This window comes from Myotis yumanensis, unplaced genomic scaffold, assembly GCF_028538775.1.
Source record: "Myotis yumanensis isolate MYYU_CA2020_CCGP unplaced genomic scaffold, mMyoYum1.0.hap1 SCAF_10, whole genome shotgun sequence".
In the NCBI taxonomy this organism is placed as follows: domain Eukaryota; kingdom Metazoa; phylum Chordata; class Mammalia; order Chiroptera; family Vespertilionidae; genus Myotis; species Myotis yumanensis.
In genome coordinates, this window is record NW_027223761.1 from 61,907,316 (window position 1) to 61,979,404 (window position 72,089).

The 72,089-nt window shown below is 40.9% G+C and overlaps 1 protein-coding gene across 1 annotated transcript; it reads left to right on the forward strand.

Moving 5' to 3' along the window:
• The first annotated feature begins 17,938 nt into the window (after positions 1 to 17,938).
• MMP20 (matrix metallopeptidase 20) lies at positions 17,939 to 55,537 on the forward strand. Its single transcript, XM_070426914.1, has 10 exons — positions 17,939 to 18,064; positions 25,096 to 25,343; positions 28,898 to 29,046; positions 31,115 to 31,240; positions 32,276 to 32,437; positions 34,107 to 34,248; positions 41,374 to 41,510; positions 42,121 to 42,277; positions 54,006 to 54,109; positions 55,123 to 55,537. Exons 1-10 carry the CDS (start codon positions 17,939 to 17,941, stop codon positions 55,221 to 55,223), a joined length of 1,452 nt encoding a protein of 483 aa, XP_070283015.1. The 3' UTR covers positions 55,224 to 55,537.
• Positions 55,538 to 72,089: the final 16,552 nt, after the last annotated feature.

Sequence of the window (72,089 nt, forward strand, 5' to 3'; positions counted from 1 at the left end):
TTTACCCACCCAGTCTTGTGCCTAATGCTTAAGACACAAGTTTGCCTAAACATGGCCATGCTCTCTTTCACCTTTGGGCTTTTGCACTCGCCATCTTATTTTCCAAGAACTCTCTCCCTCTACCATCCTGTGCTCTTCACCTGTCCTTCTCCTTCTCAGGCTTTAGGACACCAGATAGTTCCTCCAGGAAGCCTTCCTGACTCCTCACATCCAAATCCCGCTCCTATGCTGCTCCCTTAGCACACTCCATGGTACTCCTATCATCATGTTTATCAAAAGTCCTTCTCAAGACAAAAGAACAGGAAGTCCACAACCAAATGATCAGAGTTGGTACAATCTCCATGTCTTGAATGGACCAAAGAAAATCATATACACTATGTTAACCCTTGGAATACTTTGGCTTTGAAGAGTAGAAAAAACTAACAGCCCTACTCTACCAAGGCTGAGAACAGAACAAAATGCAAAACCTAGATATCTGATGGAAAACAGGTGAACATTTAAAAACAGTAATGACACAACAGTTTTCATTGAAAATGGTGATATTTGGCAAATCCCAGGAACTGATTGACCAACTTTCACCTGCTCATGTATGCTGCAATCTGGAGTGGTCTGGCCTTTTTTAGAACCCCATAATCAGCTCCGAGTCTAAACCTAGATGATGGGCGTCAACCTAAGCAGAGGATCAAAAAGAGGAAACAAGGCTACATTACACTTTCTGAAAGGAAGCGCTGTGGTGAAAAAACGAAGGATGCAAGACATTTACATAGAAAAAAAAGGACATGAGATGAAGAAAAATCAGTCACTATGTTTGCCCTGAAATAAGTGTCTTAATTAACCACTATTGGTCAAAGGTGAGAATCACCCACATTCTACAGGCACATTCTCAAGAAACAAGAATTGATTGCTCAGCTGTTCTGTACAGGGGAGAAGTGATGAATTTAAAGTTCCGTTTGGAAAGAGGAGAAAGAGATCAGAGACAGAAAACTCCCAGAAGTGGCAAGAAAAAGAAGAGCTGGGGAGAATGGATATATCAGATGGTTAAATCACATAACCAGAAGAGACATAAATAAAACATTTACTCAAAAAATGTTTGGACCTCTATGTGCCCTTCTTTTCTGGATATTTTGAAAGAAAACTATAGGGTAAGCAAATGTTTGCAGAAGTTTCAACTCCTGGCTTCTTAGAGACAGAGACTAAAAGACCTTTTGAGACCTTCTCAATCCTGTGATTCTATGACAGTTCACAGAATCAAGAGCATGATTAAACCTGAAGAACTATAATAAAAACAAACTTTGGGTGTAATTATAATACCCAAAAGTGCCTGCTTCGACTCTTTTGTTGCTGCTTCTTGTGTTTTTCACCTAAACAGCTTCAAACTGCAAATTAGCACTTTAAAAAGATCCTGAGGGGAAAAATAAATTTAAAAAGATCCTGAGTTCTCAAAGGAAAAAAAAGTAAATACTTCTGAGTTTATATCAAGATTCTGGTTCCAAGTCAATATATTTGCTGCTGCTATAATTTACTTGACACAGTGAATATGTGCTAAACTGCTCTCCACAGTTGTATTAGACCTTATGCAGATGGGGCATCAAATATGAATGACATATGAACTCTGAGTGAAGGAACTCACAATCTAGTTTGAGGGACAGAAATACAGTAAATAATCCAAATAAAAGGAGATAAGTACAAAAATGGAGTTATATGGAAATACTACCTAATAAGAAATTATTATTTAAGACATGGAACAATCTTAAGCCTTGTGCTTTGTGGTACTATTATATCCTGTGATTCTTCTTATCAAAACACGTCAACTGTATCAGCTTAGCCTTGTGAAGATAAGAACAAAACTATGATAATAGATGATAATGCCAAGTGAGAGAAAGAATAAGGCTCTAAACCAGAAGTTGGAGTATAATTCTTCAAGAGCTACCAGCCTGGTGGGCAGAGTATTTTGCAATAAGCTAAAGTGTGGCTTCCCCGTTCAAGTGGTCGAATAGGGTTAGAAGAGACAAGTACCCGAGGATGAGTCAACCCTAAGGAGGTATAGTTCACCGCAACTATCCCATTCGGGTGAGGTCAGGTTATGATGAGCATCACAGAGAGGAAAAGAAACCGTGGAAGGGCAATTTGCTACTTTCTCAGGCTTGGGTGTGGGCGTAGAGAACGACTTTGGTGTGGTGATGGTCTTGGGGAGCAACAAATGCGAAGGCTTCAGATCATTTTAGCCCCACCAGCTAAGTCATGGTGTTATGACCAGCACTGCCAGCTTGACCACCAGCTGTACCCAAGGCGATCTCGGTGGCAGCAGACCTGTGGTTGACTTCCAAGCGGAATAGAATCAGGTGTTCTTAGCCAGGACACCGAGAGTTGGTTAAAGTTGTGTTGGGACATCCAGGAAGCTGATTCCAACTGAAGAACCAGGCTGTTTGGAACTTCTGCCCCAGGTTGCATGGTTTGTAGCAGAACCCATGTCATACCTTTGTCACAAAATTCATGCGCTAGGGGGAAGAGGAGATGTTCCTCAGCCCGGCCTGTGCCCTCTTGCAGTCCGGGAGCCCTTGGGGGATGTCCTGGGGAGCAGGCCTAAGCTGGCAGTTGGACATCCCTCTCGCAGTAGCCTTCCCTTAGTTCTTAAGGTTCCTGAAACTTTACTGTGAACATCAGGTTTGGTGGAACAGCAATTGTGACTGTGGGAAAGTGAAGCAAGATGCTGCAGCACATTGACTATAGAACGAGATGCACCCTGCAAGACAGTGCCCATAAGGCTCTTGACAAGCATGTGAACTTGATCCTCTGTGACCAGGATGAGTTCAGGAAGATCAAGCCAAAGAATGCGAAGCAGCCAGAGTGTGAAGGAAAGCTGGGTTTGAGTCTGGTGTTGCTCCTTGGGGGAGAACGTGGTGTCCATGACTGTGAAGGGACCACCCCCCAGAGACACTGGTCTGGTGTTTGTACCACTTGCAGGAGCTGCAGGAGGCCCTGGGCTTGCAGGGCCACTGGCAGCTGGTATTCCGATTCCCCAGGCTCCTGCTGGGTTAGCAGGTCCTGTCCAAGGGTTAGGGGACCATCCCAGCAGGTAATGACTCCACAGGGAAGAGACCCATAGCAGTTGCGGCCACTGTCAGTGTTGCAGGAGCCCCCACACCTGTAGGCTGAGTTACTCCACCTCCAGGCATTATGGCTCCTCTACCCATTGGTCTTCCTCTGCTCGAGGGATACCAAAATACATGTCCCCCTCCATAAATGAGACCCCCCCTCCACCAGGAATTAGAAGTCCACCCAGGAATGCTCCCCCCAAGACTCCAGGATACTACCGATCCGTAGTCACTTTTTCCTGCAGTGCATCTTGTGAAACTATGTAGAGTGTTTGTGAGCTTTTGTCCCCTCTTTGCTACATTAACATTCTATCTAATAATAGACAAACATGGTCATTAACCATACCTCCAACACACTTCCCATTGGCTAATCAGGGCGATATGCAAATTAACTGCCAACCAAGATGGGGCCGGCAGCCAGCCAGTTAAAGCGAACAGGAGGCTTGCTTGCTCCAGTGATGGAGGAAGCCAACGTTCCCCGCCTGCCACTGCCAGCCTCTGAGCTGCAGTCTAAGAAACAATGTTGCAATTATAGAAGCTAAACAAACCCCATGCTTTCAGCCAGCCGGGCCTCAGAGCTGGAGTTGCAACAGTGTTTCAATTATAGAAGCTAAACAAAGCCCAGACACCTGCTTTCAGCAGCCGAGGTCTCAGAGCTGGAGCCGAGCCTCAGAACTAAAGCCGGCTCTCAATTCCAGTGACAGCCATAGAAGGTAAATAAATCCCAGAATAAAAAAAAAAAAAGGAGAGGTTGGGAGCTTCAGTCACCTACCAGCCTGAAAACGGCCCTCAGCCCCTCACCCAGACTGGCCAGGCACCCTGAAGAGGGTGTGACCAGCTGCAAACAGCTATCATCCCCTTATCCAGGCTGGCCAGGCACCCAAGCGGGACCCCCACCTTGATCCAGGACACCCTTCAGGGCAAACCAGCCGGCCCCCACCTGTGCACCAGGCCTCTATCCTATATAGTAAAAGGGTAATATGCCTCCCAGCACCGGGATCAGCGGAGCCTCCCAGCACCGGGATCAGCGGAGCAGGGAGGCCTCACTGCCCCTGTGTCAAGCGGAGCCAGAGGCCTCCCAGCACTAGGATGAGTGGGGCCGCGAGGCCTCCTGGCCCCTGGAGCAGCGTGACAGGGGGCAGCGCCAAAACCCCCTGATCGCCCTGCGGCTCTGTGTGTGACAGGGGGCGGGGCCACAACCTCCCTATCCTCCCTGCTTTGTTCATGACAGGGAAAGGCACCCCAACCCCCTGATTTGCCCTGCTCTGTGCCTGATAGGGGGGAGCTTCCCAAACCCCTGATCGACCCTGCTCTGTGGGTGACAGGGGGCAGCACCCCAACCCCCTGATCATCCCTGCTCTGTGCCTGATAGGGGGGAGCTCCCCAACTTCCCTATCAGCCCTGCTCTGTGTGTGACAGGGGGGAGCTCCCCAACCCCCTTATCAGCCCTGCTCTGTGCGTGACAGGGGTTGGCGCCACAACCTCCCCATTGACCCTGCCTTGAGTGTGACAGGGAGGTGGCGTCCCAACCCCCCAATTGGCCCTACCTGAGCGTGACTGGGGGTGGCATCGCAACTTCCCAATCCACCCTGCTCTGTGCATGACAGGGGGTGGCGCCCCAACTCCCTAATCAGCCCTGCTCTGAGCCCAACCAGGGGCTGCACCTAGGGATTGGGCCTGCCCTCTGCCACCCAGGAGCGGGCCTAAGCCAGCAGGTCATTATCTCCCGAGGAGTCCCAGACTGTGAGAGGGCACAAGTGGGGCTGAGGGACACACACACACACACACACACACCCCCACCAGTGCACAAATTTTTGTGCACAGGGTCTCTAGTTCACTAATAAATAGATCAATTAAGCTGTAAAAAGAAAAATAGAGAAACTGCATCCCTTCATTCACAATTAATGATTAATATCTAAAGAACTTTCTGGAAAAAAATTAATATTAATAATCTGAAAACACAGCTGAGTTTGCTTTCCCAGTTAAAAGTGTGCATTATAATTAGTGTGTGATGGCACTACATAGAAATCACTCCTGGAACCCTTTCTTCCCCATTTCACCTTTTACTTCTTTAATAAAAATTAGGGGTTGGGGGAGGACTCTGAATGTTAAATGACACATGCTAGACTTTAAAAATTCATTGCTCCAAGGAAACGGGAACACCTATTTTAAGAAATAAAAGAATCAAAACTATGAAATGAGAAACTATAAAGGCTGTTATTACATACAAATATATGACAACAGGAAAAAAAATCCTGAGGAAAACAAAGCCAACTGCAATGACAACATGAAAGATAATATTAACAGAAATTTCCCTTCAATTCAATCCCCAAGAAGAAAGAAAAAGAGAATTCATTGATTGAGGATGTATAAGTAAATGTGTTTTGAGTGATTGCTTTTCCCATTAGTAATATAATAATCATACTTAATGTCAGAAATCTTGTTTTAAAACAGCAACAATGAAAATGAGACATGATAAACTCCAGGAACTTCTCATTTGATCAGAGAAAAAAAAAAAGACAGATGACTTTAAAAAAAAAGTGAAAAAGAAGGCAGGTCCTGAGGCCCCAGAAGAAGCCAGCACCTGCCAGGGGAGAACCCGGCAGGGCACTGTGAGCTCAGACCTAGAAGCAGGAGGCAAAGAGGACATGCCAACAGCTTCTTTGCTCCCCGAGGGCTCCAGTTTCGCAGGAATGCACGTTTTCAACAGAGCCAAGAGTCTATTCTTGATACTAGAGTCACTAGGAAAAGGTAAACAGAAACAGGAAAAGTCAAGAAGTTAACATTGAAAGCATTGGCAGGGTCAAAACCTGTCAGTGTTTACCCCTGGCTCCACAAGATACAGCCTGGGCACTTAAGGGACAGAGAAGACACGCCTGTCTTATTCTGCCTTAGGTCTTGCCACTCTACTCACCCTTTAGGTTGTGGAAACACTGGGTTGGCATGTTCTTGCCCAAACCAGGCCATCTCATACTGCTCCACTTCCTAAAGTGCTACTTTTCTTTCTTTTGCCCAGTTCACGGCTGCCCATCCTGTCACGCTCAGGAAGCCTGTCCTGACCTCTACAATAACCCCCTAACAATGACATCCTATATCCGCCCTCAACCCCTGTTGATAATTGCTCTCTTTCGTGATTATACCAAAGGACAGCGCTGAGTCATGTTTACTAGGGCATCACTGGTGCCAGGCATGTGGCCATGTGGTAAGTGAGTGAGTAACCGGGATATTTGTAAACTTTAATCAGCTGTTCTTTCAACTTTTACTGGCAAAAAACGTCCTAAGCAATGTTTAGAGACTGCGGGGCTAGCCAGGGGGAGAAAAAAAGGAAATCCACAGTGCGCCCTATGTTCTCGAAGAGAATGCTTTTTAATTGTGGAGCGGTTGGGTGGGAGTAGGGAAGATACATTTAGGATATGTTTAAAAGATTGAGAAGGAGAAAAGTATGAAAGAAGGAAAACAGCGAGTTCTCTTATAACCACTCATTAAGCTGTATACGTTTGCTTAGTAGTTCTAAGCATGTTTGAAGGGATTCAAATCAAAAAGGAGTGCTGTTAAGAGGCTTTGCAGATCAATTGTAGCTTAAGATGATAATAATTACCATGTACAATGTTATAATTCTATGTTCTATACATGTACATAATATGTAATGCCATATAATATGTAATACATATAATGGTATATGATAATAATAAACATTATCCAGCACTTTCTCCCTTCCAGGGAGACATGGCCTGGAAGAAGTTTCACTGAAAATACAGACTGTATTTGGAAGGATAGCATCCAGTGGAGCAGTATGGCCACCAAGCACACAAGACAGTAGATGCCTATGGCACCAGCTAGAGCCTAAGGGGACAGAGTCAAGCAGGGTTTCCGGGAGACCACTGGATATATCTTAAAAGAAAAATCTTTGTTCAAGATAAAATTTAGGTTTCATCAGCATATATGTGGATCTTGAACAACAGTCATTGATGAGGTTACCCAAAGAGAAGACATGGAAAATGAGAATACATAGAAGAGAATACGTACTCAAATAAGATGATTAAAGATGTACCCTGAAGGGCACCAGCATTTAAAGGACTGGATAAGGAGAAACAAGGAAACTGAGGAGCACAGGGACATGGGTAATGGGGAGCAATATGGCACTAACCAGACATGATAATGGTAGAGCTCTGTATAGGATGTAGTCATCATTTTCTTGTTTTTATCGTCTGACTTGATCATTTCTTTTGAGATACTTATAAACTCAGAAAACAAATGAAGTCATTATTTAATTTTCCCAACTTGGAATGACTTCTTCCAGATACATTTTAAATTAGATACCGCTCTGGCCTTTGTCATTTTCATTGGGAATTTTAAAGGGCATCCATATAATTCTCCTTCCCCAGTCAGGGCTAGACCAAGGCTAAACGAATATTGAGCCTGAAAATTTGGCACCCTTTCAAATTTATAATCTTTCAATATTTCAATTCAATGCTTGAAGGAGATCAGAAAAAACATGTTTTCTATGAATAAAGATCACCTCTTTCATGGATCCTAGTAAAGTGAGATTCATTACAGCACTTAATGAATCACAAAATTTTAACTTACAGTATTTGGACTCATCTTTTATTTGTTTCTCCCTTATATAATTAAGCAAAGCTAGAGATAATTTGCATGACTATGGCTCTACAGATTGTTTATAATACTTTTTTTTCCTGGCTTGAGTGTTGTCAAAATATTTCTATTTTTCTAGAGTGTTTTATTCTTCCCCTTGGTTGATACAACAATTTCATTTACAACTAACTTACACACTCTTTCACTAGCTCCTCAGAGCACCACTAAGAAGGAGGTCCTTTTGTGTGAGTGTGAGTCCAATTTTCCAGCATAGTGAAGGGGTCCTGAATTATTTAGATGATCACTTTTTAAATGCTTATGTTTTTAAGTATTTAATTTCGAAGCAGTTTTAAGCTTACAGAAAAATTGCAAGACTAGTAAAAAGAACTCTTACCTAGAGACCTCATTCAGGTTTTGCCACTCTGCCAATAATGTCCTTTAGAGATCCCATGTGGCACCTGGCTGTCATGTCCCTCTAGTTTTCTTCGGCCTGGATCAGCTCATCAATCTCTCCTTCACTTTCATGACCTTAATATTTTTTTAAATTATAGGTGGTTATTTTATAGAATGTCTCTCAATTTTGGTTTATCTGGTATAGCCTCATAAATAGGCTCAAGTTATGTCTTCTTTTGCCAGAATATTATAGAAACTTTGTTCTTTTCTTTGCAACCTATTAAGCAGCATATGATGCTTATGTGTTCCACTAGAGGCCTGGTGCACAAAATTCGTGCACTGGGGGGGAGGGGAGGGCACCGGGGGAGGTCCCTCAGCCCAGCCTGTGCCCTCTCGCAGTCCGGGAGCCCTCAAGGGATGTCCTGGGAAGCGGGCCTAAGCCGGCAGTTGGAAATCCCTCTTGAAGTCCAGGACCCCTCGCTCCTCCTTACTGTTCAGCTCGCTGCTTCTTAGCGCTGCTGCAGAGGCAGGAAAGGCTCCTGCCACCACTGCTGTGCTCGCCAGCCATGAGCCTGGCTTCCTACATTGAGCATCTGACCCCTGGCTGTCAGTGTGCATCATAGCGACTGGTCATTCTGGTTGTTTAGGCTTTTATTATATAGCCTAGAAACCCAATGCACAAAATTCGTGCAAGACTAGGTCTTTGCAGCCGTGGTGGCTGCCTGGATCCTTCCCTCGCAGCTGCGACTATAGCCCCAGCTTTGTCCGGAAGGTTGTCCAGAAGGGCGTCTGGTCTAATTAGCATATTATGCTTTTATTATTATAAACTAGAAGCCCAGCATTCGAAATCATGCAGCCCCGCCCACCCACGCGCACCCACCATGCTCACAGCCCAACCCACCTGCACCGGTCTTTGGTCATTACGGCGTTAGGGCCACTGGGTTTTTATAATATAGATTATACATGGTGGTAATGTTTTTCTTTGGCAATAATACATATTTTGCAGAATAATACATATTTTGTAACTATATAAAAACCCCTTCTTCACCACACTTTAGTATCCCTTGATGTTTCTTGCTTGGATCAGTTATCACAAAAACAGTTTCCAAATGGTTAGTTTCTAAATTCATCATTCTTTTTCCATTTATTTATTAGTTGGCTCTCTACTTGGAAAGGAGAGCTTTCTCTTATCCCCATTGTTCGTTTATTTGTTCATTTATATCAGTATAGACTCATGGTTCCCCTTTTACTTGGTGGACTACCACTCATTACTATCATTACGCATTTTGATGCTCAAAGTGTCCCAGACGAGGCTGGAGGAGGCTCCGAGAGCTGGCTTGTGTCCATTTGACATGCCTCCATCATTATTGGAGCACTTCCTTACTACCTGGCACCACAAGGTATTCTAGGTTCATCTTTTAATTTCCCTCCCTCAGCTCTACAAACTGCCATATCCATGGACCCTAGTTCCTTTTAGTGGTGGTGGTTTTGGAAACCAAACTGTGGGTGCAAGATATGCCTGCGGGGTCCCTGGTTGCCAGCCCCTTTCACCCCATCAACGGACACAGATAGGAATTATATACATATACAAGCACACACACACGCACATTTGGCTCCATATTTATTTCTATGAATGTGAGTTTACACCAATACCCTCATTCCCATTCTCTCAGGTGTCACTGGAGCTTTCCTCCTGTTCAAATCTGCCCCTCTCTTTCCTGACGGTGAGAAACCTGGCCCCTGTCATCTATGTAGCCAACCTCTTGATCCTGCCAGGCCACTGCCTCTTACTGCCCCACATACCCATGTCCTGACCCCTGCAAGGGGCTGCCTTCCCCAGGTTATCATCCCCATTTGGCCCTGCGGAAGGGCTTTTTGAGAAGGAAGGTAGGAACAGAGGAGGAGGGAGAAGAGGAAGGAAGAAAGAGAACATTCTAGAGGAAAACATGGAAACTTCAAAAGAAACTGCTGGGCAAACTTCTCGAAATTGCTGATTCATACACCAGAATATGTCTGTAATTTAGTGAATTGCCTCACTAAAACGATTAGGCAAGTGGAATGTGATCTAATGAGACCTTTGACACCCCACCCTTACACAGGCAGCTGTAAACACATATACAGTCCAACCTCAAAAGCCCACATTGGTGATCATTGCATTATAGGCTTGAGATTTTACAAGAATAAACAAAATGCTAACTATATTAACACTATACTTGTCTTTCAAAGTTCATGATCCAAGATAAACATAGTTGTTAGCCTTCTGGCCCGCACTTCCTACACCCTACCCCTCGGTGACCCCTCGCCTCCATCCTCACTCCCCTCCAATCTATGCCGCACACTCCTTTCAGAGCTGCCTTTGTGTAAATGCAAACCCAATCATGTCATTCCTGGGGAAGAAACCCTCCAGTGGTTTCCCATCACAAACCGTTAATGTTTGGATGCCTTAGCTTGGCACACAAGGCTCCCATGACGTTGCCTAGTCCACTCCTCTCTGGGCCCTTTAAATAAACTCAGCAAGCCCTCAGTAGCCCTTGTTGCTACTGTGGCTGTTCCAGACTTGTTCCGTGCCTTCTGCCTTCCTTGTGCTGCCAGCGTATTCCAGCTCTGTGCCCTGGAACCTCACCAGTCCTGCCCCTTGGATCTACAGCTTGGGTTAGAACTTGCTTCTCTCCTGGCTTTCACCGTTGGCCATACTCACCCAGCAAATGATTCCTGGCCTCCGCCTTCCTGTTTCAGTCATCGGAACTGTGGTGAGAGGTGTCCTTCATCAGGCAGTTCTCTGCCCACTTTTTCTGCCCCATCTCCTGGTGCTGCCACCAAATCACCTGTGCATAAAAATACCTTCCGTTTCCTAAGAATAGATGCACTTTGACTTGTTCCTACCCCATAATCTCCTCGGTTTAGAATTTCCCCCTCCTCATTTCCTTTCAACATCTGACCCATCTCAACTCTTACTCCTTCTCACCTCACCATCTTGCTGGTGAACTCTAATTCCTTCAGCAATCAACACTCACCTGCATCCCAGCCTATGGAAATCCCACCCTCCTTCCACTCTCATTCTCAACAGCCCAGGCAGAAATGGGCTTTCCCTCTTCTGCCCTCATTTGGACCTTTAAATACCTTTATTATTCCACTAATTATCCTGTAGGATATTCTTAGTTTACATTCAAGATTCTCCCTGGAGACTCTAAGGCCCGGGAAGGCAAGAACAGGTTTTTATGTACCTTTTGTAGCTAGAACACTAAGCCTAGTACCAGCATATAGAATAAATGCAAGAGATTTAGACTGAGTAAATAGATGAAGCCCGGCAAACAAATGAATAAGTAAAATAGGCCACTGAGTCCATTATACATTATATAGATCTTTTGTTTTCTCAAATACAAACTAAACTTAAAGGATATATTGGCAAAGACTTTCAAAATTTCACTTACTGTTTTTAAAACGCATGTTAGCATCAAAGGAAATTTTACAAGAATGGTTAGGTATAAGGTCTTACCACCTTAACACTATCGTTTTCGGTTCTCTAGGTTTCCTTCCAACTTTCTTGCCTACACGTACATACTTTTCTTCAAAAGACATAGAACCAAATTTGTATGGGGGGGGGTAAATTGTTCTTTTAATATTTTATGCATTGCTATTTCACTTCTCGTGACTAAATTATGTAACACGGAGTTGCCATAACTTAGGTAACCACTTCCCTATTTTTAGACATTTAGGTTGTTTCCAAGTTTTTTGCTGTTATAACTAAGCATAAAATAACATTTTGGGTTTTTTTCTTCTAAGTTATTTTTAAAAATCATTCTTCTCAAATTCTTAGGAATGTGGCCCAAAAAGTAATTCCTGGTATGTATTGTAGAATTGCTTTTTAGAAGGTCTCTACCAATTTGCAGTGTAAAGGCACATTTTTGTCACAAAGAGTCAGTCCTTTTTTATCAAAGGTCTTACTCTAAATTCTCTATCTTATTGCAGTAGTTAATTTTGAGCCCCTGGAGTATAAAATCAGTGTCTCATATCTTTGTACTCCCAGGGTCAAGAACACAGACTTCGAACTCTAACAGATTTGAATTTAACTCTTGGAGCCACCACTTAATATCTATGTGTATGTGAACAAATCTTTACCTTCCCTAAGCCCAAGCTTCTTCACTTGAGAAAGGAGATCTCTTAAAAGTTGAATGAAAAAATGTACATAGAGTCCTTGGCAGAGTGGCTGGTATAAAATAAGGGTTTAATAAAAGTTTGACACCTAAGGGTAATGCTACACACCTTTGATTCATTATATGGGTTGATTTAATATGTATCCCTCTGAAGACAATCTTGTTTCCCTTATTCCTAGCTTTAATCATTCGATCTCTCACTCATTCAAGCATTCACATATTCAACAACACTTTATTGAATTCTTTGTTTGTGCCAGACACTGTCCTGTGTCCTAGGGATACTGCTGTGAACAGAATAAATAGAGTCCTTACCCTTATGGAGCTTAGTGGAGAAAGACAGCAGACACATAAATAATCTATAGTATGTCAATGTGTACATTTCATGATATAATGTTGTATTTTTCCCCACAACTGTTATTTTAATCAATGGTCCGTTCAATAAGCAATGACATCTTAGAAGAAAATGTCATATATTCATTTTCATTAATTCATCACAATATATCTGGGAACAAATAATGGAGAAAAACAATTGTGAAGGCTCTCATTTATGAACTGAACTGAGCATTAAGCCACTATTAGCCATGTTAATCTTCTCAACAGCCTTCTGAGATAGATTATCTCATAAAATATCATGAGATAATACCCTGTGTTACAAAACAGGAGCTAGTTTAAGAGGCTTCACAGATTGTGGTGGTCCTTTACTGGGTTTGGCTTTTTGGTACCTCATTGTTGTTTTGATTTGCATCTCTCGGATTAGTGACTTTGAGCGTGTTTTCATATGTCTCTCAGGCTTCCGTATGTCCTCTTTCGAAAAGTGTCTATTTAGATCCTTTGCCCATTTTTTTATTGGATCATTTATCTTCCTTTTGTTAAGTTGTATGAGTTCCCTGTAAATTTTGGAGATTAAACCTTTATCTGAAATATCATTGGCAAATATGTTCTCCCATGCAGTGGGCTTTCTTGTTGTTTTGTTGATGGTTTCTTTTGCTGTGCAGAAGCTTTTCATTTTGATGTAGTCCCATTTGTTTGTTTTCTGCTGAGTCTCCATTGCCCTAGGAGCTGTGTCTGTAAAGATATTGCTACGACATATGTCTGCTATTTTGCTGCCTATAGAGTCTTGTAGGATTTTTATGGTTTCCCATCTTACATTTAAGTCCTTTGCCATTTTGAGTTTATTTTTGTGCAGTGTAAGTTGGTGGTCTAGTTTCATTTTTCTGCATGTATCTGACCAATTTTCCCAACACCATTTATTGAAGAGAATATCTTGACTCCATTGTATGCTCTTGCCTCCTTTGTCAAATATTAATTGAACATAATGTCTTGGGTCCATTTCTGGGTTCTCTGTTCGGTTCCATTGGTCTATATGTCTGTTCCTGTGCCAGTACCAGGCAGTTTTGAGAACCATGGCTTGGTAATATAGCTTTATATCTGGTTTGGTTTGTTAAATTGTTCTTTGGCTGCCGGGCACTAACTTCCTCTCAAAGGGAATGTCTCCCACAGAGGAAATTGGTGGTGTCTATGCAATGTATCCTGCCTCCCAGTATGGAGGCCAGATTCAGAGGTCCTTCCTGCCTCTGGACATCCAGGTGAAGGCACATGACCCAGACCCGACCAACAGACTCTCCCACTGAAGACTCTGAAAGCTGAGGGAGTGAAACGAGGATAGTTAGAAACAAGAGCCTGGTCTCAATGCCTGGACTTTCCAGCTGTAATACTATCCAGCGGTAAGATGCAAGGGCCCCAGCAACAGATGACTCCTTGGCTTTGGTTTCCACTGACCTCAGTCCTTCTGCTTTTCCAGCCTGCTGCTCCAGTCTTCCTGGCAATTCTCTGAGCTACCTAATCTTTTTACATATATTAGCCAGAACTGAATTTCATAGCTTGAAACTTAAGAACTGGTAACATATCTAGAAAATGGCCAAGTCAGTGTTTGACTCTAGGTCTGTCTAAATACAAAGCCTGGGCTCTTTGCTCAAAAGTAAGGCCAATAGGCAGTCAGTTATTTATTCAACAATTATTCCTCAATCCATCTCACAGATAGCAGGTACCGTCTCAGAAACCTAAATGTGAAAGATTTCCTAGAACTACTATGGCATTGAATTCAGCTAGGATCTAGCAAGAAGTTCTCTGCAGTAAATATGATTATAAGAAGTCTGCAAATCCCCAAAATGTCATCCCCGCTAAAAGGCTACCAACTTCCTGTTTCATGTATGTTATTTTTATCATCCAATTTTTCTACAGATACTATGCTTTTTAACATTCTCTGTGACCTGGTCTCTCATTTCATGTCCTTGTAGTCATTGACTTGCTTTGATATTATCTTTTTAGGTTGGAATGATTTGGATTTAAATTTGATACAAGAATAATAGAAAGAAAGCAGACTTTGCTCCCCTGTGAAGAGAAAAATATCAAGAAAAGGAAACACCTAATGAGAAATTACCAGCTGGGGTTTGTCATTCTTTTTGGAAAGAATAGGGATGTTGCCTAGCACTGGCCTGGAGCTAAAATTTATTTACACCAACTTTTAAGTGACTTATAAACATAAATTGCTATTCCTCTTCAGGTTTTGCATTTAACAGTTGAAGTATCATACTTGGGAATATTGAGATTGATTATATTCATACATTAGAAGAGGGGATAGTGGGACCTACTAGAAATATCTATATCACACCTTGTAGGCAGTTATTTACCTCAATCTGCTTTCAAAAGTGGAAGTTGGCAAAACTCTTTAGAATTCTAGAGGTGAGGATGTCTTCTCTCTATTGGCCCCAGAGTTTCTTATTGTCATTTCTTCCACTCAAACGCTCCCCTCTCTGACTGCTTTTGTACTGGGGTCATTACCATGAATTGGAACAATGGTTTGGGGAGAAAACAAGGAAACAAGATGACCAAATGGAGAAAGTTTCAAGGATTCAATCCTTGTTCTTCAATTTGGCAGCTGCTATGAAGGTACAGTTAGCAATGCAGAGCTCAGGAAAGCATATAAATGCAAATTTTGAAAGATTATTGTAATATTTTTTTCCTTTCCTCAGACCAAAAGGTGACCATGAGTGTTTGTACATTCATTCATTTATAAAACAAGCTTGATTGTGACTTTTGTATCATTTAGTTTTCAAGAAGCTTACAAGTCAGTGAGCAGAATGAATTTACTAGATCTCTGGTTTTCTTTCTTTTTTCTTCTGAGAATCATGTGTTACGTGTCTCAGAGTATGTGGCAGCGGTGATGTTCACATGTGCAACAAACTCTTGTTGAGTACCTGGGGTTATTCACTGGACCGCATACATTAGCTGTAACTCTACCATTTTCTTTTTCACATGGAAAGTATATCAGGATGAGAGAGAGAGAGAGAGAGAGAGAGAGAGAGAGATCGATCACTATGGGAATAACCTTGAATCTAATAAAAATGTGAAGGCCATTCATATACTTTTGTTAGTGATGAAAAGTGGCACCAGCTGTTAACCTTGGTTCAGCAACCTCAGTTCTCTAGTTCTTGCTAAGAAATAATTCAGGGAAAGTTTATTTAGAAAGTCACAGAGGTAGAAGAAGTGAGCTGTAGAAGAAATGGACTCAGGAAACAAGTTACAGGAAAAGAAGGGCCCTTCGGCTCTTAAGGAAGAGAGAGAAAGAGCCCTGGGAAAAGAAAGGGGTGGGAAGGTCAGAGTGTGTTCCATAGAGAGAGCCTCACTCTGGGTCCTCCATCCTAATGGCTTTTATCTGGAGGACTGAGAGGAGAATCCCAATGGAACATTCATCAGCTTTCCTGGTGTGCCCCCCATGGTATCCACTGAATGGTCAGCACCAGGAAGCCGTTAGTCAATACAGCTGGTCCTAATGTGAGCCATGGTATCACTCCATCTGATTTTGCTGCTTCTCTGGGCCCGGAGCTGAAACACAACTGAAGCCTAGACATCTTCTTCCAGGGGTTAATGCTCAAGGGTGTGGCAGTGCAAGGGCTTATTGTTTTGGCCCATTGCTAGGCAACGGGGGCTCTCCACCCCGGTGACCCTCTGCACCTGGCCATCCTTCCTGCTCTGCCCCTGCCTATCTAACTCCCTAACTCCCTACTACACTTTCATGGCTTGATAAATATTAGTAATAAATTATTGGCAATAAACTTCACAAATGACTTTCAAATACCAGGTATACCACCACAGAAAATGCATGGGTAAGGGCAGAATTGAATACTCTCTATGACTGGAATGTTCCTGGCACTTTTTAGAAATTTTTCTTTCATTTCATCCCGGGCCCCACAATTTGTTATTTACTCAACAAATCGAGTGGTTTTCCAACTTTAGCATCCATCAGAATTACCTGGGAGGCTTGTTAAAACATAGACTGCTGGTACCAGTTCCCAGAGTTTCTGATTCAGTAAGTCTGGGAGGGGGCTGAGAATTTTCATTTTCAACAAGTTCCCAGAAGATAGTGAGGCTGCTGGTCCAGGAATCACATTTGGAGAATTAGTGACGAAGTCATCCATTCAAAAAGCATTTATTAAAAACCTACCTGGTGCCTGGCGCCAAAGTGAAAAAGAGAAACTAGACATTATTTTATACAAGCTAATGTCTACTGAGCACTCTGCTATGAGCTTTGTTGTGACCGGATTTACTCCTTTATGATAATTCTACAAAGTAGGTATTGTTTCCCCTATTTGACAGAGGAGAATACCACAACTGTAACCTGCTCAAAGTCATATGGACAGGTTTCTGAACTAGGATTTGAACACCTGTCTATTGCATGCCAAGTGGTGCCAGCAGACACCATGCAATATGCTATGCTACCCTTGTAACACTGAAGAGTTTACATATGGTATTATAGTCAGTGCTTTGCAGGTTGTTGTTTTTTTATAAAATGATGTTCAGAGAGGTTAAATTACTTGTCCAAAGTTATTCAGCTAGGAAGTATCTTAAAATGTAATGTCAGTTTGTCATTACAAAGTGCTTTTCCCACCATAAACACCATTTCTCCTTGATTTATCTCTAGGTCAAGATCAATTTTAGTCAGAGCCAGAAAAAAAAAATGAGCCTTAGTTAACTAGAGCGAGCAGAGAATGGATAGCTCAGTCTAATGTCTTGGTTAACGAAGTCATCGCTCTTGTGTTCACTTTCTTTCTAATAGTTATCAGTTCACTTTCCACCCGAAGTCAGCACAGTTTAAAGTAACATTTCCCTTATGATTCAGGACCATAATACCCCATAACCATCCTTAAGAACAGCATTTGTTACTGACAAATATCAAAGTGGGCACAGAAGGCACAGACGATTGGATTGAATGTGTAGGGAGCCCAGAATTCCTGCGGACAAATTAAATTATAACCTAATCACTTACCTTCCCTGGAACCAGAATGGAAAAAGGCCCTTAAACTGAGACTAATCAAATGACTCAGTTTAGTTGGGTTCTAGTTAATCAATTTTATCCCAACTGGTGTAAGGAGCTGATAGAATTCAGTAAAAGTGACCGCTTATCTCCTTTTGTGACTTGGCAAATTGCAAAGAATGAAGCTTTCCCTGACTCCTGTGCACTGCTGTGTTACCCAGTCATCAGGGAGAGAAATGAGCTGTATAATTACCTTTTGAGACATGAATCATCCTTGATCTGAGGGTCCAGACCTGTTTGACTCTATAAAAGCAGCTCAAGGTCGAAGTGCAAGTGTGCACTGTCTGCCGTCCCTGAGGCTGATATAATTACCAAGCTACCTTGAGGAGATGAAGGTGCTGCCTGCATCTGGCCTCGCTCTCCTCCTCATCACGGCTTTGAACTTTTCCTCTGCAGCCCCCTCCCTATTTGCAGCCAACCCCAGGACCTCAAGGAACAACTACCACCTCGCACAGGTTTGTGAATCTTTGCAGAATTCCCTCTTCCTTTTCCTACCCCAGGAAACTAAAAGAGTATAGCGAGAAAATAAGGGGGAAATCTGTCATTGTTTTAAAATCTATAATAATAAAAGCATACTATGTTAATTAGACCGGACAGCCGAACAACAGAAGGACTGTCCGGACAACCTTCCGGACGAAGCGGGGCTACGATGGCCAAGCCCCTTGCACGAATTTTGTGCATCAGGCCTCTAGTCTTCTTACAAGTCCATTGAAAGCCACTAGATTCCATCTGCTGTGAAACTAAGACTGGCTGGTGCATGTTAGGTGTACGTTTGTATGACTAAATAAATAATTGAATAATTATCTACCTAGTTATCTTACTTCTTACAGAATTTGAGGTGGTTTGCAAAAATATATGCCATACAAAAAGACCAAAGAAGTATTTGAGAAATAATGTATGAGGAAAATAAAGGCAGCAATTGAGGTGTACAGTTGGCATATAGTAACTAGGCTTCCTGGCAGTCCGCTTGTACTCAGGGAAAACTTGGTCAACATCTAAAGTGAACCAGGTTTCTCCTGGGTACCTACCTGCTTCTCATTTGACAGTCTTTCCTCTCTAAAGCGTATTCCCCATTGCTTTCATTTTCTGTATCTCCCCTTTTAAAATCTCTCCCAAATGACTATTGGGAGGGATCTGATACAAATAATTCCTATTGGAATTTTTGCAAAGACTACGTGTGACTCAAAGTGATTCAATGTACAGGGGTGGACAAAAGTAGGCTTACAGTTGTTTGTGCAGAAAAGACAGCCAGGCACGATTATTACCATAGCTTTATTAACTCAAAAGAATATCACAAGGCAACTGTAGACCTGCTTTCGCCCACCCCGTATATATTCTTCTAAGTGTTTTTGTTGTTGTTCTTTTGCATTTAATAGGAAGGTGGCAATCTTTAACCTAAAAAAAACAAGTCTCATATGACGGAACTTCCAACAGTAATGAAAGGTGTGTGGATGGGATGTTTTTGCACCAGGGCTTCTCTTTTAAGAGTCTCAGTGACAGCACATCTGTGATTACCAAGCCTGCCCCCGGGTGCTTTCCTGCCTGCCAGGCTACACCTGTGTGCTGCCTGCGGAGCTGCCCTGCAGCGCTGATTTTCACCTACATGTACATCCTCTTGTTCCTTCTGACTGTTTACACCACTCATCCCATTCTGACTGGTCAGGCCCCCTGCCAACCAGCCATTAAATATTTTGAATATCAATCGGCCCCGCCCACAAATAATAGTGAATGCCAAGTACAGGCCTGTTCAGTTTAACTTCCTTTGACTTGAGTCCACTTTTAGAGGAATTCAAGTCAAAATAACATATCTCAAATACTGGCCTCTATTTTAAATTGCGTTTCATCGGTGCCACCCAGCTTTGGGTCCCTTCTCTCCAAATGTGGTTTTGCCTCGCCCGCCTCATGCCGCTCTGATTCGGAAACAGCGCAGGCTTCATGACCCCAGAAGGAGGAGCACACTGCGGCCTGACTGAGCTGAGGTAGATGGAGACCGTGATGCTAGTACAGGTTCCGACAAACTATGGTTGTCGGAGATACCGGCCGCACCTATTCACTTACCTGTCGTCTATAACTCTTTCGTTCCACAATGGAGTGTGGCCAAACCAAAAAATATTCACTTTCAGTCCTTTACAGAAAAAAAAAATTAGTTGACCTAAAAATTAGCAGTTTGCACCGGAAGAAGACTAGAACATTTGGGAAAAGCCATCCTTGCAGGAGCATTTGGAAAAATTAGGTGGCCTGGCAATATTGGGGATTTTTAGTGATCCCTTACTTCTTTTTCTCCAAAATAAGCCAGCCTCGGTCTGTTTTCCTAATGCTATGCCCTCAGAATGACTTTTGACCAAGGACCAAGAAAAACTGTCCACACCTTGCCACCTGGCAAACAACACCTTCTCCTGCCTGCCAAATCCCCAGTCATCAGCTCCAGACAAAAACAGGTATCACTCTTTCATTCTTAGAATAATCTGGGCAAACCTCTAATGTGGGTCCCAGTGACTAAAACAAAAATTAGTGTCCCACCTTCTGGTTTACAGAATCATATAACAACTTTGACAGCCTTAAGATACAACAAATAAAACAGCACGAAAGTGGACAGTTTAAGTTCATTCATTCGACAATGATTTATTGACTGCTGACTGTGTGCTAGGTGCCAGGGTCAGTTCTAAGTTTTGGATAAACATCAATGAACAAAACAAGTAGTGTCCCTGTGCTGATGGTGCTTACTTGGGATGATAGAGGGCATGGGAAGTGCTGGGGGGAGATAAACACGTAGTCAATTGACAAATGTCCAAGATTATTTCAGAAAGTGATGTGATGTTGGGAAAAAAAATTAACCAGGTTGACAGAGAGTGACTGGGACAGTGGGGCGCATTTTCACCGGGGTAATCCAGGAAGGCTTCTCCGAGAAAGTGGCATTCGCGATGACCCCGCGCTACACGAAAGAGCCAGTCTCATGAAGATCCGGAGGCAGAGCAGTCCAGGCAGAGGAAATAGCCAGTGCAGCAGCTTGCGGGGTGAAGGAGCATCAGGCTAATGTGGCAAGACAGGAAGAAGCCACTGGCTGAGTCCCAGAGACAGGCAAGGCCAGTGGATCACCTGGGGCCTGGGAGCCGGCATCAGGATAAACAGCTCTCATCCTTCCATTTGATCGATCACTCACTGGGAGAGAACAAGTGGTTTCTTGTGCCTGGAAACACAGACAGGCAACATTTCCAAATGCCATCTGCTGCTTCTCAAACCCACAAACACAGAAATCTACAGCTGAAAAGATGAACAGGATTTTAGTTGATGTATTTAATGTCCACTTTTACCCTTTAAATTCTGATTTGCTGATGAACAGAAAGGCTCCAAAAATGAAGGATGATAAAATGCTTACTTTGTCTTAATCCAGGGTTTTATTCTTTTTGTTTGTTTTTTTTAAAATTATTGATATCAATACAACAGTTAAAGCAGGTTGTTAAATTGTCCTTAAAATAATATAAATTTTTATTATCACATTATTATGGACTCATCATTAAAAAAAAAATAAAAAACTTCCCAAATATAAATTGTTAAATTTGGGTGTCTTTACTACCATTTTACTCTCTGTGCACAGAGATATTTTTAAATGTTATTATATTTGGTTCCTATCTTTCTCAGTAATTATTATGTCACAAGAAAATATTTATTTTTATGCTATTGTCATGAACATTATTTTGAAGAGTTACACATATTCCAGAATACAGGAGTGAGCAAAAGTAGGTTTACAGTTGTGAGTACACAAAACACAGAGTTAATAATAATCATTGTAATAATCATAATGCATGTCTTTTTCCATATGAACAACTGTGAACCTACTTTTGTGCACTCTTATACAAGTGAGTTTTAATTTAATAATTTATTTTGTTGGACACATAAATTATTTCCATATGAATAATGTTTCTTTGAACATCTTTGTACATCAGCCTAATTTAAAGGATTACTTTTTCAGGAAAGATTTCCAAAAGTGGAATTAATGAGTAAAATATTATATATATACTAGAGGCCTGATGCATGAAATTCGTGCAAGGGGCTTGGCCCTCAGGGCCCCGCCACCCAGCCCCTGCCCACTGGTCGTTCTGGAAGGTTGTTCTGCCGTCCCGTCTAATTAGCATATTAGCTCATTATTATATAGGATATATACATCTTTAAATATTTTTAAAATATATTTTTATTGATTTCAGAGAGGAAGGGAGAGGGAGAGAAAGATGGAAACATCAATGATGAGAGAGAATCATTGATTGGCTGCCTCCTGCACACCCCCTACTGGGGATTGAGCCTGCAACCCCAGCACATGCCCTTGATGGGAATTAAACCTGGGACCCTTCAGTTCACAGGCTGACACTCTATCCACTAAACCAAACCACCTAGGGCCATTTTTAAATATTTTGATACATTTGAAAGCATTTTTCAGCCCTGGCCGGAATGACTCAGTGATTAGAGCATTGGAGGGTCTCAGGTTCAATGCCCAGTCAAGGGCATGTACTTGGGTTTCGGGTTCAACCCCAGACTCAGGTAAGGGCACATGCAGGAGGCAACCAATCGATGTGTCTCTCTCACATTGATGTTTCTCTTTTTCTCTCTTTCTCCTCCCTTCCATTTTCTCTAGAAATCAATGGAAAAAGTATCCTCCCACCTCAGGTGAGGATTTTAAAAAAAATTATTGTTTTAAAAAGCACTTTTCACAATGAGGGTCTCATTGGATCCTCACACTGCTGTGGTCAGTAGGACAGATACCAACCTTATTTTATAGATGAGAAAGATGAAATCAAAAGAATTTAAAGGAATTTTTGAAAACCTAGGGGAAATTCTATTAGGATTTATCACACAGCATCAAAAGTTCTCACAACTCCCTTTCTGTGACTTAGCCAAAGTAGAAAGAAATGTTGAAGAAACCGTATCTTGAATTTAACTCTGAGTTAAACTCTTAATTCTCAGGAAGGACACTAGGAAAATGCAGTGAATGAGGAGTTAGGGGGAGACCTGGGCTGCTGTTTTGCTGGGACAGACTCTCTGGGACTCCATTATTTTTATCTCTCAAACGTTGAAAGAAAAGTGGAGAGGCAACCACCTGAACCAATAAACCCTGGGGGATGGGAAGGGAGGCCGGTGAATGGGACAGTTCTGAGATCTTTGATCCAGGGTCACAATCAGGTGTTGAGCCAACAGTGCACGAGCTAGATTTAACACAAACACAATTCTAAGTGCACATCTATTTGTTTAATTAAACATTTTGACCCTGAAAAGTATGCTAATATCTTATCAATAGTTTTGGCAAGAAAGTTCCCTGGGTGATTTAGGCTCTCAGAACATCGGATAATTCTTCAAAGAAGACCAGCACATAGCCATACAGGCCTACCTTGAGAAACAAGGAAAATCAAGAACAAACAATCTAACTTTACACCTAAAGGAATTAGAAAAAGAAGAATAAACAAAACTTAAAGTAAACGGGATGGAACTAATTAAGGTCAGAGCAGAAATAGAAATTTTAAAAAGAAACAATAAAAAAGATAAATGAAATCAAAAGCTGGTTCTTTGAAAAAATAAACAAAATTGGCAAACCCTCAGCCAAACTTATCAAAACAAACAAAAAAAAAGGGCCCAAATAAATAAATTCATAAATGAATGACAAGTCACAAAAGACACCACAGAAATACAAGGAATCATTAAAGAACACTGCAAACAATTATATGCCAACAAATTTGACAATCTAAAAAAAATGGATAAATTTCTAGAAGCATACACCTTCCAAGACTGAACCAGGAAAACATAAAATATCTAAACAGACTGATCAAGCAGTGAAATTGGAGCAGTAATCAAACTCCCAGCAAATGAAAGTCCAGGACCAGATGGCTTCAAAAGTTAAATTCTACCAAACATTTAAAGAAGAATTCATACCTATCCTTCTCAAACTATTTCAAAACATCGAAGAGGAAAGAATGCTCCCAACTCATTCTACAAAGCCAACATTACCCTGGAGGTACATTACCTGAGGACTAGTGTTACTTCACATAAATATATAATACTATATCTAACAAACCCCCTATTGTTAAACATTAAGATTGCTGCCAATGTTTTATTATTTACATATATAAATATGTATATATGACATGCAAATTAAAACATACATAATTTATGTAGAATATAAGTAAGTGTATATCTAAATAAATACTATTTATATGCAATAAAATACCTTATATATAATGTATAAATATAAAACTTTATATATAATAAAAATTTTTATATAAATCTTTAGCTGTTCCTTGTTTATTTTCCTGAAATAAGTTGGATCAACAGCAGGTTCTGATTCTGCATTTGTGTGACTCTGCCTCACTCACTTCACCTAAGCAGTCATAGAAAAGTATTTTGAATGATATATGAAAGGGTTAAGCGTTATGTGCAAATGAAAGCTTTATAATGTACCAGAGGCCCGGTGCACGAAATTTCTGTACTTGCAGGGGAGGGTCCCTCAGGCTGGCCTGTGCCCTCTCTCAGTCCAGGACCCCTCAGGGGATGTCCGCCTGCTGACTTGGGCCCAATCCCCTCCTAAGCCGGCAATCAGACATCCCTCTGCCAGTCTGGGGCTCTCGCGGTCCAGGGCCCCTCACTCCTTACTGCCCGCCTGCAGCAGAGGCAGGATAGGCTCCCACCACTGCCACTGTGCTCACCAGCCGTGAGCCCAGCTTCTGGCTGAGTGGCACTCCCTCTGTGGGAGTGCACTGACCACCAGGGGGAAGCTCCTGCATTGAGCGTCTGCCCCCTGGTGGTCAGTGGTGTCATAGCAACCAGTCGTTCTGCTGCTGGTAGTTCTACAGTTCGGTTGATTTGCATATCAGGGTTTTATTATATAGGATGATTACTTTTACTTGTCTCAAGGGACAAAGAGCCTGTCCCAGGAAACCTGCCCCACAGAAACAAGTTCAACCCCACACACTGAACACACCTGAACTGATTAAAAGCCTCAGCAGGGAAACGGATTGAACCTCTGCCTTTGCATAAGGTGAAAGGCTGGAGCACAAAGCCTCTGAGAGTTAAAAACACTGGTGTCTAAGGCAAATATGATATCAATAACTGCTTGCCAGAGGACTAGGAGAGTCTGTTTCACAAATTGGGTACAGATGTCAAGGACAAATAAATGATTCATGGGGGGAAAGTTTTCTTTTTCCCTCCATTATTTTTCTCTCTTACAATATCTATTCATTGTAGGGAAACTATAAAATGCAGGTAAGCAAAAATAATAATAAATAAATGAACTAACTAAAATTCCCATTGCCAAAATATAATTGTTGTTAGTAATTTGGCACACTGTATTTCTTTCTAAGATTTACCTATGCAAATATATCTAAATTTTTTCAAAAATGGAAATATACTCTGCACACTATTTTTCAAATATCCAGAAAATATTTCCTGAGCATGAGTACTCCCCAAGACTGTGCTGTAGGTGTGTCAGCCCACCTCTCCCTTTCAGGCATATCTTGACAAGTTCTACACAAAGAAAGGAGGGCACCAGGCTGGTGAGATGGTTGTTCGAGGAAGCAATTCCATAGTAAAGAAGATTAAGGAGCTGCAAGCATTCTTTGGCCTTCAAGTCACGGGGAAGTTAGACCGGTCCACAATGGACGTGATCAAGAGGCCTCGCTGCGGAGTCCCTGACGTGGCCAACTACCGCCTCTTCCCAGGTGAACCCAAGTGGAAAAAAAATACCTTGACATACAGGTAATGAGATCTGAGTCTTTCCAAATTCAGACAGAAACACCTCTCTCTCTTTCCTTCTTTTCTTTTAAAAAAATCTTCCTTCTGTTCTGTATAAATATCATGACTCATCGCAACCACAAGAAAGATTGTTTAGGCTCAATCTTTAGACAATGACAATGGAAAATTCACTAGAAAATATGATTTCAGGATTGCTGTAATTGCTGGCTATCTTAGGTATTACAATTTTACCAGTTAGAGACAACACATTTATCTTTAAAGAAAAATAATCTAGCCTAGGGTAAATAACCTGACAGTATCCACCAGTGTTCTTAAAACAACCTGTTCAATCAGAAGGATATGATAAAACTCCCCTATCGGTAAATTCATTGTTTTCGTGGATTAAAAAAGTCATTTATTGATGATTTATTAAGCACCTACCATAGGCATTCAATTTTGGAAATAATTTGTCCTTTGTGGGCCCTTAGCCCCAGGTTCCCCCTCCCTCCACTCAGCCCCCCTCCCCCCCTCCCCACCTCCACATTCACTCCCACCCTCTGGCCTCCTCCTGCCTGGAGCAAGGATTCTGTGTAGTCCGAGGGGACATGCCCAACTAGAACCTTCATCCTCCCTGTGCCCTAGGTCATCACATAGGAATTCCATCCCAGCAGCCTGGGGTCAGCGCAGGCTTCCCTCGCAGGCCCACTGGAGGGATCACGCGTGGTGCCCATCCCTCCGCCAGAGGGTGGGGTGGGAAGCAGGCAGTCTGCCAGTGGACCTATGGGCCTCTTACATGCCAGACAGAGGCGGCATGGAAAAGGGCAGCTCCCATTTCTATTTTTGCCAAAGACCTCGCAAATGTAGAGGTTTTCTAGGTAGAAAAGCAGACCAAGCAAATGGCCACAGGAAGTGGAATGGCCTGGTGTTGGAGCAGCAGGGCAGTGGGCAGGGCGTGCGGGGGAGTAGAGGGCGCAGGAAGAGCAATGAGGGGAAGCGAGGCTGGAGCAGGCGGAGGGCGCTAGAACAGGAGGCCACGCAGTTTAGACTTTAATCCAGGGCACCGGAGAGCCAGACCAGGGTCAGGATCAGATTTCGTTGTCTGGAGGAGCACATCTGGTCGCTATCTGGGCCTGGAGAAAGGCTGGCCTGTTAAAACAGTGGCAGCGGTGGTGCGCTGGAGCTGGCTACTAACAGCTCACAACAGCCAATCCTGACATTTTCCGCGATGTTGCAGCCAGTTGTTAAGTTTCCAAGAATTTTGTGAGCTGGTTGCTACACAGAGCCATTATTAAAAACTAAGCTATATAATCTTACAATTAAATAAATTATTATTAAAAACAGAGGTAATCAAACCATTGTTTTTTAATTATTATACTGTACTACATTTACCTATGTTCACGAAGTCATTGTCATCTATTCTATTTGTATGGGGAAGTGATGTGCCACTGCTCAATTCTTCCCAACTTTGTGTTCCGTGGTGACAAGTTGGTAACTAGAAATTAGTCATAGTGAGAGTGTTTATAATATGAAAATCTGCAAACCCTACAAATCAAGTTTTCTCTTCAGAGAGCCAGTTGTTAAACTGTGATCAAAATGAGGGCCCAAACCAAGGCCACTAATTAGCTGCTATGAGCTTCTGAGTCCATAAGGTGGAGCTCTGAACGCAATTATGAGTCATTGGCTTCAGCCTAAGAATCACAAAAATCAAAGCATTTGCTCCCCTTGTGGGAAACAATTGATAAGCGGATGAACACAGTGATTATGAGATGATTAGGATAAGACAGGAAAATATTATATAAACCCATGGAATCTTTTCCTTCATTTTCTTAAACTTATCATAGAATTTTAGTCTGTGAATATGCCCAGCAAAACAGGGGGCATAGATCAGGATAGTTTGGGAATTGGAGAAGTGTAATATTCTTGTGATAAATTGGGCACTCCCAAAATGGCCTCAACACTCCCACTGCCCATCCACGCCTGCTCCTGAATAACTCCCTACCCCATCACGGAAGGCCTAGTACTCTGTCTACATAGCTACTGGATTCCAGAGGATTTTAAAAGACAAAATATATCACAGTGCTTATGTGTATAAGCTTTGAAGTCAGAACTGGGATTAAATCCTGATGAATCATAAAATGTAGATTATTATAATTAACCCTTAAGGTGTTGTGAAAATTTTATGGCGCGTGTTTTAAAAAAGTGCTTAGAACAGTGTAATGGTATGTGTTCAAAGAATATTAGCTATTATCACTATTGCTTATCAATCTCTAGACCTGGGGTCAGGATTTTTCTTGTTCTCTCCTGGTGCTCTTCCTTTCTCTGTCTCTGCCTTCTCCAGCCCAGCACACACTTGGCTCAAAGATATGGCTGACTTGTCCATACTGTAAGGGAAGTTCAAGTGCTAACTACACAGAATTGTAATAAGCCACTGATTTTTGTTATATAGGGGTCTTGGCATATTTTGAAAGCATGAAATGGTCCCTTTAAGGATTACCTCTGATGGTTTCAGGTTGAGATTTTACCATTTGCATCAGAATAACCTATAGGACACGTGCAAAAATGCAGATTTCTGGATTACACCTATATATTTAAAAATCTCCCTAGGTAGTTATCATGGGTCCTAAAATTTGAGAACCACCAAGTAGGCCCTAAAAACCATTAACTTTTATTCATCAGTTCATCCATTTATCAAGTACATTTGCTAAATACCTACTGCGTGCAAGGCACTGGACTAGGAGCTGGAGAAAGAGAGACAGTAGGCTCAGTCCTCTCTCAGGGTTGTCTCTCACTCCGCATCGCATCTGAATTCCATCCCACCAAGTCCCCAGGTGAAGTTCCTCTCTCCAGCCCTTCCTTGGAATGCTGCCAGAAACCAACCGCCCACCCCCACTCCGCTCCAGGGCAGCATGTTTTAGAAAACCACCAACTCTCTCTACAACTGTTTGTTCCTCCCCATTCCCCACACCCTCCAAAAAACAACTCCTTAATTTTCTGCCTGCAGATGTCACTGTCATACCAGGACTTGATGAAAGACTCAAACCTTTTCCAGTTCAAAAGAGCACTTCCTCTTTTAAAATGCATTATTTAAATATCCCCCCCCCTCCCCCCAAGGCCCTGGGGAAATCCTGATGGCCTTTGAATGAAAGTTTGCAAAACTTTCCAACTCCACATTTTTATTTTTTACAGCTGAAAATTCTCAGTCTGTCCCTTATGGGGAAAAAGAGAGCTCTTCTCAATTAAAACCACATTAGGGAAAATGGACTTCTTGGTACTTGTCATGTTTCACAAAGTATGATTCTTCAAAATTAGAGAAAATATAGTAATAATGAAAGGCAAACTCTTTCAGCACCAGATAATCTCAACTCTTTCATTTCTTCACTTTATTTTTCTTATTGTTTAACATGTTTCAGTATTTTAACGAATCTGAAAGCAAAATAAGAATTATTGTATTGGAGGACAAAATCTACACTGTAAATTTATGTTCAATATTTAAGGTTTTAATACAGACAATATAATTTCTTGACTTCTTCACTTAGGGACATTTACTGAAAGAAAAACATATTCCTTCTATTTCACAGAATATCCAAGTACACGTCGTCCATGACTTCTGCTGATGTAGACAAGGCGGTAGAGATGGCTTTGCAGGCCTGGAGTAGCGCTGTTCCTCTGAACTTTGTGAAAATAAATTCAGGAGAAGCAGATATCATGATATCTTTTGAAACAGGAGGTACTGTGGTGCTTCTTGGATTTTGTCTGCTAATCCAAAGGAGAAATGTTCCAATACTTTTCCTTCTACAATACTTAATCCAAGTGATCAGCACAATCCTTCTTCGTGCAGTATTGTGATGGGCAGAGGCTAAGATCATGGCAAAGTCATGATCTTCATCTGGCCAGAATAGAACCAGAGGAGTTCTCAACATTTCTTGTCTTTATTAGACTGAGCTGTAGAATGGACTCCATGTAACATGTGTTCATTATGGTTTTGCCCCATTAGGGACAGAGAATGTCAGATTTAGCTTTCCCACTGGTTGGGTGGCCACATGACTTCATACCATTCCCGTGATGTATTCATTGCCTTATATCCCCTTCCATATTAGTCAAGAATCTCCCACTTTGAATTCTCACTGAAGAAAGTAAATTTTACCGTGGCCCTGACAGTAACATTTATTTCCTTCTTTGGGTAAGAGAGTGGGGTTGCCGTCTGGCCCCGACTTGCAGATGACTTGTGGAATCACTAGGCCTGCCTCCTACTTGCCTGCTTCTCACCCTGGTAAGCAGTAGAGGCCTAACTTTGCACAGAGATTGATGGAGCTCTCTGAACCTTTTTCGAGAGAAACCTTATCTAGTTAGTAGACAAAGGAAATGCCATGAAATGACTTTCTCTCTTTAGCGTCCTATAAACAAGGTAAGTGATCGCCACTGCCTCTTACCCTCCAAGGATAACATTTGTAAGTGTCCCTTTTATTTCAAGTCTTGATCTTAATTTTAATCTGACGTCACCGGGAGCCCTGCTTAGCAGCTAGGAGAGAGAAGATCAAGCAAGTCCTGCCTGGGTACAAGCCCTTTAGAAACGGCCCATGGTGGGTCCCGCTCCCAGAGGACCAAGGCCACCCCAGTTACGTGGCAGGACAATGTGGCCAGGGCAGCTTGGGGGGGCCATGGAGTTAATGTCTTTCATGCTTGCACCCTGTCCCCTAAAACACAAGCCGATTAGGGGCTGTGCTGCCATTTCATTAGGTGCCTCAGGTCATACAACCTACAGTGCACCTAAACCTGGGAAATGACACACCAGAATTTGGTGTTGTTATTTTTGTTTGTTTGTTTGTTGTTTTGAGGTTTTACTTTTTTATAACTTAATTTTTATTGTTGACACTATTACAGACATCCCCATTTACCTCCCTTCCCCCATCTCCGCCAACCCGCCCCCTCTCCTTCTGGCCATCACCACACCAGTGTCTGTGTCAAGGGGTATGCATATCTGTTGTGGTTTTTGTTGTTGTTTGGGTTTTTTTTTTATTGTCTAAAGTTTTACATATGTCTCCTTTTCCCCCGATTGACCCCCCCATATCTGTTGTTTTTAAATAAAATGTTGTTTCATCACTAAAATCCTGATAAACTGTGAAACATAGCTTCTACACCATCCCTCATTTTACTCTTCCTCCTTTTCTGTTAAGTTTGTAAAGAAGTGTTAATTAAATATAGATAATAAAACAAAAATATATGAAGCTTCAAAAGTTAAGGTTTTATAAATACTGTTATTACTTTCATGAGTTTTACACATGAAAGTCTATCAAAATTACAGAGAAATTTGTGGCACTTCCTTAAATTGTATTGTATTGTATTGTGCTATTCAAACAGAAAGCACACACATGTTCACGTTGCTGTTCCTGTCTTAGCTGAATTATACGCTGAAAGCTGCACTCTACCAACGCATCCACATGCCAATCAGTGGGAGAGATCACTGTCAAATGACCATCTGTGCTTTCTCCTTTTGTAATCTGTGGCGTGGGTACTATTCACAGTCTGCCACGCATCAACTAATAGATATCACAGTAAAAACAATAACAGGAGTGCATTTTTTACTTTTAATGCTTACTATCTTTGAAATATAAAGAAGCCTTTTAAATTTCCAACTGACAGATTACTCATTGACACTGAACTTCTTATAAAAAATGAATATATATTGAAAATCCATCTGTAGAAATGTCAGTGCTATTCAAAAAGCTGTCATGTTATGTACCACCACCATTGCCAGATGGACTAAATGTTGTTGGCATTTCTCCCCACTTGTTTAGATCATGGGGATTCCTACCCATTCGATGGGCCCCGCGGGACACTAGCCCATGCATTTGCACCTGGAGAAGGCCTGGGAGGAGATACACATTTCGACAATGCTGAGAAGTGGACTATGGGAATGAATGGTATATATGCACAATTCACCATAACCTGGAAAATATTGTACCTTCTTCTGGGCCTCCATCATGAAACCCTGAGGTTCAACGCCCCAGGCCACCCTTTAACTAGGGGGGCTGGCTAGGAAAAACAAGTAAGCCAAAAATCCAAAAGGAAAGACCCTCCCTCAGTTGTGCTGTAGACTTGTCTGGTCTCTGATTCATAGCATATAATCTCAAGAAGCAGCAATTCCCCCCTCCACACACAGCTCTGTTTCTTCGCCTCCATAGTATGTATTGTCTTTTACTTGTACTTGGAAATAGGCTGCATTCAGAAATGACCTGAGGGAGTCAGGACTCTCCTGAGAAGTGATGGGGTTTGGGATAAAACTCCAGAACATCATGCATGCCATCTGGAATTCTTCAGTGTGAAACGTGTGAAGATAAAAAAAGAGAAGACCTTCCCTAACCGGTTTGGCTCAGTGGATAGAGCGTGGGCCTGCGGACTCAAGGGTCCCAGGTTCGATTCCGGTCAAGGGCATGTACCTTGGTTGAGGGCACATCCCCAGTAGGGGATGTGCAGGAGGCAGCTGATCGATGTTTCTCTCTCATCAATGTTTCTAACTCTCTATCCTTCTCCCTTCCTCTCTGTAAAAAATCAATAAAATTTTTTTTTTTTTTTAAAGAAGGCTGCAATAGCAGGGAACTAGTAAAGCATCTGTGACCTATGTCTCCATATTATTGCCGCTATTATCATTTTACCACTATTGGCTCTGGTTAGACCCTTGTTTATCAACCTGCCAGGCATCACTGACCATGAACAAAGGGGGTTGATTTACATTTCCCTCTTCCCCCACCCCGCAACCCCTCCTAGCCAAGGTGGAAAGAACTAGAGGAAAGTAAGCAAAGCTAAGTGCCAGGATAGCCTACTAACCCCTGAATAATCCAGTTATGGAAAGAAAATGAGTCAACTGTAATTTGGATGTCAATTCTCCTATAAAGTCAGAAGATATTGAAAATAAAACCTTGTGTTGATGCTGCCTTTTTCTCTCTCATGTTGTCTAGGTTTCAATTTATTCACCGTTGCTGCTCACGAATTCGGCCACGCACTGGGCCTGGCCCATTCCACAGACCCCTCCGCGCTGATGTACCCTACTTATAAGTACCAGCATCCCTATGGATTCCACCTCCCCAAAGATGACGTGAAAGGGATCCAGGCATTGTACGGTACAATCGCTATGCTTCTTTGACAACTAACTCTGAAAGTCACAAGCATTTGGTCTCCAACTTAGAGAAAACATACTTTGCCAGGAGTTACCTGCAGAGATAAGATCAAGCTAGAGACCACAGCCCCAACTCTGCCCTCTCGTGAAGAGCTTAATTACCAGGATGGATATTGCTTTCTTCTAAGATGTGCAATTACATTTCATATCTTTCCTCCAGGGCATAAGTGACCTTATTTTTCTAAAAAAAATTATGATGATGATAACTACATCGCTCGGTTGCACAGGCAGTTTACACAAACCTATCATGTTTACAAAAACCTGTCGTGAGTCATCCTACACCATCCTCATGACCAGCCTGTGGGGTGTGAAGTGTTTCTCTCATTTGATAGCTGAGAAAGCTGAGGCTCAAAGATAGTAAGCATCCCAAGATATTCAAAATTATCTCGTGTTAACATAATAAAGGATTCCTAGAAACTCTCTATCGAACTTCTTTAACAAAAGACAAATCCATTAATTCACGAGAAGGAATCTTGATGTACTGTTCGACCTTGACACTTTTTCTTTGATGCATAAAAGGCAGAAAATTCTAGAAACTGATTTTCCCTTAAGCCTTGGAGCCGGGTTTTCAGACTTGACTTGTCCCCAGAGGCAATGACTCAGGCAGCGCATGCTTCTGTTGCTGGCAGATAGTCCCTCAGGAACAGCGTGGGAGATAAAAACCACCAGCAGTCCTCCCAAGGGGTGGGTCCAGCAGAAGACGCCTTTTCCCACCATTTATTCTCTTGTGTATATGGCAGGGGGTGTGGGAAAGTGTATTAGTGAGAATAATAAACCCTGGCTGTGGAAATAAACACCTCCAGGAACTCAGGGGCCTAGTGCAATGCACAATAAGATGTACTCCTTGCTCATGCAAAGACCAGTTCATATAGTATGACTGTTGGATAGCTCTTCTCCATGTAGTGACACAAATGTACGGGCCTCTTCTAGGTTCTATATCTTTTATTGCATAGTGCTTCACTTCTATCCATAATGGATCAAAAGTTTGGGGAAATTATTCTCTACATAGATGTTTCTTGGCCTGCGAGTTCCTCATATCAGAGATGATGCCTTTAAATAGCAGACACCTTCAGTGGACCTCCATGCACAAGAATTCTGTCTTTCCTGGGGTGCCTAAAAAAATACTTATGCACAGTGTAGGGTGCCCAGAAGTGGCTGAAAATAATATGAAAACACGTAAGAAACTTATCATCTTATTGAGAATGAAGTACTTAATGACAAAGAAACAATCATTGGCAACTTTTAAAATTTCCAACTTAGAGCACCTGTAGTTATCAAAGAAGTTGTGTCTAATAATAAAACAATAGCTGCCATTCTTTGAACCAAGCTCTGTACTAAGTCCTGTCAGGCATTCTAGAATTCTCACAGAAACCTGAGGTAGGTATTATTGCACCGCCCATTTTGTTAGTAAGGAAACAGGCTTCGAGAGGTTTGATTATTTGCACATTTTTCACACACTCAGTAACTAGTGAAGCTGGATGCGAACCAGGGCTGGATGCAAGCCATCCACAGACATGCTCTTTATCACCTTGTCAGACGCAGTGAGGTCTCTGTAGCAGAAGTGTACAAACTCGATTCCTAGTGCCATTTGACCAAGTCGCTTTGAATCCTAGGACCTCGGAAACCATTCCCAGGGAAGCCCACTGTGCCAAATGTGCCTCCTCATAACCCGTCCAACCCTGACCTCTGTGACTCCAGCTCATCCTTTGATGCGGTGACAATGCTGGGGAAGGAGCTTCTACTCTTCAAGGACCGGTAAGCCTAAGATGTGCTTAAGACAATGAGGTTGTCCTAAAAGTGTGAAGAAAATAATTTATAGCCCGGCCGGCGTGGCTTAATGGTTGACCTATGAACCAGGAGGTCACAGTTTGATTCCCAGTCAGGGCCCATGCCCGGGTTGTGGGCTCCATCCCCTGTGTGGGGCGTGCAGAAGGCAGCCAATCAATGATTCTCTCGCCTTATTGATGCTTCTATCTCTCTCTTCCTCTCCCTTTCTCTCTGAAGTCAATAAAAATATATTTTAAAAAATAATTTATAAACTATTTCACTCAACACCACCTTATTTTTCCATGTCAATGAATTTTCATTTTTATTTTTATTTTATATACTTATACAGGATGGGGGCAAAAGTAGGTATACAGTTATGAGTATGCAAAACACAGTTTATTCTTGTATTATTATTTATTAATTATTGTGTTCTTTTCCATACAGACAACTGTAAACCTACTTTGGCCCTTCTCTGTATATTATTCCAATGAATAGATATATTATTAGTTATTTAAGCAGTCCCATATTTATGAACATCTAGATTATTTCTAATTTTTTATTTCTAGTTTTTAAAAATTAAGAACAGTTTAAGCTAAATCTTTAACAATTGGATGGGCATCAACTTTTCAAAGGCAAAATAGAGCAGAGCCCAGGAACCCAGGCTTTAGCATCAGGCTAAGTTGGTTTAAATTCTGACCGTGGGCAAGTAACGTGCCAAACACATAGTGATCACAATAAATGTTTAGGAGTGGGAATCACAAGTTTTGAACAATGGATTGAGGCTTAGAAACTTGAGGTATTTATTATTATTTATTTTATTGATTTTTTATTAAGGCATTGATTATTGACTTTTTATTGACTATTATCAAAAGCAAAACTAAACAGAATTGGTAGGCATTGATTCAGGTGTGATTGGCAAGAGACAGAGCAGGAGGAACCTGGAACACCATGCTCAGTAACACTGGCTTCAAGGGACAACGTTGTCATATTTTACATTACCCAGAGGGGTGCATGTAGCACTCATTCACTGACAAAGAAATGAGATGCTAGCCATCCTGTAGCATGTAGCTTATTCTTTTGGCAAATATCAGTGACTGTGGTAGGGACAAAGGATACAGTGAAGTTAAAGATACTACGCCTTGCCATGCAATTATAATTGTTTTCTTTTAAAAGCATTTTTTAAAGGGCTCTATCAACCTATGAGCATTTAGCAATTCCTAGTGACTATTTGAAGCAGCTACATCTTTTGACAAAGTCTTGGGTATAAATACTGAGGGTGGTAACAGACTAGAAAGGAGGCATAGATACAAGAGACATGCAGAAATGAGTCAGGGAGGGATTGTGAGTGGTGTCCTAGCACTGGACTTGCCATTAACTCACCATGGGACCTTGAACCTCTCCTCCTCCATTTTAAAATGAGGCGTTACCTGAAATTAATAGTGACTTGAGTGTGTTCAGTACTTACTATCTAAACACTTTGCTATCAAATCCTTACAATAGCCCTTGTGATGTATGAATTGTTATTCTCTTCTTAGAAGATACAGAAAGGATAAGCAACTTCTTTGAGCACACATTGCTCGTGAGGGGTGGAACTGGGACCTGCACCTACACTGTCCTAGGGCAGAGACTGTGCTCCTAACTGCCTTGCTGTACAGCCTCCTACTGTGTCCTGCAGAGAAAGAATCCCATGACTCTATTGCGCTGATTCCTTGCCGGCTGTCGCCAAAAGTCCCAAATGGCTTGCTAAGCCTGGGCAGAGAACAAAGAATTCTTTCAAGTCACAGCTACAATGGCAACCTGTGGGCCATTATGAAAGGGCTCCCGTCTGTTCTCTCCCAACCGCAAGCCTGGAATTTCCCATCACCAACATTGTCTGCTGATGAGACATTTCAGACGCTAGATGTAATAACCACATTATTTGTTTCCAAAGCAAGATGGAATGCAGTACCTTGTAAAGTCACTGTGAGGTTGTTTCACAGTCTCCATAGGTATGCTGCTACATTCAAATGTTCCGTTTGGAAAGAAATGAACTTCAGGTGTAATAAGTCATATATGTTTAATTTACATATTTTATTCTTTATAATAGATGAAAATATATTGAGACTATCCCAGATTTCCTCAAGCACTTAGGGAAAAGAAGAGGTAAATGAATTACAGCCACACCAAAATGATATTTGCATCTCTCAGATATATTCTGAGTTTTACACAATGTCATGTTAAGGATACAATCAAGAATATCACCATCTGCCCTATCTGGTTTGGCTCAATGGATAGAGCATTGGCTTGCGGACTGAAGGGTTCTGGGTTCGATTCTGGTCAAGGGCACATGCCCAGGTTGTGGGCTCAATCCCCAGTAGGGAGTGTGCAAGAGGCAGCCAATCAATGATTCTCTCTCATCATTGATGTTTCAATCTGTCTCTCTCTCTCCCCCTTCCTCTCTCTGAAATCAATAAAAAAATTATTTTTTTAAAAAAAGAATATCACCATCAGCTACAGGCTTAGATCCCTGACTCATTGTTACTTCTGAAGTCCCTCCTTCTGATGAAGGAGGGTTGTGGCTTGTAAATATGGTTCCCCACTGTCTTCTGAGATGGTTATAGACAGGTAATTTAAGGGCACCATGCACAGCTTTGACTATTTTTAACCTGCAGCACTGTCTCAACATGGGTTTTTAATTTTGTAAGCTGTATTTTGCTTGGGCTCATGAGATGCTGCATGGTGGACTGCCAGGGTTCTTGTCCCAGCATCTAGAAGGGTTCAGGAAATCTGGAGAAGGTTGTGCATAGATTAAATAGGAGTCCAGAGACGAAGCATAATTTTGAAAGGCATATGGGGTCAGAGGAGCTTAGCTTAAAGGAAACTAAGATCTAAGTTCTAAGTTCTCCTCGTCTCAGGACCCCATGCCTTTTCTTAACACAATTTGTCCTGAGGCGAGATGGAGATACACACTTCAAAGGGTCAGGATTTCGTATACAGAGTCCATTGTCAGAATGGAAGAATTAGCCTACGGCTGTTCAGGTGTTTGGCCAGTAGGAGGCAATAACATGTAGATTAAGATGCCCTGAGCTGTCTGGCAGCCAAGCAATCGATTTAATATATCCTATTCAGGTTTAGGGAAATGCCTTCAGCCATTCCCAACAGGTGACCACATGCGTGACTCACCCCTGTTGAGTCCCCAAGTTCCATCAACCTTTTGATGAAACTCTTGAAATTATGGCATGCTGGAATTGGCTTCCGACAGTGGACTTCTTGGCCTCTACAGTATTCTGATAGAAGCAAGCCTGGTTAGTGAACTCTCAGAAGGAATGGCTGCTCAGCCAGAGGTGGCAGTTTGTACTTCAAAGTTTCCAGTGACAGAAATATTTTCTATCAGGAAGATATATATAAAAAGAAACTTGACTCTATTGATAAGCTCTAAGTTTATGTAATATATGTCATCAATTAATAAATATATAGAGTGAAAACCTGTCTTTCCAAAGTATCTGCAAATAATTGTAAGAGTAGTCCAGAGTTTATTAAGTGCTTCCATATGCATGATCTCAATTGATCCTTTGAAGTATTAGCACAGATATTGTCATTGCTCTCACTCTTATTTAACAGAAGGTACTTGAGTCTCAGAAAAATTAAGTGACTAATGATGAAACAAGGTTTCAAACATTCCTTGCTTCTGTCACTGCACCACATCACCAAACCTCAGGGCAGAGGAGCAGCAGTTCAATTGTGAGCATCAAAAAGAAAGAAAGAAGAAAGGCACCTCTTCCCCCACTGAAACTGGGGAACAGAATAACAGAGAACAGCGTCAAGGAGAGTAAAAGGTTGAAGAGGATGGAAAATCAAGGTGTCTATTCAGCTCGTGCTGAATTACCTTGACAGTCCAGCAAATCGGAGATGAAGGCATCTCCTAAAAATGAAAGGCTGATGGGATCAGGTTAGGGAGGTGGAATGAAGATGGTTGGGTATCACAAAAAGGAACAAAGGTTTGACCAACATGGATCAAGTCCCTAGATGTGCCAGGCACTCTGCTAAATCAAGGTTTAAAACAGTGGTTCTCGACCTTCCTAATGCTGTGACCCTTTAATACAGTTCCTCATGTTGTGATGACACCCAACCATAAAATTATTTTCGTTGCTACTTCATAACTGTAATTTTGCTGCTGTTATGAATCGTAATCTAAATATCTGATATGCAGGATGTATTTTCATTGCTACAAAGTGAACATAATTAAAGCATAGTGACTAATCACACAAAAAATATGTAATTATATATGTGTTTTCCAATGGTCTTAGGCTACCCCTGTGAAAGGGTCATTCGACCCCCAAAGGGGTCGAGACCCACAGGTTGAGAACTGCTGGTTTAAAAGATGACTAATACATGACCCTGCCCCCAAGGAGCTCACAGGACTGGCTTAGAGCTGCAAAGGACCAGGTGAAGGTTACAAGTGGCCTAATCTCAAACATCATGAAGTAGTTGCTGTTCTTTCATACAAGGGAATGAAAATTTCAGAGACTATAAAAATTAATGATCAAAGAAGTTCTGCTCAACATTCTGGCACCAATATATTTCACCCACAGATATTTATTGAGCCCTCATTATGTGCCAGGTACAGTGTTGGCTCCTGGGCTCACAGAGATAAATAGTGAAGCTAAATATCTAATCTGCAGGTCCACAAAATCAATAAATTCCATTGTTTTGTCTTCTTTATCAAAGATCAGATTACAGACTATTGATGTGATTTATCTGTTTTCATTACCAGTTTCAATACATTCTGCAGCTATTCTTTTCCAACTAGCTCATGGATTTGGAGGTGTGGAGCTTGTATTTTTTAAATCATTTACAGATGTATTAGGAGGTGATTTACTCTACTATTTCTTTGTCAATTTTAATTTATTTATTATTGTAATCTATAACTTTAAAGTTGTAAATCCTCTGAGTACGTGCTCTGTTGTTTTATTACCCACCAGACATAATTTTTTTTCATTAGTGTACTGAAAATTTTCATGACTATGGATTCCTTTGGAACTTGTGATACTTTAAGTGATGACTAGAGTTTATTTCTATCTTATGCATACAGTGTATACATTATAATATGTCATAATAGTGTTTAAACCAGGGTTTCCCAACTTTGTGTTGGGCTATCCTGTGCATTGTGGGATGTTTAGCAGCATCCCTGGCCTCCATTAGACTACAATAGTACTGCCCAGCCCCAGTTGTAACACCAAAATTGTCACCAGACAATTCTTTTGGATACCCAAACATGTGCTCATTTTGTGCTGGTGGAAAAAAAGGACAAGAAAAAGCAGTCCCTCTTGCCTTCAGAAAAACCTAGGCCGGATTGCTCAAATTATAAACAAAGAAAAACCAAGGATCACAGCCTGAGAATGAGCAGTAGCTGAGATAAGGTATGTGATGAAAATCAGGACAGCTGAAGCCTAATTCTGGTCTGTCTCCCTGTAACCACCAGATGAACTTTGGGCCCTTCAGCCATTCTGGGTCTCAGTTTTTCATCTGGTTATGTGTTCTAGATAAGGTTGTAATGTGTAGGGCCTGAGGCGATGCAGGATACCCTAAAAATGGACTCCTGCCCCTGTGTATGGTCTATGGTGGGTGCCCAGTAAGTGGATAGTTAAGGCTTAAGTAAATCATAATTTCTATAATTATAAAATACTAGAGGCCCGATGCACAAAATTCGTGCAAGGGGCTTGGCCCTCTCAGCCGCGGTGGCTGCCTCAGCTTTGTCCAGAAGGTAGTCCGGAAGGTTGTTCAGCCATCTGGTCTAATGAACATATTACGCTTTTATTATTATAAGATATGTTTATAATGCACTTCCATATGCATTATCTCCTTTGATCCTCAGTGATCTCATGGGTTAGGCCAGGCATTATTTGCATTTAAGAGTTGATGAAACCGAGGTTTGGAGACACTAGTCAGAACTCTAGCCTACACCTTCTGAAACACAATGTGCTTTTCTTTCTGCCATTTAGGAAACACAAAGAATTGTTTTTCCCTTCTTAGTATAGTTCTCTTTTAGATTTCATCATCAGTGCAAATTGCCTCATCTGGGATGCCTTCACCAAACCCCTAAGTATCCCTTCTGTGTGTTCCCAGAGGATCCGGAACCTAACTCTTTGTAGAACTAATCACCCTGAATTATAATGTTCCAATTGCTTATCTGTCTTAAATACTAGATTGCAAGCTCCTTGAGGGCTGAGCCCGGGTCTTGTTCAATGTTTCATCTCTGATGTTCCATAAATATTGGTTGAATTAATTGAATAGGCAAACCCAACATAAAATTTGAGAAGTTCCTTAAGTCACTACATGGAAAGTTAAATATCAAAACTTTATTACAGTTTTCCCATCCACAGATAATTTTTCATATTGACTCTAGCTTCTATGGAGTCAACTATTCATATTTTATAAAAATAATTTTTATCTGAAAGATCAAAATGGACTACATATACATTGAAAGTTTCAACTCACAAGCCTCATGTATCCTGCCATATTTTATGGAAATAATATTGGGTAAGTGGATTCATGAGTTGGTAAACCCTCAGTTAATTTGTGTGTTGCCCGATTTTCTGTTAATCAGCCATCCAGTTCAAAAGCACAAATACTTTTAATAGATAAATATATAAGCAACATGATCATTTAACATTTTTGTGTTTTTACTGGGAATAATGAGCACCTTCCAACCACAAAGTTTGGGCTCATTTATATAATGTTCATAATGCTCACCTGGATCACATTTATCTTTGTGAGATTTTAATGTTTAAAAGATCAGAATAGGAAAAGGAAATATGTATCAAATGATATTGCAAATAGGAAGGTGCATAGCTTAAGTGTGCGAATAATTGATGCGGTTTCCTTGCTATATCCTTCAGTATTTTAACCATCCTCAAATCAATGGAGGAAAGGAGATTGTAGAGATGCTAACAGAATGGAAAGGGAGAAGAAACTGTTTACCAAGGTCAAAAAATATATATATTCCCCTTAAAAATAAGACAAGGGCAAGAGACATGTAGCAATGGCCGCTGAAGTGTGGCTTGCAGTACATTTCCGTTCAATTTTGGATCTAAATCAACCCTTGACCTTTATTTCTTTGGGGTTGCCCAATAGGATTTTCTGGCGGCGGCAGGTTCACTTGATGGCAGGGATCCGGCCCAGCACCATTACCAGCTCCTTCCCACAGCTCATGTCCAATGTGGATGCAGCTTACGAAGTGGCTGAGAGGGGCATCGCTTACTTCTTTAAAGGTACCCTACGGTTCCTCGAAGAGAGGATGGCAGGCTGCAGTGCCCGGTGTGTTTGGAACATGTAGCACTGTCCGCGTTTGTTCAGTGATCATGGAGCATGTTTTGGTCACTCCTTCTCCTCAGGTGGGGTATGAAATGCCACCCATCGTATTGTAGCAATGACAGAATTGACAATGACTATCGAACTGTTCTCAGAGCCAACCCTTTACCCTAGTGAGGCTTTGTGCTAAGGGGCAGTGCCTAGGGAGCTAGAAACTTGGTTTCTGCCCCTGGGACCTCTTCTCAGAGTGGCATGGCCTACCCTCCTGAGAGCCTCTAATGAACAAAAGCCAGCATGGAAACCAATGTGAGGAGAGCAATACCTTTGCTGCTGTACCTTTGCCAGGGCATTTTATTTACCTTTGTCTCATTTGTGGTCGGGAGATGCCTCCAGGACAAATTTTTAGTCTTTCACTGAGTTGAATAGTTAGAGGCTTCTCTCTCCTATTGGGTTATAGCCGTGGCAAATATCCCAGAAATGCCCCATTTATGACCGGCATAGAAATCCTCGTGAGTGAAGGGCACCAGTAAGTGGCACAGAGTTTTTGTAAACTTTAACTTCTGTTGTTAGGCCCCCACTACTGGATAACGAGAGGATTCCACATACAAGGTCCTCCTCGGACTATTTACGACTTTGGGTTTCCAAGGTACGTCCAGCGAATAGATGCCGCCGTCTATCTCAAGGATGCTCAGAAGACTCTCTTCTTTGTGGGCGATGAATACTACAGGTATGCATTTCCTCCTTTTTATTGCCCAGATGTATTCAATGGGAAGGAAAAAAGCATTTGCAGACATAAATGCAAGGCGAGTTTGCAACAGGCACATTGGCGCTTGGCCATTTACTGAGGGTTGACACTGTCTTCAAGATATGGAGCCATCCAAATGATAAGTGAAACATTAATTCAATAATACCATTCTTTGGTCACTAGGACACCAAACATCCTGATCTTTTAATGCACTCATTAACTGGACCCCCAGTGACCTAAAAGAGTGGATGCGGCACCCCCAAATACATAACTACCCACTGGGAATGCCTGGGAGGAGAACTGGCTCCCTGTTATGTGAGTACCAGTGCATTTCAGAATACTCTGATTTTGTGCAATAGGACATGGTTATGACTATGGGCTCTTTCCTATGACTATAGGAAAGTTCTGCTGAAAGGAAAAGGCCTTATTCCTGAGTCCTTTTATCCAACCTAGAACATGAGGATTCTTTTTATCCAAAATTCATTATTAATCATTTCCATTGCCTGTCTTGCTGGAGGTTATTATAGCAGATCTGAATAAGGTGTCATATGTCAGCCAATCACTGCACATAGGGTCACATCTTATTTCACCTACTGAGTTTCTATCCTTAATTGATTCATGTTGAAGGATGAATACAGCTCTTTGCCAAGCTCTGCTTCTGCACACCTCCCCCTTATTCCCAGTTCTCACTTTGGCATTGCTTTTTCCCCTTGACTGCAAAGAGAGGAGCAAAAATATATTCTAAGCAAGTGATCGCACTTAGGGTTGGGTTGGAAGCAGGAGGGCACACGTCGGTCCAAGGGTTTTTATTTACCAACAAGGGTACTTCCCCACACATCCATTTACTTTTATTCCTTCCTTTCCTCTTTCTAGCAGAACCCAGTGATACAGCCAGTTTTTTTTTCTTCTTCTTTACATTGCTCCCATCACCTATGGCTAATTTCTCCTGTAAATGTTCTCCCTTGCCTACCAATAGCAGAGCAGAAGCCACACTAAGGAGTTTCTGGGGGTATATCAATCAATGCCATCATTCTTTGAGATGGTCAGTGTTTTCTAAATTTTATGTAAAGCGGTTTGCAAATCTGCAGGTCTCAGCCCCTTTCCACCCCTAAATCACTCTTTCTGTACAGACTGAAGGCATGATTGATGCAATGTAGGACACAGTCTTCCACATTCTCTCCTTCCTGAATGCCCAGGAATACTGGAAATGGAACTGTATACTTAAGGATTACATAGTTAGTCATCAAAGAGAAATAAGTAACAAAAACAAGAAGGAGTAGGGATCAAATCTTGTCTTTTAATCTTAAATTTTAAAAAATACATTACCAAACGACCACATTCAACCTACATATATTGGACATAATTATGTATCAGGCTCTGTACTAGAAACTGACACCAAGAGAGGCAGTTTGCTGTCGGAGAGTTTGGGCAGGAGTGAAAGAGTGTTAATCTCAACTCTAGTAGCAATCAGTCCTTTGGCAACTTGGATCACCTTTCTGTCTCTCTTTCAACATCTTCAAAATGGAGATAGAAATAGTATCTACTTCATAGACTTGTGAGGATGAATGAAAAAAATGTGAAATGCATATTATATAATAAGTTCTTAATTCACATTAGGTGCTATTAATGCCCTCAGCAAGTCTCACGGTTGAGAGCCAATATATGGATAAATAATGAACAACAATTCAAGTGCCCTAATAGAAGACTGTATAGGGATCAGTGGGGCAAAACGAAGAGGAAATAGCCAAGAAATAATTCTTAGAGGAAGCAATGACTGAGCTTCATCTTGATAGTTGAGTAGAAGTTTCCCAGTCAGGAAGCGGGACGGGTGGGGGTGGCTTCCAGGCAAAGAGAGCAGTTGAAGCAAAGGCACTGATGTGTGAATGAGCCTGTGTGTGTGGGAAAACCCTGAAGAAGTTCACTAAGATTAAAACATGGGCTGCGAGCCAAGTGTAGATCGTGGAGGACCTATGTTTTCATAGGAAGATCATATGTCTTATTTTCTCGAGATGAGGGATATCATTAAATGTCTTAAATAAAGGAAGAATCCAATAAGATTTATGTTATAAAAATATCATTCTGCAGCAGTGTGACTAAATGTGAGGGGGGGGGCAAGATTGAAAGTCAGCTAAACCAGTTAGGCCAGAAAGTAGAGGAAAACGTGTTCAAAGTGTTCAAAGAAAAGCTATTTTTCAAAAAATGCAGGCAAAATAAAGACATTCCCACATATGCAAAAACTGAAAGAATTTATTGCTAGTACACATGCCTTCTAAGAAATACTAAAGGAAGTTTTTCAGGCTGGACATAAATGTCACCAGGCAGTAATTTAAATCTACTTTTTTTTTTTTAAAGAGAACCAGTAAATGTAAGTATGTAATTATAAAAGATAGCATCAATGTATATTTCTTCTCTTAATGGATTTAAAATTAACTATATAAAACAATATGTATATAATTATATTGCTAGGCCTTTATGACATAGAAATATATTTGTCAATAACAGCACAAAGGCGTTGGGTGGAAGAAAAACTGTATTAAGCTAAGGAAATGACACCAGATAGTAACACTGGTGTCACACAAACAAGAGAACCAGAAAAGATAATAAGAGGTTATAATAACAAACACTGTAAATATATTTTCTCTTTTTTCTTCCAGCTTCTTTAGAAGACATTAAGTTATATAAAATAGTAATTATAACAATATATTTTGGGGTTTGTAACATATACAGATGTAATATGTTTAACAGTAATACCACAAAGAGAGGGGTAGGGAATAGAGTTATATAGAGTTATGCTTTAATATCTCGCTGGAATTAAGTTAGAAGAAGATTATGGTAAATTTAGATGTATATGGCATGCACTAAAGAAATAACTTAAAAAAGTGAAAAAATTATGAAAGGAATTAAAATGGTACATTAAAATTTTTTTCATTAATGCAAAAGAAAAATCTAAGGGTCAATAGAGGAACCAAAAAGACATGAGGCATGTAGAAAACAAAAAGTAAAATGGCAAATGTAAGTTCAATCATATTAATAATATTAAATTACATTAATAATATTAAGTGTGAATGGATCAAACAATCTAATCAAGTGGCAGAGATTATCACATTAGATTAAAAATGCAAGATCAAACTATGTGCTATCTACAGGAGACACACTTTAGATTTAAAGATACAAATGGCTTGAAAGTAAAAAGTTAGAATATATCATATATATATATATATGCAATAAGAAAGCTGAAGAGTGACTATGTTAATATCAGGGGGGAAAAAACTTTAAAATAAAAAATGTCTTAGGGATAGAGAGGGACATTGATAGTGACCAAAGGGTCACTCTACCAAGAAGATATAAGAATTATGAGCCTGATAACAGACCCGAAAGCTGATTACAATAAAGGAAGAAAACAACAATTGAATAATAATTATTGAAGATTTTAATACCTCACATTCAATAATAGATAGAACAACTAAACATCAATATCAATAAGGAAAAGACTTGGACAGCACTATAAACCAACTAGACTAACATATATCTATAGAATAACACTTCACTCAACAACAACAGAATACATATTCTTCTCAAGTGCATGTGAAACATTGTCCAGGATAGATGATGTGTTAGGCCAGAGTACAAGTCTCAATAAGTTTAAAACAATTGAAATCATACAAAATATGTTCTCTAATAACAAAGAAATAAAGTTAGAAATCAATACCAGAAAGAAAACTGGAAATTTTACAAAAATGTGAAAATTAAATAACAATACTCTTAAAACAACCAATGGGTCAAAGAAGAAATCACAAGGGAAATCAGAAAATACTTACAAATGAGTGAACATGGAAACACAACATACAAAAATTTATAGATGCAGGGAAGACAGTGCTCAAAGTGAAATTCATAGATATAAAATGCCTATATTAAAAAAGAAAAAGAATCTCAAATGAGTAACCTAACCTTCCATGTTGAGACACCAAAAGAGAAAAGGGCAAATGAAACCTAAAGCAAGCAGAAAGAAGGAAACAATAAAAATTGCAGTGAAAATAGATAAAATAGATAATAAAAAAGTAATTTGAGAAAATTAACAAAACAAAAAAGTTAGCTGTTTAAGAAGACCAAGAAAATTGACAAACTTCTAAGTAAATTAGCCTTTGAAACAGAGAAAACTCCACTTACTAAAATCAGAAACAAAAGGGGGACATTCCAACCAACCCTATAAAGGAATACGATAAACAATTGCATGCCAACGAATTAGATCACATGAGTGGACAAATTCCCAGAAAGGTACAAAATGATGAAATTGAGTCAAGAAGAAATAGACATTCTGAATAGACCTATAACAAGTGAAGAGATTGAATTCATAATAACAATAAAAAACTACCCACAAAGAAAAGTCCAGGCCCAGATGGCTTCACTGGTGAATTCTGCCAAAACATTTAAAGAAAAACTAATACCAATTTTTCACAAACTCCTCCAAAATACAGAAGAGGATGGAACACTTCCCAACTCATTGCATAAGGCCAGCATTGCCCTGATACCAAAGCCAGACAAAGACATCACAAGAAAATAAAACTTCAGACCAAAATCTATCATGAATATGGATGCAAAAATTCTCCAAAAATACTATCAAACCAAATCCAGCAACATATAGAAAGAGTTACATACCATGTGCAAGTGGGATTTTCCCTAGGAATACCAGATAGGTTTAACATCTGAAAGTTAATATACCATAGAATTTAAAAAGCATAAGTATCTCAATAGATGCAGAAAAAGCATTTGACAAAGTCTCACACTGTTGTGTGATTTAAAAAACAACACTACTCAGCAAACTAGTAATAGGAAATGTTTTCAACCTGATAAAAAGAACTGATGCAAAGTTCTAGCTGATATCATACTCAGTAGTGAAAAATTGGATACTTTCCCCCTAAAGTCAAGAAAAAGACAAAGTTTTCCACTCTCACCACTTCCATTCAACATTGTACTGGAGATTGCAGCTAGGACAATTAAGCAACAATTAATGAACTAAAAGACATCCAGCCCTAACCGGTTTGGCTCAGCGGATAGAGCGTCGGCCTGTGGACTCAAGGGTCCCAGGTTCGATTCCGGTCAAGGGCATGTGCCTTGGTTGAGGGCACATCCCCAGTGGGGGGCGTGCAGGAGGCAGCTGATTGATGTTTCTCTCTCATCGATGTTTCTGGCTCTCTGTCCGTCTCCCCTCCTCTCTGTAAAAAAGAAAAAAAATCAATAAAATATATATATTTTTTAAAAAAGACATCCAAATTGGAAAGAAAGTAAAACCATATTTATTTGCATGTTCACATAAATTTTATATAGAAAAACCTAAGAAATTCTTTTTTTAAAAAAAACCTATTAGAACTAATAATTGAATTCAGCAAATTTGCAGAGAATGATTTCAATATGCAAAAATCAATTCTATTTCTAGCCACCTAAATGAAGAATATAAAAATAAAATTGGCCGAACTGGTTTGGCTCAGTGGATAGAGCGTCGGCCTGCGGACTCAAGGGTCCCAGGTTCGATTCCGGTCAAGGGCATGTACCTTGGTTGCGGGCACATCCCCAATGGGGGGCGTGCAGGAGGCAGCTGATCGATCTCTCTCATCGATGATTCTGGCTCTCTATCCCTTTCCCTTCTTCTCTGTAAAAAATAAATAAAATATTTATAAATAAATAGATAAATAAAAATAAAATTGAAGAAACAATTTCACTTACAATTACATAAAAAAAGCACTTAGATATATATTTAGCAAAAGAAGTTGAAAACTTATAATCTGAAAATTACAAAACATGGTTTAAAGAAAATAAACAAGGTCTTAATGGAAAAATATATCATGTTCTTGGATTAGAAACCTTAATATTTTTAAGATGGTGATACTCCTCAAATTGTTTTACAGACTCAACATAATCCCTATCAAAATAACACCTGACTTCTTTGTAAAAGCTGCCAAGCTGACCTTAAAATTCATGGGGAAACTCATAGGACCCAGAAGAGCCAAAATATCTTGAAAAAGAACAAAGTTTAAGGACTCAGATCAGACTTCCCAATTTCAAAACTTATTACAAAGCAATAGGTGATACTAACATAAGGCTAGACTTATAGTAGATCAATGGAATAAAATTGACAGTCCAAAAATAAACTCATATCTATGGTCAGTTGATTTTATTTTAATTTATATATATTAATATATTTTTAACTTATTTTAGAAAGAGGGAGAGAGATAAAAACTTCAATGAAGAGAATCATCAATCAGCTGCCTCCTGCACGCGCCCTACTGGGGATGAGGCCTGCAACCTGGGGATGTGCCCTGACTGGGAATCAAACCATGATTTCTTGGTTCTTGGGTCCATGCTCAACCACTGAGCCACACTGGCCGGGCAATGGTCAGTTGATTTTTGACTAGGATGCTATGGCCATTCAATGGGGGAAAGAATGTGCTGGTGGGACCCAGGAATAAAAATGTCCACAGGAGAGTGGACATACAGGTCTTAAACTGAGAACTCAGGCTGGAGAGATAAGCTTGGATTCATCATACAATCAGGTAGTAACTGAGACCATCAATATTTTTCCACGTTGTTACAAATTCTTTGTTCCAAGTCCTGGTTCCTGAACTCTTGTCTGGGATGGGACATGGCAGCTTCTCACTCTTCTCCCGTCTCTTCTTTCGGACCACTCTCCCCTCTACCCGCACTGCTGTAGATTACAAAGGCCCCTTCCTCCATGACAGCCATATGATTCTTGGCTAGAAGTGGACTATTAACTGCAAAGGAGATTCCAGTTTTTCATTTCACTAGGAAAAAATCTCCTTGAAGAAACTTCATGAAAATATATATATCTTAGATACTTTATGAAAAAATTCCCTTTTTTGCAATCCTTCCTCACATTTTTCTTAAAGCATCCATTAGCAGACACAGCTCCTCATTTGGTTCTTTAAAGGGGGCAGGATGGAGGCAGTGCTGCCATTGACAGGTTACAAACATCATCACAACCAAAATTCTAACAAATCTGAGTTCTGAGAATAAAATTAAACACATGCACTTTACCAAAATAGTCCCCCAGTCCTTGTGTTATGAAGGTGGAGAGCAGGATAATGTGTCTCAAAATACCACATGAAACATCTGTGGCACCATGACATTGCTAGTGAAGTTTAAATCTCAGAAATGATTTATTTAACATCTATACACATGAATCAATATTAAATGATGAAATAATTCTAGGTCACTTCATTTTACTTGGTATTTAGGTAATTTAGTTGGTATTTCTTGTTTCACAGACAAGACCTCAGTGATGAGAAAACATATGCAATTGATTTCAGCAGGTAGTTAGTATACAGTAAATTCATAATACAAATTCAGTTCTTTTTTAACATTTAAATTCATCTAATACTTATTGATTATTTATTATGTGTTGGGAATTTAACACAGAATCCTAACACATAGGCAAGGCTGAGTATTTTCTCTTATGTTCCCATCTGCTTTCTAAACAATCTTGAGACACAGGTACTGCGATCTCCATTTAACAGGTAAAAACATCGAATCAGAGAGATTAAGTGATTAGCTCAAGGTCACACAGCTAAATACAGTCTATCTGAGGCAATGTTTCATGTCTTCTGAATCCAAATTCAGAGGGCTTCCCCATTCACCACATATAGTCATTCTTCATTCATTTAACCATTTATTTATTTACTGTCGATTAAAATACCCATACCCATGATTCTTACCTCATTATATAATTTCCTTTTACCTTCAGTAAAATCTTCAACATACCAGTAGATCTTTTTAATCTTTTTTTCTTTATTGATTAAGGTATTACATATGTGTCCTTGTCGCCCCATTGCCCTCCCATCCCCACCCCCACTCATGCCCTCCCCCCCCGCCCTTGTCTGTGTCCATTGGTTAGGCTTATATGCATGCAGACAAGTCCTTTGGCTGATCTCTCCCCCTTGCCCCCACCCAGATCTCCTTAATCTTAATCCCTTTCTTGCTAAATTCTCTGGACTACCTCCAACATTCTCCAGCCCTCCTTTCTCCACCTCTCTACAGCCGTGCCTGCCATTGCAAACTATTATCCTGATAAAGTGTGTTTAAAGATTAGGTAAAGATTAAACTCACTGATGATTTAGAATCCCAGGTTGAATCACAAGTTCACTTAACCTCATACTAGCCAAAGTTAATGGTTCCTGGTGCCAAAATAAACCACATCTTATGGCTTGTGTGTCTACATATTTTGTGGTAGTGGTAACATCTAAAATCTTATGTGTATATATAAGGTGTCCCAAAAATGTACACACGCACTTTGAATAATTATAAAGGCAGTGTTTATTAAAATAAATTTTATTTTCAAAGGTTATCAGCTGTTAAAGTGTGTATGCACTCTTTGGGGGGGACACACTGTATAGTGTGTGTGTGTGTGTGTGTGTGTGTGTGTGTGTGTGTGTAAACTGTCTCTCATCCTCAGGACCACTACGATCCAGATGAGGAAGCCAGAGCTCACAGCTCTGAGCACTTCCCCCTGATCACAGAGCCTGCAACAGAGTCATCTGACTGTACATGTTGTGTCCTTTGCTCTGTAACAGAAAATCTCAAATGTTTGTCCACAAATCAAGGGCTAGCTCATCACAACGTTTTTATGAGCCCATAACAAAATAAGAACAGCATCACAATATTAGGCATGTTGGGGAGTGGGGCCCGTGTCAGGATAAAGACACATTATTGGCAAGAACCATCTTTTATTCTGAGAGTATGTCCTTTCTGATTTTTTGGTGTTAAAGTTTCTTTTCTTTGTGAAATGGTAATGAAAATAGGTGGTGATTTTTTTGGTGGTTGGATGGTAATGTTCTTACTTAGTAAAATGAAAAGTAGGTGACCCTGTATTAGTTACATAGGCCCTGTCTACATATGTCTACATAAAAGATTCAAATGAAATATTAATATGTTATCAGATAATCTCAAAATGGTGATTTTTGTGTCCGGCTGTTACTTTGAAATGAAGTTTGTTGAGAGTAATGCTCTTTGGAAAGCAGTTATAGGACAGGAGGCAAGAGGGCAGAAAAGAATATATCAGTGGTAGAAGAGCTGGAGGAAATAAATAGTAATTTCACAATTTTGCCAAGGACTTTGTCTAGGTTTCTATAAATATGATTGAGAATTAAAATTTGCAACTGGACATTGCTTTGCTAAGTTTTCTTCTGAAATTTTATTGTCATATAATATTATTACCTTTGTTATCCTCTGAATATACAGGGTGTCCCCCCAAAAATGTATACACACTTTAATAGCTGATAACTTTGAAAATGACATGTATTTTAATAAACACTGCCTTTATAATTATTCAAAGTGTGTGTATACATTTTGGGGACACTCTATGCATACATAAGATTTTAGATGTTACCACCGCCCACCTCAGTGAACTAAGCAGACAGATAAAAATAGAAATTTTTCTTTTTCAGGTTTTCTATTGAATTAATAGTCATCTTTTTTCTTGAAAATGTATTTCTGTATTATTTAAGCTTTATCTCTATTCTCAAGACAGATCTTTGCTCTGTCCTTTCTTACTTCCCATACTTCTCCATCCAATTTTGATATCATACAAGCAGATCCCAACTTGTATTAGGTTTCCCTGTAAATATTCTTTAGTCAGTCACTTGTTCGGAACTGAGACAGAATTTACCATAAAGCAATATAAATGGGGATTAAGTTCTCAAAATCACTCATAAATGTCTGTCAAACATACACAAATGTAAGGAGCTGTAATTATAACAGTTCAGCTTCGAAACCTGTATCAGAACAGACAAAAGAGGATAAAGATATGAAGGTCATTCCACCATTTTTCCTGAGCATAGGTCAACATTAGGCTAAGAATTCAAAATAGGTTACGTGATCTGTTACCCTCCCACTGTGATCCCCTCTGTATCTACAGACATACCAAATGCCTGGTAGCAGCTTTGCATTCTTTTCCCCCAAATATTTCCAGCTTTAAAATGATCTTCCTTATTCCTACCCATCAGAGCTTCCACTTCCTCAGTAGGACTGCCTCAGGGAAGTGGAAGAAGGAAAACAACCTGGTGAACAAAGATTACCATGTGAACAACCTGTGCTCTCCAGATTTCAGATTCTGGAACAAAGTGAGCAAAAGAACTCTAGGCCCTGAGGGAGCCAACGTGCCTAGACTGTTCCCCTTTTTTGTCTCCATTTTTTCCCTAACTTCACACCTGATACCTTGCAGTCATTCCTTCCCTCTCATTGAGCTGGCATGTCCGAAGATGATGAAATACAGTAAATGGTTCCTATTTTCATTTGTGCTGCAGTGAAGGCTCTCATGGCTCTCCTGCAAAGGGAGTTTGGGAAAGTTAGCTGTCACTCCCATCCTCAGAGCCCCATATCCACCGGGCTAGTTTCAGCTTGACTCTTTTCCCAATGTTTAACTTCTACTCAGTATCCTAAGACATCTGTCACAGGCCTGTGTATTCTTAGCCACAGGAGAAGGACACTTCAGGAGAAAGTGGGTATTATCTGTTGCCACAGGCAACTGCCCAGTGGTTCAGACACCAGGAAAAATTGTCTAACCTTTTGGTGGGAAAGGACTTGGGTGGCCACCCCGGGAATGTCATCACTGGGAGTTCTGTGCTGATGAAGAAGGGACTTCCGTGCACTTTAATGAAGTCTTCCTGACGAGATGAGAGTCTGCTCTGCCTACAAACTGAACTCATACAATGATTCATACGGTGATTCATGCAAGTCACAGTCTTTTTTACAAGCTGAGTAATTTTGATCACAAAGAGATGCATTGACCGATCTTGAGAGTTATCGCTGAATGGTGGTTGCTGATCCAGAAAAGTTACCTAAGCTATTAGGTCAGTCATATAATCTTCCCAGAAAACAAAAGCAATGTAATTCAATTGAATTGATTTAAAAAGCGGAGCTCAGTTATACCCGGTTTTCTTGTTTATCTTTACCTACTGATCTTTCACACATTTATTCATTCATTGTGCATTATTTGTTCAGTCCCACCTCTGTGGGTGAATAACAAGAAGCCCATGAATAAGAGCCTCTATGAAGGACTTTCACCTGTTTGGTGAGCCAAGAAATTCATACATGGGGTGGGGATGGAGGAGAGAGAGAGAGAGAGAGAGAGAGAGAGGGAGAGAGAGAGGATAATTAAAACAGTAAATAAAGCATGAAATATATGTAGAGTTCCTTTCGAAAGGGAACATTTTTTAAATTATGAGAACATTTTGCTATAATATATAGTAGTAGAATAACTACTTCTAAGCAATAGATGTGACAATTTTTTAAAGAAACTCTGCAGTGGTTCTCAACCTTCTGGCCCTTTAAATACAGTTCCTCATGTTATGACCCAAACATAAAATTATTTTCGTTGCTACTTCATATCTGTAATTTTGCTACTGTTATGAATTGTAATGTAAATATCTGATATGCAGGATGGTCTTAGGCGACCCCTGTGAAAGGATCGTTCGACTGCCAAAGGGGTCGCGACCCATAGGTTGAGAACCGCTGCTTTAGAGAAAGCTAGTGGTCCCAGAATCTCAAGAACCTGGGGGGAGCAGGAGAGAGAGAGAGAGAGAGAGAGAGAGAGAGAGAGATTTAAAGTAAATCATAAGACAGTCCTGGCTAAATATGCCTGACTAGTACAATGTCACTACAATCAATAAAAACCTCTTTTATGAAATAATACTTCCTCCAGCTATGATGAACGAAAAAGGAAAATGGAAAAAGACTATCCAAAGAATACTGAAGAGGAATTTTCAGGAGTAAATGGACAAATAGATGCTGCTGTGGAATTAAATGGTGAGTATTTCCACCAAAAAACTTTCTTTGTGGAATTGTAACAAGAAATCTGGGTTTTAACGTAACAGAAAAAAATGGGTTTCCAAATGGGAGTCCTTCATTCTTATCTTTGATCCTGAGCCCTTTATAAATTTAGCTAACCAGATTAACCCCTAGGAAGAACAACTATAAAAGGTCCGAGGTTGTGGTTCTCTCTTTGAGAAAGGAAAGTTTTAAAAGTATAGCTTCAGTCCATTAGTCAGCTACATTATAAAGTTTACCTGGTCAAAATTATCATGTTTATCTTTAAAATGCGCATACTCTCAACTTTCCCAGTGTCTTTCCCCACTCCATCCCTCATCTCCTGAAATTCAACACATAGTTTGGGAAGGTGACTTGAATTGAACTGGGTTGAATACGTTTAATTGAATCTTTTGAACCAGTCAACACATTCTTTTTAAGAATATAGCACAGAGCTGGGCACTTCAGAAATGCAAAGACAGTTCCCGATATGGTCTCTGCTCTCGCAGAATGGTTAATATCTTCGGGAATCCCCTCCATCCAACACAGATTAAATTGCTAGAAAACAGGACTAGCTATAATTTGGTGTTGAATCGTGTGGTAGTCTTCACAATAATAGCAAGAGATGACCTGAGAAAGAACAGATCATAGTTGGAGATTTCATGGTGGGACCTCAGCTAGAGGTTTGACTAGGGAACGAAAGGGGAGGAGACTTCCTGGAGGGGAACAGCCTGAGCAGAAGCACCAAGCATCATTGAACTTGACACATCAGATGACCCCAAGGAGGAGGCTGGACCTGGCTGGAAGAGAGAAGACGAGAGATGATTGAGAAGTTAGAGGTGTCCGGTTCTAGGGCTCAGTGAGAACTGTGCAGAGAGCTTGCTAATTGCCACCTGACACATTCCCAATTCCCCTTTGGTGCCACCTCAAGAAAATGACAGTTTACACATCCTCCCATTTACACATTTGCAAGTCATTTTCAGTAACCACAATTTCAACTTTGTCTCTTTTAGGCTACATTTACTTCTTTTCAGGACCAAAAGCATACAAGTATGACACAGAAAAGGAAGATGTGGTTAGTGTGCTGAAATCTAGTTCCTGGATCGGTTGCTAAAGAGAAAGGTCTAGTCTTTCCTAAGGAATGAGGAAGACTGCAAGCAGCTGGTAACTGGATTTAAGGACTAAAGCAGAAATTAGGGTAGGGATTCTTCCCATGGCCTTCAGTTCTAAGGGCAACGTAGAGTTCATTGAAAAGAATTATGCTTCTACATTTTTTTCATAGTTGTGGATTCATAATTTTAATCCAAATGAGAAATTCCTATTGGTCAACTTCACACAAAATCAGAATCAACACAGTGTACTTTTCATTTAGACACTCGTTATTTCTTTTCTTACCTAATATCCTGAAGTAAATTGATAACTTTGGATTTTATTTCCAAGAAGAGCCTACTTGTGGATTCCCTGACATACGTTATAGTTTTTTTTTGTAGGAAATGGCCATTACCATACAAATTATAATTATTCTTTACAAGTTGTGGCTTTTGTGGCCTTAACATTTGCTATGATGAATATGAATTTATCCTTCTGTACTTTAAACATATCACAAACAAAACACTGTGTAAGTTCTGTTTCTCATTTCTGTTTGTTTATGTGTACTCACTGGTCTTTGAAGTAGGTTATGGCAGAAAAACCTATTCAAGTGAATTTTCATACGAGGCAAAAGGTAGGCATTTTGCAACAGGAAACTTTTTAACAAAAGCCAATTAAAATGTTTTATAAGGACAATTTTTTCATTTCTCTTTTCAGTTAATATTTACTAGCTTCTATCACATTTTACTTGGCAACAAATTCCATGTACCTGTAAAAAAACAAACAAAAAAAAACCCCTCAAACCTTGAGATAGTATGTGAGTATACAGAGCCAGAATAAATAACAGTAATTCACTCTATTTGCTGCTTCCTGACAATAAAATGCCCTCAATGAGTGAGTCTCTTCTGAACACTTTTTCATTTAAGGGAGTTCATCTTTTGTTTCTGTTTTTGTTACTTCAAGCTAAACTCTTTTTTTTTTCCTACCTAGTCATTAATACAGATAAAACATAGCTGCCTGTCATTCTTATGATTTTTTTTTTTTACATCTAGAATGTAAGGATTCTAAAACAAGTTAGTGTTTCTGAAATTAGATGATAAAATACATTTACCATGCTTCCTGGACTGCCTGGAATATCTGAAGTGTTCAACAGATGTTAGCTATTATGTTACCATCATTTATTAAATTTGTTTCATACGCTACACAGACAATAGTGTGGTAGGCCGAGGGACAGGGTTGAGGAGGTCAATGGGAGAGGAAAAGCCGGTATCTGTAATACTTTCAACAATAAAGAAAAATTTTAAAAAATGAAATAAATAAGAATAAAAGCTTTGGGGCAGTTACTCAAGGTTACGCTAAGCTTTCCACTGGTTTCCTTCATTGAAAGTGGCTATTCACAGCTCACATGTTGAATCTTTGACGATGAAGAAAAGCCTACTGTGCTTGTTTTCTAGTGTCAACTGCCTTTATAGAGTTAGAAGAGTCACTTTTGCAAAAACCATCAGCTGAGGAGAACTTCTTAATATTAATAAACAAGGAGGAAAACCAGCCTGGCAGTTCCTCAAAAGGCTAGCCTGGAGTTAATATATATGTATATATATGACTCAGCAATTCCACTCCTCTGTATATACCTATGGGAAACAAAAACATATGTCCATACAAAATGTGTACACAAATGTTCATAGCAGCATTATCCATAATAACTAAAGAGTGGAAACATGTCCAACAAATAATGAATGTTTTTAATGTGGTAAATTCATACACTTGAATATTATTCAGCAATAAAAAAGGATGAATACGTACATCAACATGGAGGAATCCTGAAAACATTACACTAAGTGAAAGAAGCCAGACACAAGAGGCCACACGGTGTGTGATTCTATTCATATGAAATGTTCAGAAGAGAAACATCCATAGAGACCGAAAGCTGACTAGTGCTTGTCAGGAGTTGGGGGAGAGGGGATGGGAGGTGACTACCAATGGCTATGGGATCTCTTTGTGAAGTGGTGAAAATGTTCTAGAAGTGATGGTGATGGTTGCACAGCTCTGTACACTTTAAATGGATGCATTGTATGGTATATGAATTATATCTCAATAAACCTGTTGTCTTCCTTGTGTTGCGCACTGACCCAGGAACATGCACATTTTAGACACCTCACTAAATAAATTAATGTTAAAAAAAAAAACAAAAAAAACATGTGCTCTGAAATCTGACTGACGGGATTCAAACCCCAGATCTTCTATCTTTAGCTGTGTGATGTTGGTCAAGTTCCCGAAACTGTCTCAATTTCCCCTTTTGTAAAATTAGAGTAGGAATAGTTCTTACCGCCTAGGGATAGTTAGAAGCTTAAATACACGGGTGGGCCAAAGTAGGTTTGCAGTTGTTCTGATACAATAATTAATAAATAATTTTAAAAATAAACTCCGTGTTTCACATACTCACAACTGTAAACCTACTTTTGTCCACCCTGTATAGGAGCCAAATTTTACAGTGATTCCCAAAGTGGGCGCTACCGCCCCCCGGTGGGCGCTGCAGCGATCCAGGGGGGGCGGTGATGGCCACAGGTGCATTTGGGGGTGATGAGTAACTGCTATTAAAATTTTTAAAAAATTAATTTCCAGGGACTGAGTAATATTTTTTCTGGAAAGGGGGCGGTAGGCCAAATAAGTTTGGGAACCACTGAGCCAAAACATGAAAAGCTCTTAGATAGTCCCTAGGTACCTAACAGGGGGCATTATAATGGTTGTTGTTTTGTTTTATTTTTGTTTTGTTTTTTTTTAAGTTTATTTTTACTATTGATATTATTACAGATGTCCCCTATTTCCCTCCTTCTTCTCCCCTCCACCAAGTCCCTGCCCCACCCCAGGTCTTCACCATACTATTGTCCGTGTCCATGAGTTATGCATATAAGTTCTTTGGTTACTCTTTTTCCTTCCCCCATACCCCTCCCCTCTGAGATCTGTCAGTGTGTTCCATGTATCCATGTCTCTGGACCTATTTTTTCAACAGTTTATTTTGTTCATTAGTTTCCACATATAAATGAGATCATGTGATATATGTTCATAGCAGCGTTACTTACAATAGCTAAGTTCTCAAAACAGCCCAAGTGCCCATCAGTAGATGAGTGTGGATAATTGTCGTTTTTGAAGCAATTAGAATTAACTTTGAGATATTTTGGAGGATTTGTATATATCCTTTCAGATAGTTGAAGACATGATGCGCTGTAGCACCACAAGAACTAATAACCAGTGACCTGAACTTTTTTTTTCCCAAATTCCAAATTAAATCAATAATCAAATAATTTTATTGATTTAATTTCCCAAAAAATAATTCTTAGAAATCATCATTTCTTTGTTGGTTCCCAGATATAATTATACATATTTTGGAAAGACAGAGTCTTCCTAATGCATAAGAAACAGTGATTGTGTTTGTGTCAAAACTCAGTCAGAACATTTACATGCTCATTTGAAACAACAAATTTTGTACAGAAATAATTTACAACATAGACTCCCCACTTGGCCTCAGAGAAACTGAGTACAAAAATGTTTTGTTAAATAACAGTTTTGAGGACAGCGTGGTTGAACTGCTCCTGTGGCGATCAATCAGGGTTTGTGTTCTGATGACCTCCATATATTGTCCTGTTAACCTCAGTGATGACTATTTATGGGTGGCCCAGAAGCCCTGGGCAAGCACTAGTAAGGTTACTAAGGACGAAAGGATTGGCCTGGGTGGGGAGCTTCCCTAACAGCTCCACGCTAAGTTCTCTGAGGCTGGAATGCCAAATGAACTATGCAGTCTTTTATTTGGAATTCTGTGTGATATATTTTTAAGTTACCACACGGTCTTCAAGTGCTTTCATTTATATATTCTCCATGTGTTTTCTCTTTACTCCTGTTTTTAGCCATTTCCTTCTACAGGCAATGATACTGAAGATTCTTTGTGAATATTCATAGCTAAAATTACCCAATGAAGTGCCATTTGAGAAGAAATATGTAATGCTGGTCAACGGGTTGTCATTTCTTTATTTCCATAATGAAGCATTGGAAAGTCTAGGCCAAAGATTTTCAGTATTTCCCCCATATAGGCCTCAGTAAGAGGAAGAAACCACATCTTTCAATCATCTTTCATCTCCCCAATCTATCCTTGGTCCCATTACCATCCCCAAGTGACTTATCAACATGCCCCGACTAAAGTGCATCCTATTACACTCAAAATGCCACAATGCCTGAGCCCTGCCTTGCTCCCACCACCTAGACTCAAAACTTAAATAGAATTGGAAAACTTGTTGGCAAAAAAATAAAGTAGGAATTTAGTGAATGACTTTGAGATCCAAAAGAGAACTCTTTTAATGCACATATTCTCTCTTATTTTAATCTCGTCTCCATTAATCTTAATCTAACATCCTTTCCTTTAATTCAATATATCATATTAAATGGTTGGGGATGAAATTAAACTTTTGTTGCACAATGCAGGGTGTTGTTCTGAGAATAGGCGTGATCAGAACAGAAAAGCACTGGAGGAAGTCAAGAAGAAAATAGTTGCAAAAGACCAGTTGAGAAATGTAACATTTAAATCCATTTTAGATCATCTGCAATGGCGGGTAGGGGGGACACACCAGGTCTGTAGAAATAGCAATTTGTTTGTGCTTGGAAAATCCCAGGCCCTTAATGCAATGATAAATAATGTAAGCTTTTGATGCCGGGTAGTAAATGTGTTTATAGCTGCCTCGATACAGGATGAGATATCCAAAGTCCTATTGGAGCACATTCCACGTGACTTGCAGACAGCCCAATGATTGTAATGTCACTGCTAAATTTTAGATGTAAATCCATAAAGAAACTGGCAATTTCTGGAAGTTGACATTACCAGCTGTTTCTTTTGAAAGACTTTATCTCTTCCCTAAAATAGTTTTATCTCCACAAATAATCAATTCAATCTTTTTTGAGGAATCTAGGTACCCTACCATATCCACCCTCAGTATTCCTCTTTGATTTATTAAAAAATACTTATTAAGCATTTACTTTATGTTGGCGCCAACTTAGGCACCAACTTGGTTCTCTAGTGTGAACCTCAAGGAGCTTACATTCTAATGGAAGAGACATTCATTGTGAATAAGTAGATATAGGTACAATGAAAGACATTGAAAATGCTTTGGGGGGTAAAAGGCAAGGAAGAGGATAAAGGACCTCAGAGTGTAATTTTATAAAAGCACATTTTGGGGAAGAAGAAACTGAGTCGGGGATACTTCCATAGAGAGGTGAGTAAAGGGAAGGAAGGTGTCTCTAGGTTTCATGTTGAGAAAGCAGTAAGTGTGAGATCTCAGGTAGGAAGGGATTGGCATAGCTGAGGCACGGCAAGAAAGCCACTATGGCTGGAGGCAGTGAGGGAAAAGAAAAGTAGAAAGAGGTGAGGTAGGGAAGAAGCCAGCCAAGCTATAGAGAGCCTGGTGGGCCACCTAAGGAGATGAGATTTCATGCAAATGAGATAAGAAGGGTCTCTGAGCAGGTGGATAACATGATCTCCCTTATGTTTCAAAGGGTCACCCTGACTGCTGGGTGGCATGCAGCTTGTAAAACCATCACGAGCGAATGCAGAGACCAGGCAGCGGCATTTTCCAGGGTAGAGGTGATGATGACATTGACCGAGGAAGTAACAAGGAAGCTGCTAAGAATGGCCAGATTGAGGAAAATTCTCCAGGTAACGCCAATAGGATTTGCTCCTAAAATGCATGTGGAATTTAATAAAGACAAGGGAGCCAAGAATGACTCCAAAGTTTTTGGCCTAAACAAGTAACAGCGTGGAGGTAAAATGAGGGGGACTAGAGGAAGAGCCCATGTGTGAGAGCTGGGGAGATGTCCAATTAGGTAGGTAAATATAAAAGCTTGAGTTCAAGGAAGAATTTGGTGCTGGAGGTAGAAATTCTTTTTTTTTCCCATTTTTATTTTTTTTTAATTTTTTTAAATTATTCATGTGACTTTATTAAAAAAATAATAATAAAGTGGAGTTAGAAATTCTGGAGTCATAGTCCTTATATTATTATTTGCAACCTTTTGAGCACCCCTTCCCCCTACACACATACAGACTTCCATGGAAATTGGAGCAAAAATCAGTTATAAAAGAATAAGGAAGTGGCTAAAAATAATCTCAAGTTTTTAATCACTATTTAGCATTCAATCTACTAATCCATGCTTCTTTTCCTCGTCAAAAACATGGTTTGATTTTTTTTTCTTAAAAAATCTTTATTGTTGAAAGTATTGCATATGTTGCCTTTTTCCCCCATTGACCCCTTCTAGCCTGCCCCCTCCCCCACCCCAGGCCATCACCACACCACACTATTGTCTGTGTCCACAGGTTATGCATAAAAATGCATGCAAGTTCTTTGGCTGACCTCCTCCCACCCACCCTCACCTTTCCTCTGAGCAACTGGTTTCATTTTCAACGAGAGTTTTTGAGATTTTGAAGGATTTTTTTTTCTCGGTTTTTCATTTCTTAGAACAAAAATTTTTTTAAATCACAAAAGAAAATACAAAATCTTAAGGATTGCTCTTCTAGAAGAAAGTTGTTGGTAGTCTAGGAATTTATTAAATAGGGTAAAAGAACTTTCAAGATTTTTTAAATCTATTTCATTCTTACAGTGAAAACACCTGTGTAATCTCACCAAGCCTTACAGAGATAGTGACTAGCAAGGTCCCTACCACATTCATTCGTGTTTATCTGAACACCAGACTCTCCGTGCCCTTACCTGAAGGTCAAGGCCTTTCCCAGCACTCAAATCAATCTTTAAAACAACAGTTATGCCTGGAACTTCATTCCAGCCATTCAGTGGAGCTTGTATCAAAAGGGCCAAGCTTGCTCTCCCGTGGGCCAGTACACCAAGGCAAGGACGAATTCCAGTTATGTCCGCCCTTTCCTATCTGACCCCGTGTGTGCCACTAGGCCCCTGCCTTGGTTTCCTTTCCCAGTCAACAGATTTCTAACCTTGCTATGACCCCTAGATCACTTGCCTGGTATCCCAGAATTATATTCAGGGCCATAACATGTCAATCATCATTGCATGCTGAATCTGCTGAGATGTATTATTGTCGCTTCCACAGTTACCCAGATAAAACTAGACATTTATCTGAACACATACAGAGAAGAAAATCAATGCTAATTAATTGCCAAGTGAATGGCATGGACCACACATGCTGCAGGAACCCAAATAGGGGAAATGTGGCAAGAGAGGAGGAAAGAGGAAAGGAAGCTTGGATTTTTCTTTCCTACAAATGAACGTAAAGTTGAATTCTGTTATTTTCAGAACATGAATTCTCTAAGTGGTTCAGTTTTAACTCCCAGGACTTCTACCTTTCCATAAACACAACTAGAAAATCAAATCTCTCTTTCTCTCTCTCTCTCTCTCTCTCTTTCTTCCTCCATCCCTCCTTCTATCTCTTTCTCTTTTTGCTAATGACAAGTTAGTCACAAGAATCTACACTGATAATAGATAAATATGTAAATTGGCCATACCTCCGCAATGCCCCACAGCCCATCAGGAGGGAATATGCAAATTAGCGGGACAAAGATGGCGGCGGCCACGGAGCCAGCTGGAGTGGGTGAGAGGATTGGGTCACCCCTGGCGATGGAGGAAGCCAAGCTTCCCACCCGAGTGGGCTGGCCACTGAAGGAGGGGCCTGTGGGCGGCGGCCTCAGAGCCAGCCTGAGCTGCAGGAAGTTTGGGTCACCTGGGCCGGCCGCCAAGGGAGGAGCCTGCAAATGGCCCTCAGCCCCTCACCCAGGCTGGCCACGCCACCACCAGGGTGAGGGTCCTTACTGGGGGACGTGGCCAGCCTGCAAACATTTATCAGCCCCTCACCCAGGCTGACCAGGCACCCCAGCGGGAACCCCCACACTGAAGGGGTAATATGCTAATTAGACTGGGAGACCTTCCAGGAGACCTTCTGGACGTTCTTCTAGACAAAGCCATTTTGGCGGGGTCAAGGTAGAGGCAGTTAGGGGCCATGAGGGGAGAGCAGTTGTGGGTGATCAGGCTGGTGGGGGGGGGGGGCGTTGGGGATGATCAAGCCGGTGGGGGGGGGGGGGGCAGTTGGGGGTGAGCAGGCTGGCGGTGGGGGCCAGTTTGGTGCAAGCAGGTTGGCAGGGGGGCAGATGGGGGTAATCAGGCTGGCGGGGGGGCAGTGGGGGTGAGCAGACCATCAGGCAGAGTGGTTAGGGGCAATCAGGCAGGCAGGCAGGTGAGCAGTTAGGAGCCAGCAGTCCTGGATTGCAAGAGGGATGTCCAACTGCCGGTCGGACATCCCCAGAGGGGTCCCAGATTGGAGAGGGTGCAGGCCAGGCTGAGGGACACGCGTTCCTCCCTCCCCCCCCCCCCCCCCACACACACATGAATTTCATGCACTGGGCCACTAGTATTTCCATAAAGTTCAGCCAGCTCAAATGTAGTTTGAAAGCCTGAAACCTAAATAGGTTATATGTATGTGAATGGAAGTTTTACTACATCGGAAGCAAGCTTCAAACTACTATAGACAGTAAAGGCTGTTCTGAAAAGTATATCACATGAAAAACTCCACCAATCTGTTTTCGGATCTTTCCATTATTCTGTATGTCCTCAACGCATGAGCCCAAGGCTCTCTCTGACTTCCCAGCTTTGCTGGTATCCACATTGATTTAGCAAAAAGTATTTATTGAACAACTACTTGACCCTTGCCCTCAAGAGTTTAAAACATATCTGCGAAAGATAGGCAATAAGCATTAAACATGAAGGTGATTAAATGACAGTGTGTTAGAAGATGGTAAGTTCTAAGGGGAAAAATTATAGAGTAGTGAGGGCATTGAGAATTAGGGGGTCAGTTATACATAGTTTATAATTTTAAGTATGCTAGGTCAGGGAGGGCCTCACTGAGATGGTAACAAATTAACTAGTATATTCATTAGAAAACAAACCCATTTCTTACTTTAAAATAAAATAAAATGTGTACTTATGTTATACTTAACACTGATAAACCAGAGAAAAGACTAAGCTTCTTTCATAAAACCAAAATTATTAAACCACTCTGATTTGCCAAAGAATTACTGTTATTATGTGAACTTAAATTATTATGATGTTCCTGAGTTAACGTTAAGTCTCTAAAACAGGATTTGAAAAAAATAATGTATTTGCCATATTAAAGCTTCGCTTTTCTTGGTTTGTATTAATTTGGGGAATATCAGAATTACCTAAGTGGTTATTTACCTCTACAAAAATATCAGAACAGAGCTTCTTTAATTTGAGAGACATATAATCTAATTCTTCAATCTTCTCCAGTATTAACACCTTACAGAAGCTGAAGAGCATTTCTCACTCTCACAATTGAAGGCTAGAGCCTTTTTCAGTCACAGCCATTAACACACAGAGACACATACACAGAGAGAGCTTATGGTTTCAGTCTCACTATTCAGCCACGAGTCAAGAATAAATACAGAAATACAAAAATGAACTGTTCTGGATCTCAAATAATTATTTTTCTTCCTACTGAGCACAAAAGCCTGAATTGATTTAAGCCACAAATAGATGAACAGACATACAAACAAACCAAAAACACTAATCAACCAGATTCTCTTGTTTATTTCTCACCCAATAGAGAATTCATCTCCATCATCCAGAGATCACAAAATGAGTACTCCATAAAACCAATTTCCCAACCATTGAAGCAACCGATTGGGGGTTTTTTACTATGGGCAAACCAGAATGAAAAACAAAACACAAAAGCAGTAGAGAGATGGAGGAAAAAGTAGAGAGAACAGAGAATAAGCAAATTCTCCGGAATTTACTCTAAAAGCCGAGAAAGGACGTGCCCAGGTTAAGCAACCACCAGTGAACTTCTGAAACACAGTTTTCTTGATACTTTGTCAGAAGAACCCATTCCAGCTTCTCAGTGGAACTTCCAAAACTGCTAAACGATAATTTTCTAAAAGGTAAAGTCATTGTTCTCAAACAACTACAAAATGAACATGTGTCAAAGAATGTGTTTGTTCAATGAATTAATAGGGTACTAATAAAAGATTTTGAACAATGTATATATGCAATTAGGGATGCTGACATGATTTTGCTAATAAATTCAAAACTGGTTAATATCCTGCAGGTCCATAAAATACAAATTTCACAATTTAAAATTTTATCTCTATGGGGCAATATGCCCCTGCATTTACGTGAACAAGATTGTTTGTGTTACTGTGGGCAGGAAACAGACTGCATTGTTAGCAGTGTTCTACAGCTTACTTTCCATCCTTGCAGAGCTATAAAATAGCTTAGCCCATTGGAGACACTCAAAGAATTAAATGGAATCAAATAATCCCTGGAGGGGATTACACAACACTCAGGACAACTCAGGGAAAGAACGCTCAATCCTGTCTTTTTTTATGCTTTCCAAGTCTGATCATTTTTTCTGAAATTGAACATAAATTTTAAAAATAAAACCTCCCACATCAATGTCTTCAGTCCTATATAATGAATTCTTTGTTCGGCTGGAGCAGGGGCCGGCAGTCTGCCTACATATATCCATCTGGGCTAAGGAAAACCAACACTGTGCTGGTAATCATAAGCATTCAACTATTTGAAAGTTTGTTCTAATATTAATTTCTAATATGCTGGTGGAACTTTGGATTTACTTTTTTATTTCTTTTATACTTAATTACAAAATAAAAATAATTTCAACTTAAATGAACATATTTAAAATTAAACAAAAGACAGTCCTCTAAGTCAAAACATTGCTTTCTCCTCCCATTTTGGCCAGACACTATTCCTTGGAAAGTTTATTATTAGGTACAGCTACTGAGAGATGGGACATTTGAGAGAAGGGACACTTCCTGGAGCGGAATAGCTGCTGGGGCCCCTGGAAAGTCATCTGAGCCCCTGAACACAGTGCTTGGTATGTGGTAGCTATTGCTCCTTCATATCTGGGAAAATGCAGGCAGGTCCAGAGCCTCCAGACAGGGACTAGCAGCTGTTCCCTTGCCTCTATTTACCCAGAAACCAGCCTTCAATCCCACACCTGAGCCCTGGCTGGGTGGCTCAGTTGGTTGGAGCATAGTCCCATACACCAGAGGTTGTAGGTTCAAGTCCCTGCCAGGGCACATATGTAGGTTGTGAGTTTGATCCCCAGTTGGAGCATGTATGGGAGGCAACAGATTGATGTTTCTCTCTTAACACCAATGTTTCTCTCTCTCTCTCCCTCTCTCTCTCAAATCAATGAAAAACATATCTGCAGGTGAGGATTAAAAAAAATAAAAAGCCCACACCTGACAAGTAGTCAGAAATACATCTATTACTGAAGCAGTACAATGCCAAAATAAAATTTTTTCATCAAATGTTTTTGAGTACAACCAAAGTTTTATCAAGAACATAAGATACCCTTGAAATTTGACATTTTTACCCTTGATAAGTAAATAAGTCAATAAACAAATAAGCAGAGAAAATGTTCTGGGAAGAGAAATGGTTTAAATAGACAATAAGGACAAAATAACATAACTGTATAAGAGAATTGTAAAGAGTTGGGACCGTTATATTGGACTTACATTGTGAAAGATCCTTAAAAATCAAGTTGAAGAACTTCACTTTATTCAACAACAAAAAAATGCAGTTTACAAAATAAACTTTCTTTTTTAAAACTGAGCTAACAGAGTAAAGGAGGTATTTTAAATAATGGTTGTTGGTTCCTAACCTCAGGAGGTCCCTGGGTGTAATTTGAAACTGGCCCCCATACACAGAGGGCAAGGCGAGACTGAAGAAGGGGGCAGGCCACTCCAGATGGAGGGGTGGCAGGTCTAAAAGGCAAGGGGACTTGGGCTTATCCTAGCCAACAACAAGCGGGTAGCTCTCCACAGGTGCCCGCCAGCATCTTAAAGTTTACAAAGAGGCCTTATCTGAGTTCAGTTACTTATTAAGTCCAGATGGTCTCAGAAACTCCTTACTCTCTCAATGCTGCATCTTTGAACTGGCTCCTAGCTCAGGAAGGGTGGGCAGGAACAAGAAGTACATTCCAAGGCGGGGAGGGGCTAGGGGAGGAAGAACCTCTAGTGCCAGGGTCCAGCCCCAAGGTCAACCAGCGGTCACATCCTCTAGATGACCTTCTCCAACTACGTTACCATTGCATTAACTGAGAGGAGCAATTGTTTATGTACCTTATGTGACTTTTATATCTAGAGGAGGAGGATAAGAAGAGAAGTAAGGAGGAGGAGAAGAATCAACAGCATGTGACATTATTGCAGACATAGTCCCAAAAAATTACTCTGAGAAAGTACTTTTAAGAGTTTATAAATGTTTACTCTTGCGTTCTATTAGATATGTCATCCCAGACTGATAGGAAGCAGTTTGCAGATAATCTGTGGACCACATTTTAGATAGCCCTGGTCCATAGCACATAGCCATTCAAGATGGTGAGCCTTAAACTCAAACTTTTTATCATAACAATATCCTTCAACAAGTTTCCAAACTGGGAATGCTATCACTAAGAGTCACCTGTGAAGTGCGCCTATAATATATATACATTTATGAATTATCTAAAAGCCAATTACAGAGGAGAAGATATATAAAGAAGGAAGAAGGAAGAAGTAGAATTGACTGACAATGTCAAATTGTGCCAAAAATTATTTTTAGTAAGACCTAATCATAAAACATTGTAATCAAGTATAAAAATTCTACTTTAAACAATAAAGAATTTTTTTAAAAATGAAGTTCAAAAATAAAAGAAAAAATTCTCCTGAGGAGAGACTAACAGAACACTGAGTTACATTTCACCAAATAAAAATTAAATGAGAGTGTAATTCTTAAAGCAAGTAAGAATGTTCTCAGTAGTGAAAATGGTTAAGCATTTCAATGTAATACCTGTCATACCAAGAAACCCTGCCTAGGGGCCTGGCATCGTGGGACTTACCCTTGTCTATTTGGAGAAGTCAGCCAACTCCTGCCCAAGATTTAATTATTCTTCTCGTAACAGAGCCCAAAATTCCCAAATATGACCACGTGACTGGCCATGGTGTGCCAAGAACTTCAGACCAGTGAAGCTCAGGAATTTAAGTATCAAAGAGCACCAAACCACATCACTATTAACAAAATATAGTACGTTCAGTTCCCAGGTTTTAATTGGGTTATATTTGAAAACTGCTAGTTAATTCTTTAGAACTCAGAACATATCTCTTATGATAATGATCTTATAAGCTAACAAAAGACAATGGGAGAGGGGTATTACCTACCAGGAGAATTGTTGGGTTATAATCTAGGCATATGCTCAGCTTTAACATACTACCAAATCGTCTTCAAAAGTGGTTGTCCTGATGTACACTCCACCCAGCAGTGTGTGAGCTCTAGTGAAGCATCATTTTTATTGAGCATTTGTTATATGCTAGGCACTGTGTAAGTGCTTACATGTGTTATTTCTTCATATATATATATATATATATATATATATATATATATACACATACTAGAGGCCCGGTGCACAAAAATTTGTGCACTGTGGGGGGGGGGGGGGTCCCCCCAGCCCGGCCTGTGCTCTCTCGCAGTCTGGGACCCCTCGGGAGATAATGACCTGCTGGCTTAGGCCTGCTTCCGGGTGGCAGAGGGCAGGCCCAATTCCTAAGTGCAGCCCCTGGTCAGGCTCAGAGCAGGGCTGATTGGGGAGTTGGGACGCCCCCCCGTCATGCACAGAGCAGGGCGGATTGGGAGGTTGCGATGCCACCCTCAGTCATGCTCAGGGTAGGGCCAATTGGGGGGTTGGGGCACTGCCCCCTGTCACACTCAAGGCAGGGTCGATGGGGAGGTTGCGGCACCACCCCCTGTCACGCACAGAGCAGGGCCCATCAGGGGAGTTGGGGCACTGCCCCTTGTCACACACAGAGCAGGGCGGATCAGGGGGTTGGGGCGCTGCACCCTGTCACACTCAGGGCAGGGCCAATGGGGAGGTTATGGCTCTACCCTGTCACACACAGAGCAAGGCCCGTGGAGGGGGGTTGGGGCGTCACCCTCTATCACCCACAGAGCAGGGCCGATCAGGGGGTTGGGGCCCCGCCACTGTCACACTAGGGCAGGGCCGATGGAGAGGTTATGGCTCTACCCTGTCACACACAGAGCAGGGCCCTTGGGGGGGGGGGGGGGGGTTGGGGCGCCACACCCTGTCACACACAGAGCTGCAGGGCAATCAGGGGATTGGGGAGCTCCCCCCTATCAGGCACAGAGAAGGGCAGATAGGGAGGTTGTGGCCCTGCCTCCTGTCACACACAGAGCCACAGGGCGATCAGGGGGTTTGGGCGCTGCCCCCTGTCACGCTGATCCCTGTGCCGGGAGGCATATTACCCTTTTACTATATAGGATAGAGGCCTGGTGCATGGGTGGGGGCCGGCTGTTTTGCCCTGAAGGGTGTCCTGGATCAGGGTGGGGGTCCCCACTGGGGTGCCTGGCCAGTCTGGGTGAGGGGCTGAGGGCTGTTTTCCGGAAGAGAGTGACTGAAGCTTCCAACCACTCCTTGTTTTCTTTTTTTTTTATTTTTTTAATTCTGGGCCAGCTTTAGCTCTGAGGCCTCGCCGCTGAAAACATTGATACAATGTTGCTAAAGCCCGGCTGAATGAAAGCCGGTTTCTGGGGTTTTGTTTAGCTTCTTATTTGCAACATAGTACATAGTTGCTTAGAGTTGTAGCTCAGAGGCCAGCAAGTCAGGCGGGGAACGTTGGAGTCTGCAGTCACTGAAGCAAGCAAGCCTCATGTTCGCTTCCAGCTGCCTGGCTGCCGGCCGCCATCTTGGTTGTCAGTTAATTTGCATATACTCACTGATTAGCCAATGAAAAGGGTAGCGGTCGTACACTAATTACCATGTTTCTCTTTTATTAGTGTAGATATATTGATTTCAGGGATGAAGGGAGAGGGAGAGAGAAAGAGAAATAGAAACATCAATGATGAGAGAGAATCATTGATTGGCTGCCTCCTGCATGCCCCCTACTGAGGATTGAGCCCACAACCTGGGCATGTGTCCTTGGCCGGAATCAAACCTGGGACCCTTCAGTCCGCAAGCCGATGCTCTATTCACTGAGCCAAACCGGTTAGGGCCATGTGTTGTTTTACTTAATCTTCACAACTCAGTGAGGTGGGTATTACTGTTATCTCCATTTTCAGGGTAAGTGAACCTGCCCCAGTCATATGGCTGAAAAGAGGCACAGGCAGGTCTGGTGCTCTTAGCCATTCAGCCTTCCCTGAGAAGAATCACAGTGCACACAGAGCAAACACATATGAAAAATCACCCCCATAGGGTTGCCAGATGGGAAAGGGGTGGGGGAATGGGCAAAGAAGGTAAAGGGATTAAGAAATGCAAATTGGTAGCTACAAATCAGTCAAGGGGATGTAAATTACAGCATTGTGAAACAGGAATTTTAGGGGAATATAGGCAAGCTTAGGGAATTTTTAGAATTGGGGCCCATGGAAAAACACAGGGCTACAGACTGGGAGAAGGTACATTTCCATAACACAAGGAAGCCAGGTGCAGCTACATTTCCATAAGACAAGGGAACTGGAAGTAGCCAAAAAAAAAAAGGTCTATAGTTACAAAATAAAGAAGGAAGAAAGCCCAGAAGGAATGGGAGGACAATGATGGAGGAGGGCCTCAGGAATTACTATAATAACCAATTCGAAAGGGGATATTGACCAATCAGAGGGGATATCAGGACACAGGAACTGCAGCCTTTATAACCCATGGAAACAGGAAGTCTGTGGGACCCTTTCTCCCTCCCCACATGGGAGTCTGTACTTGTTCTTCAATAAATCTCCACCTTTGCTATACTACCCTCTGTCCGTTGATTTAGTCTTTGTCTCCGGTGGACAAAGAATCTGAGTTCCAGTCCAAAAATTCACTTCATTAGGGAATATAGTCAATAATCTATAATAATAAAAGTGTAATATGCAAATTGACTGAATGGCTGAACAGCAGAACACACAATGGAACGACAGTCTGGACAACCATCCGGGCGAAGCTGGGGCTGCGAAGGCCTACTCTTGCATAAATTTCGTGCATCAGGCCTCTAGTATTTAATAACTATATATGGTGCCAGGTGCGTACTAGAATTATCAGGGGGATCACTTTGTAAGTTATATAATGTCTAATCACTTGGTTGTACACCTGAAACTAATATAAGATAATATTGAATGTCAATTGTAATTGAAAAATAAATTAAAAAAAAAAATACTCCTCATAATACCATAAAGGAAGAGCTGCATTTAGTCCTAAGCATAAATCAGCTTTCAGCTCTGTAGAGGATATTCTGAGAGCTAACAGGAGCAGACAGGAGTAGGACTGAGAGATTTGGGAGGAGGGGAAGGATGGGCTTAGGCAAGGCTGGGAGGGGGACCACACACAAGTGAGGTCTGAGCTCTGGCATTTGGCTCACTCCGCCATCCGCATGTGTAGCCTTGTGCACAGGCCACATGCTTGGTGGTGAGGGGTCTGATTTTTCTGTCTCTAAAACAATAGACTCCAGGGCTCTCAATGAAAAGCCGATTTTCACCCACACTTCACCTTTCCCAGGAGAGAAAATTACTCTCTCTTCCTGGAACTGCACCCTTTGTTCTTTGGCTGTTTGTTGTTTCTGAGTGGGATTTTCTTCCCCTCTTCCTCATTCCCCTGGTGCAGGTCTAGTCCCACCACGCTGGTGGGAATTCCTCTGAAAATGCCGGTCTCTTTGATGAACTGAGCCTGACAGACTTCTAAGTAAACCCCGGGACATGTGCTCTGAGCCGCTGGCTGCCTGACCACCTTTCCAGAGCCCACAAACGGCTGTGCATGGATCCCTGGGTTTTCCCTCTTCACATTCTTGAACTCCCTGAGGGAGGGACACTCTGGGAAACTCAGTCTGCCTCTTTGAGATCCAAGTCGG

Bases quoted from the DNA above. Each gene is read 5' to 3' on its own strand.
- MMP20 (XM_070426914.1), top strand. From the start codon at position 17,939: ATGAAGGTGCTGCCTGCATCTGGCCTCGCTCTCCTCCTCATCACGGCT. The intron at 18,065-25,095 runs GTTTGTGAATCT...TCTCCCTTTCAG, and splicing joins ACAACTACCACCTCGCACAG to GCATATCTTGACAAGTTCTA. The intron at 34,249-41,373 runs GTAAGCCTAAGA...GTTGCCCAATAG, and splicing joins CTTCTACTCTTCAAGGACCG to GATTTTCTGGCGGCGGCAGG.